The 72,089-nt window shown below is 37.9% G+C and overlaps 3 protein-coding genes across 5 annotated transcripts; all 3 read left to right on the forward strand.

Moving 5' to 3' along the window:
- Positions 1–8,660: 8,660 nt before the first annotated feature.
- Positions 8,661–9,917, forward strand: LOC141366100 (zinc finger BED domain-containing protein 4-like). 3 transcript variants are annotated; one of them, XM_073871241.1, is made up of 2 exons: positions 8,661–9,464; positions 9,545–9,917. In XM_073871241.1, exons 1-2 carry the CDS (start codon positions 8,699–8,701, stop codon positions 9,862–9,864), a joined length of 1,086 nt encoding a protein of 361 aa, XP_073727342.1. In that variant the 5' UTR covers positions 8,661–8,698; the 3' UTR covers positions 9,865–9,917. The 3 variants fall into 3 exon arrangements, with proteins under 3 accessions (XP_073727342.1, XP_073727343.1, XP_073727347.1); XM_073871242.1 differs by having other exon boundaries at positions 8,661–9,458; XM_073871246.1 differs by having other exon boundaries at positions 8,661–9,452.
- Positions 9,918–13,736: 3,819 nt separating this feature from the next.
- LOC129443483 (macrophage mannose receptor 1) lies at positions 13,737–15,662 on the forward strand. Its single transcript, XM_073858225.1, has 6 exons — positions 13,737–13,876; positions 13,983–14,366; positions 14,898–15,074; positions 15,230–15,382; positions 15,536–15,616; positions 15,658–15,662. The coding sequence occupies exons 1-6, from the start codon at positions 13,813–13,815 to the stop codon at positions 15,660–15,662; spliced, it is 864 nt and encodes a 287-aa protein (XP_073714326.1). The 5' UTR covers positions 13,737–13,812.
- Positions 15,663–30,563: 14,901 nt separating this feature from the next.
- Positions 30,564–48,695, forward strand: LOC129442100 (macrophage mannose receptor 1). Its single transcript, XM_073871249.1, has 7 exons — positions 30,564–30,698; positions 30,809–31,189; positions 36,272–36,448; positions 36,599–36,751; positions 36,908–36,988; positions 37,460–37,597; positions 48,196–48,695. The coding sequence occupies exons 1-7, from the start codon at positions 30,635–30,637 to the stop codon at positions 48,222–48,224; spliced, it is 1,023 nt and encodes a 340-aa protein (XP_073727350.1). The 5' UTR covers positions 30,564–30,634; the 3' UTR covers positions 48,225–48,695.
- Positions 48,696–72,089: the final 23,394 nt, after the last annotated feature.

Below are 72,089 nucleotides of genomic sequence, written 5' to 3' on the forward strand. Positions count from 1 at the left end.
TTAATCAGCATCTCATAAACAGACAATACTCAAAATATAAATTGACACAACAGGGTCATACACAAAATGATCAACCCCCATCACTTGAATAGTACATTCCATGTCAATGGTAAAGCAGTATTGCAGTATTGAATAAAAGCATCTCATTAGTTAGTAAAGACATTGGCCCTCATTTATCATTCTTGCGTAGAAACGGGCGTATATGTTGGCGTAAGATTATGCTTACACTCCTCTCACCGCCTGATTTATGAAACTGTGCGTACCGTTGATATTCAGGTGTACGCAATATCTGCCCTTCATAAATGCCGCGGCCGAAAACGATCGTCATTAGAATAACAAGCCCATATAAATTCAAGTCTCCACCTCCCCCACGCCCTCATTTTACGACATTGACACACAAAAGACGGCAAAGAAGAGAATCCGGGCAAGTGAAAAGAAACAAAATTGTTTTATTTGGGAGTTTAAAGAGTGGGATTAAAGACACATTAATAATTGGATGACAATTTGTAATATTCTTATTATTATTTTTATTATTAATTGATATTTAGAAGAATAATTATTTATTATTATTATTATTATTTACTGTTGCCTACATCTAAATTATATGTCTGCTGAATGGTTCGGTTAAGTTTTTTTTTAATAATATTTTAAAATGATGTAGTAACTTTTATAGTGTGTTTTTCTGTATTTAAATACAGTTGTTTGTTAGCTAAGATCCAGTTTGATACGGAGCTCCGGATATAATTCAAATTAACAATTTGTTTCCACGACATCCACATGTTTTACTAGGCTAATTCATAATTTGACGTAATAATAATTGTAATAGTAATGACGAAATATTATAATAATTAATCCCAAGGAACAAACTGTTGAATATTGGGAACGAATTTTATATTTATGGCCATACTTTAGACTAAATAAGAAAAAGAAGTGTCCATAATGTAGCATAAAAATAATTCGTGGCCATAATTTTGTCCGCATGTCATCATGATCGGATTTACGGCTCCATTCAACACAAGCATTTTAGTTTACCTCATCTGTATTTATTTATCATCGAATGGTATGTAACTAGCTTACCTTTTATTGCATTACCATGTTTTCGTAGCATATCCTTGTGCTTTCTTGCAATGTGCCGCTTCAGATTCCAGGAAGAATATTTGCTAACTCTTTACAGTCTCTCCGCAGTCCCTTTCAATTTTTTCTTCCTGCTCAATCTTAACTTTGATTTTTACTTTACATTTATGTATAAGGCTTGAATTCCACAACTTATTGCTAGACGTTTTAACAGATTCTCGAACTAGCAAATTATCAAAGGGCGTTCTGGGTTCAACGAGCGGTGCTGAGGGAGCGGAATTTTCAGAAAGGCGCTTTCATGGTAATATTACCGCACCGTTCACATGCTCGCTCTGAAACATCAGGTTAAGCGCACAGGCTCTCAACTTAAGGAATACATATGCATACCAATCAAATGCTTTGATAAAGTCTCACAAATTAAACATTGAACATTGTTGCATAAAAATAAACACTGAAGTTTATAATTACTATGTTTTTTACAGTGGGTCATAATATATCATATATTTTAGTTTGTCAGTGCGTTTTGTGGTGTTAGGAAGTGTTTGCGCATTTCTGCACTAACTCAAAATGTGCGTACACCACCTCCTGAGCTGGCGTAGGATTTGAGCGTGCCGTACACCAACGTCCATATTGATAAATCTCAAAGTCACCGTGGTTTTGGGTGTACGCAAGGTGTACGCTGGAAATTTGGTGTACGCACTTTTGATAAATGAGGGCCATTGTTTTTATGCCCCCACACTTTCAACATGAACAGTTTAATCACACTATGATCTCATAACACTGTATACATGAGAATGAACTGATGAATGTAGCATAGATTACACATGATATTAAAATCCAAGTGATGTTAAATGATGACAAAGTGGTTTAACATTGAGAAACAAGAGACAATGCAATGTAAATAAAAGGACATGGTAGATTGCACTCTGGTGATGATGTCATCATAAGGATGCTTCATCACACACCCCCCTCCTCAAGACGCCCACTACCCCTAGTGGCGTGACAAGAAGTCAGCAATTACGTTTAAAGTCCCAGCTCTATAAACAACTTTAAACTTGAACGGTTGTAAAGACAAATACCAACGTGTGATCCTTGCGTTACTGTCTCTCATTTTATTTAGCCATTGTAAGGCCCTGTGATCAGTTTCAAGCAAAAAGTCTTTGCCGATCAAATAGTACTTTAACGTGTCTAAAGCCCAGTTAATGGCTAAAGCCTCTTTCTCAATTGTTGAGTACTTAGTTTCTCGTGGGAATAACTTTCTGCTAATGTACAGAACAGGATGACGATCAACCCCTTCGCCCTGTAACAAAACAGCTCCCAGTCTAAGTTCAGAAGCATCAGTCTGTACAACGAAAGGAAGGTCAAAGTTTGGGCTTTGTAAAACAGGATCTTTACATAAGCAACTCTTTAGATCTTGAAAAGCATGCTCACACTGTGATGTCCACTTAACTTTGATCGGGCTGCTCTTCCTTGTCAGATCAGTCAGCACTGAGGCTCTGCTAGCAAAGTTAGGAATGAATCTTCTATACCAGCCTGCTAGATCAAGAAAAGAACGAACTCTCCTCTTTGTTGTTGGGGTTGCAGCAGACAAGATAGCATGAATTTTATCCACCTGTGGTCTGATGGAACCACCTCCTACTACATAGCCCAGGTAAGAAACTTCTGGCTTAGCAATGTGGCACTTCTTAGCATTTACTACTAATCCAGCTGACTGTATCCTTCTGAATACCTCTGCCAGATGCTCCACATGCTCTGTCCATGTAGCACTGAAGATGACTATATCATCGATATAAGCTGCTGCAAAACTGTCCAATCCTCTTAGCACCTGATCCATCAAGCGCTGAAAAGTTGCCGCCGCCCCATGAAGGCCAAAGGGCATGTATTTAAAATGGTATAAACCAGAAGGCACTCTAAAGGCAGTAAGTTCTTTAGCTGAATCCACCATAGGAATTTGCCAATAGCCTTTACATAAGTCAAGTGTTGTCAAATACTTTGCCTTACCCAGTCTTTCGATGAGCTCATCAGCTCTCGGCATTGGATAAGGATCAAAGGATGAAACTGCATTCAGTTTGGAAAAGTCAACACAAAATCTTAGTGAGCCGTCCTTTTTAGGTACCAACACCACCGGGCTGCACCATTCACTTTTTGAAGGCTCAATTATATCCAACTCAAGCATTGTTTGTACCTCCTCTTTCAAGACTGGTATCAAGCGAGCAGGAACTCTACAATGTGTTTGTCTGATTGGCTCGTGAGCAAGAAGATGAATATTGTGCTGAATTAAATCAGTTTTTCCAGGGCTGTCACTAAACATACCTTCAGGAATTAAGTTGTAGAATTCTGTACGTTGTTCACAAGTTAGATGGTCTACAGATGGTAATGTAAGTGAATTTTGACTCACAGGAAAATACTGTTCATTCACTTCTTCCTCTTCTTCCACTTTCCTTGCCCACAACTGCTCAGACCATTCTTGTTTTCGGTCATACCAGGGTCTTAGAAGATTAATGTGGAATATTTGAAGTTTCTTCCGACGATCAGGCAATGCAATCTCGTAGTTGGTAGAACTCAATTTACGTGTGACTTCATATGGTCCTTGCCATTTGGCTAACAAGCTGCAATCTGAAGAAGGGAGAAGTAACAAAACTTTCTGACCAGGAATTAAGGATCTCTTCCTGCTTGACTTGTCATACCATTGCTTCTGGTGCTGTTGTGCTTTAGTCATGTTAGTTTCCACCATTTCTGCCAAAGTCTCCATCTTCTCTCTCATTTTGATGACATATGAGAGGATGTTTGTCTGTTCAGATGAATTATCTGCTTCCCAGGCTTCCTTCAGAACATCGAGAGGTCCACGTACCTGTCGCCCATACAGCAACTCAAAAGGTGAGAAACCTGTAGATGCCTGTGGAACTTCACGATAGGCAAACATTAAATAAGGTAGCCAGTGGTCCCAATCTGCACCTGTTTCAGACACATACTTGCGTAACATGGATTTCAATGTCTGATTAAACCTTTCTACCATACCATCGGTCTGAGGATGATAAGGCGAGGTCTGAAGAGGAAGTATATGCAGCATTGAATAGATTTGTTTCATCTGTCTAGACGTAAAGTTAGTTCCTTGATCAGTAATTATCTCTTTCGGTAAGCCTACCCGAGAGAAAAGTTGAATCAGGGCATTCACTACCTGTCTAGTCTTCATATTCCTTAAAGGAAATGCTTCTGGATATCTAGTAGCATAGTCTGAAACAACAAGAACGTACCTGTTTCCTGACTTGCTCTTCTGTAAAGGACCAATAATGTCCATAGCAATGCGGGAGAAGGGAACATCAATTATTGGGAGGTTTACTAAAGGGACTCGATCACCTTTCTTAGCTGGCCTGACCATCTGACACTCTGGGCAAGATTTACAAAAATCTAGCACATCCATATACAACCTCGGCCAGTAAAATCTAGCAGCAATCCTACAGTAAGTTTTATGTTGGGCCAAATGTCCAGCCCATGGAACCGAGTGACCCAACTGTAAGACTTTTAATCTCATGGATTCAGGCACTACTAATCTTTCTCCTTCAGCACCCTGTAGGTAGAGTCTGTCTTCTCTAATCACAAAGTGATCTTTTAATGACGTAGCAACGTCATTACTTGCCTTATCAAATAAAGGTTTAAGTGACTCATCCTGCCTTTGAAGTTCAACAATATCGTGGGGAATATACTCAATGTCATCAGTGTGAGGAATGGGTAAGTTTTCTTCCACTTTTGTTCCCTCAACCCTCTGTTGACGTCTCTCACGTCTAGACTTCCTGACTTTTGGGTTTTGATCAAAAGGTAAGTCTTGCAAGAATTGTTTATTAATTTCCACCTGTTTAGCCTGAGCTCTTGTTAACACATTTACCTCGGCTGTCTGTTTGTCACCCTGCAGTAAATCAACAAGCACAGGAACATCCCTGCCTAGGATAACTGGGTAAGGAGACTGCTCTACAATACCGACTGACAAATGGTAAGCCTGCTCAGCTATCTCAATAACCACATCAGTTCTGGGATATTCTCTCTCATCCCCATGGATACAGCGAACTTTTAGACTACCCAGTGGAACTGTGTTTAAACCATCCAAGCATTCATTTCTCACTAGAGTTTGACTAGAACCAGAATCCAAAAGAGCTTTAAAAACCCTGTCTCCTATCTTTATATCAATGATAGTATCGGTATTTAGGTCTAGTTCATGAAGCTCCCTCATTGGTCTTGGTACATAACAAAGACGAGTGTTAGTGACTTTCTGGAAAGAACAATCTGCTCTTTTATGCCCTGGCTGGCCACATCCATGACACACAATAACAGATTTAAACTTCTGTTGGTCTTTCACACTCTGCTGTTTCTTAATGTACGTATTAAAGTTACCAGAAGAAACATGAGTATCTGAAACTAAATTACTCAGACCATCGCCAAAATCATCAACAGACTTACCGGTTGGTGAACTTTTGTAGGACCGCCATCGCCTTGGCTGATGTACTGATCTTCTGGCGGCCATGAAAGTTTCTGCCATCTCTGCTGCATGCTTTGAAGATGTAGGGTTGTTTTGTTTCACCCATGTCCTAGTATCTGGATTCAGAAGCTTGAGGAATTGCTCTAGAATGATCTGGTCTCCAATTTCCTCTTTCGTGCGATTGCTTGGGTTCATCCATTTCTCATACAAATCCTTCAATCTAGCCTGTAGCTCTCTAGGCGTTTCATCTTCATGCATAGCATAAGCTCTAAAACGTTGCCTATAAGTTTCAGTGCAGATTTCAAATTTGTCCAATATAGCACGTTTAACACAATCATAATCAAGGGAATTGTCTGCATCCATAGCTACATAAGCAGCTCTAGCTTTTCCAGTCAAAAGGGGTAAGAGGTGTAACACCCAGTCTTGCCTTGGCCATCTACATGCATATGCAATTCGTTCAAAAGTTGTTAAGTAATGTTCTATGTCTTCATCATTAGACCATGGTACCATCTTAGGCACAGAAAATCGCGGCAGGGAGGTACCCTGTGCTCCCAACAAAGAGTCTTGAGAAGCAGTCAACAGAGGCATATTAGTAATAGGCTGTGTGTTAAAATCACTTGCTGGAGGTAAACTCACCGAGCCACCTGCTGTTGCAGCAGCCGGGACTGTTGCTCCTTCCATTAGCAGTCGTTGTTGTCTGTCCTGGTGCACCTCAGATTGCAAAAGTGAAAACTGATGTTGTAACATACGCCATTTATGTTCCTGACGTTGTGCCTCTCTCTCCAATCGCTCTTCTCTTTGCTCTTGCCTTTGAAGAAATGAATGCAACATTGACTTAAGTGCATCTGGAGCCTCTTCCAGTAACTCCTCATTTTCACCCGCATCGGCTCCGCGAGCCTGATCACTCACTGTTGAATCAACATTGGGTCTAACAATCTTTGAAGCTTCTTTAGGAAGATCTTGTTTCTTAGGCGGCATGTTCCATGAAACAGCACCTCAATGCCATATATACACTCCTCCAGAAAATACGGCTGCTTATGACATACAGTAAAGTCTCTGGTTAAAGTGATCTTCCATTAGCTTGAAAGGAGTTTTGTTACCATACGTATTGGCCTCCTAATGGCCTGGAAGCACCGCTGCCACCATATGTCGGTAGTGATGTTACGTCTGACACCGAAGCTCCGAAGCTTGCTTCAAACTCGAAATGTCTTTACAATGAACCAGTGCTTCGGAGCTTGTATCATTACGTCACTAGTCACGTGAAAATGACGTCTGAAGCAAATACACTGGTTCACTCCTGTAGCGAACCACCTGACTGCTTTGACAGCCCGATCCGGGGTTGACCGGTTTGAAACGTAGCGGCTGTATTTCTTATAAAAGTGAAGCCAAACCATGGCGATACCGTGGGTTATAGTAGTCGGAGTTTGGATTGTCGTTGTTGTTGAGGAGATTGTATTGAGATTATTTCATTGTTGTGATGGAGCCAGCGAGAAAGAGGAGTCGTTCCCAAGTTTGGGAACACTTTCAACTTATTTCCCCGAATAAGGTTATTTCTTTGGCATTTCTGCATAGTTTTATTTTTGTGTGATTTTTTTGTAAAACAAAAAATAATTAATAAACTAATGTTATCAAAACACAAATATTTTCTTTACATTGTTATTTCAAAGTCTCAATCAATTTGTATGATTTGTGATTTTTAAATGCTTTTCTCTTAGATTGATTTCTAATTTCCGTGAAGCACTTTGAACTTTGCAATTGATCAATAAAAATTAAAATGAAGCAGGTCCTTCGCTAGCAACACAGAAAAAGCAAAAAGCGCAATTGGGCATTAAATATTAATATGACGTTGATTTTATTGTTTTATTAATTGATATTCACAAAACTTATCAACAAAACATCGATTAAAATTAAGAGACAAATTATATGAAACGAATTTTATTTTAAAGTAGCAAACAAAACTTAAATTAAACTTAAAATAATGTCTCACCCATTACAATTCTCCCTTCATATTGGCCTTTACAACTCCCTAGTCGGCGTTTATAATTACAGTCTCTCTTTCGTAATAAGCTAACTAAATTTAACAAAACATAAATTAATATCTGGTTGGTAGATGTTTACTATTTTTGGCAAAACCTCCGTTGCAAACCTCCATTTACCTGAATAAAAATAATTTTTACTTTGAAAACGATGCACTGTCACGTTAACATCAGTTGTTCGTTTATAAGAATCGGTCTACGTTCATTTACACTGCAGCGCAACATCTGAGTTCTCAAACTAAAACAGTGTCTGCAGCGTTTGCCAACAAATCAGTTTATGAGGGTCGAAAACGGTGGTGTAGCGTAAATGAAATGCGTAAACGTAGTAAAAGTAACGCGTTTTAAAAGATGAATTAATTAATCTAAAAATAGCCTATGTGTATGAAATGTGATACAAATAAAATTGCCTTGCCTATATGTAATTGCAATGATTCTCACACAGATCAACATTGTTGTTACAGGTTCAGTGCTTGGTGTGTGATCAGCAATTGGCGTATAATAATAATACGTCTTCCATGCTGAGGCATTATAGGGCTAAGCATGAGCAGTCTGGAGGGTCAATGGAAAACTCCAGCTCTCAAGGTAGGTCATTTATGGAATAGTTTTCTACTGTTACAGTATGAATAAACTTTACTTAAAGTTTAACATGTATTTGCATATTTTCTGTCCAGTGAATCGCAAGCAACAGCTTGATGAGGCTCTAGTGGACATGATTGTGGAGGATTCACAGCCTTTCTCTATTGTGGATGACAGTGGCTTTAAAGCATTTGTGGCTAAGCTTGACCCCACTTATGCACTACCATCCAGGCAGGCTCTGAAGGTCATGGTGGACCACAAATATGAGGAGCAGAAGCAGAAGGCCATGGCTGAGCTACAGAAGACAGAGGGTGTGAGCCTAACTGCAGATATGTGGACCTCTATTAATATGGATGCGTATCTGGCCGTTACATGCCTTTATGTAGATGACAAGGATAACCTTGCCACAGTACTTCTGGGGGTACGGTCATTTCCAAAAGCTCACACTGCGGAGAACCTTGCAGAGGCCAAGAGGTTGCTCTTTGAAGAATGGAGTATACAGAGCAAAATAAAATCCCTGGTCACTGATGCTGCTTCAAATATGATAGCCACTGCCAACAACTTAAAGATTAGGCATGTTATATGCATCGCACATGCCTTGAATTTGGTAGTCAAGAAGTCCCTTGATGCAACTCCTGGTCTGGAAGATATTAGAACAAGAGCACGAAGGATGGTGACTTACTTTAAGACCAGTACCACAGCAAAAGAGCGGCTCAGAGAGAAACAGGAACAAATGGCACGTCCAGTGAAGAAGCTGATTCTGGAGGTTGATACACGCTGGAACAGTACCTATTTAATGCTTCAGCGTATATATGAAGAGAGAGAACCAGTGGGTGCAGCACTGGCTACACTGAGAACTGATGTGGCTCCTCTGACATCAGAAGAATATTTTGCAATATCTGAGTGCATGAAAGTGCTAGCCCCATTCCAGGTGGCCACCGTTGAACTTTCTGAGGAGAAGAGAGTATCTGGCTCTAAGGTCATTCCCATGATGAAAATGTTGCGATACACAATAAATGAAACCCTCAAAACCATTTCCAATGACACTGCAATGCAGCTGGGACAGAATCTGTCAAGAAGATTAGCAGATAAATTTTCAGCCCTTGAATCAACAAGTGTTTTGACACTAGCTACACTGCTAGATCCAAGATTTAAAACATTTGGTTTTCATAATCATATACAGGCCCAGACGGCAATTGGACGACTAACATCTGAATGCACAGCATTAATCAGAGACACTGCTCATCAAACCTCTAGCCACTCAGCACAGCCAGATACAGCACAGAATCTTGAAAGTACAGGTCAAGGTAAAGTAAATATCCAAAAATGTAACTAAAAAAATGCATAACTTGTAACATGTTGGTTTTGTTTTTAATTTCTCTTGCAGATCAGTTGAACCTTTGGGAACTGCTGGACAACGATGCAAGTAATGCAAGGAGGAACAAAAGTGCAACATCAGATGCAACCATAGAGGTCCAGCGCTACATGACCGATCCCCCACTGCAGCGTTCTGCTGACCCTCTTGCTTATTGGTCCACCCACAAAGCAATATATCCTCATTTATACCAGCTTTCTAAACTGTTTTTGTGTACCCCTGCATCATCTGTGCCATGCGAGAGAATATTCTCTAAAGCTGGTGAAATAGTTTCAAAAAAAAAGAAATCGTCTGTCACCAAAGACTGTGGAGAAAATAATATTTTTGAATAAAAACCATAATATTTAATGAATACATTCCTCATCATTGTCTAAGCCCTCTTCATGTACCCAAAGCACACCCTCTGCCACATTTTATTTATGATTATTATTAATTAGAAAACATAAACATTGTTACATATAAACAGGTTTCAAAGAAAGAAACTTAAAAAAAAACTCTGCTATATTATACAACTACATCCAGTTACCCAAGCACATAATTTTTAACATACAAAATTATCTGTCCCACCAGTAAACAAGGTATTACTGCTGCTTCCCAAAGCTAAACAAGAAAAAGTTTTCACACATTGTAGTGGTCTATGATTTTCTTTCATTGTGTACAGAAATAATCACACACACACACACATATCATGCTAAATGTTTTATTATCAAGGAGTTGAACACATGAAATTCATCAATATCTGTCAAATTCACATACATAATGAGTTTCAAACCACTGTGTCAACTCTGACCGCCTCAGTAAACACGTAATAAACTGGGCGTTGAGATATAAGTCTATTAGTTGCATTACATTTACTTCACCAGGAGATGGTGCTGCAGTTTCTATCTGAATGAAGCTTCGAGTAATGAACCATTTTCGACACAATTGTATCAGAAAGCAATAATGCTTCGAAACGCTTCATTTGGCCATCACTATATGTCGGGTTGTAGTAGGCCAGGTGGTAAGGAAGGAGCAAGGAAGGCACAAAAACGATGGTTTGCTGTTTAGAAAATTGTCCCAATGTGATTTATTGGTGAGTTTTAAATAAAAACAATAAAGGAAAAAAAATAAAGAAAATTGCTTCAAGCAGCAAAACACTAGTGTCTGACAAACACTTTCAATCAATGAGCTTAACTTCTCTCAACATGTCTCACAGCAGACCTCTCTCGTTCACAGCCAAGCCAAACTGACTGTCCAGGTGCAAACACTCCCAGACTAATTAAACTTTCCCGCCAGCACTGTGGAACAGCCCACAATAGCAGGGACCAAACCACCTACATTCTGAGGATCAAAGTACATGGCATTACCTGAACTAATGCACATTAAAACAGCAAATCATTTCATTTCAAATGTACTTAATCAGCATCTCATAAACAGACAATACTCAAAATATAAATTGACACAACAGGGTCATACACAAAATGATCAACCCCCATCACTTGAATAGTACATTCCATGTCAATGGTAAAGCAGTATTGCAGTATTGAATAAAAGCATCTCATTAGTTAGTAAAGACATTGTTTTTATGCCCCCACACTTTCAACATGAACAGTTCAATCACACTATGATCTCATAACACTGTATACATGAGAATGAACTGATGAATGTAGCATAGATTACACATGATATTAAAATCCAAGTGATGTTAAATGATGACAAAGTGGTTTAACATTGAGAAACAAGAGACAATGCAATGTAAATAAAAGGACATGGTAGATTGCACTCTGGTGATGATGTCATCATAAGGATGCTTCATCACAATCTCCTCAACAAGTACAATCATACACAACAGGTAGTATTAACAAAGTATTCAGCTAATAAACAAACAATGCTCAAAATGTCAAAATCGATTGCACTAGCAATAAACCCATAAATACACTGCTTAACAATGACAAGTTGTCCCTCCTACTCGTCAATCCCCTGCCTTCTTCATCACAGGTTATACATTGCATGCCACATAGTCTACTACATGACCGAATTTAGCCAGCTGCTGAACAATAACCCGATTAGCATTAGTCCCAAACACATATCAAGCTTTTTCAAAAATCTCAAAAACATACATAGAGTTGATTAAAGTGTTTAATAACGTTTTTTAAACATTCATTCAAAGTAGCCTACCTGAAAAGGGAGATGTAAATAAACAAAAGTTCTCGCCTCCTCAGCGCGAGCTGACCGATCAATCTAACACACCAGGAGAGGCGGGACTTAAGGCAGAACAGCCAATCATCAGCCGGTAACACTCAAAGCCGGCGTCATGTTTGAGAGGGGAGGGGGAGAGGAGGCAGCCCAGCGCAGCAGACACAGAGCGGCCAGAGAAACGGAGGAGCGACTTTTGGGGCCAATCCCATTTCTCTGTCTTACCCCTTCCCCTTAGTTTTGCACGTTCACGTGAGAGTAAGGGCTATCCCAATTCTCGTTTTGATCAAGGGGTAGGGCTAAGGGCAAGTGGTAGATACCCCTTAAAACCAAGAATTTCCGCGAGCTTACTTGAAACCAAGGGGTACCCAGAATACACTGCGCAACCGGCAAAAATGGCGCCCGGAGCGTCCAGAGAGTCCCATAAATGTAAGTATTTTCGGCTTAATAATTAATTTAAAAATTACTAACGTCTTGTTTTGTGCTCTACACAGTCGTGTTCATATATATTTGAATTATGTTCTTAATTTAAATGTTTTAAAATTTCGCTAGTTTGCTACGCTAACGTTACGTTGCTGATTTGCACAACATTCCCGTATTTGCTGATTTGCACAACATTCCCGTATTTCTCTAACTAGCCATGAATGGACTGCATGCTTGTCTACAGTTTTAACTAAATTCCATTAACGTTAGCAGCGAATTTCGTTTGATATCAGTGCATAACACTACTTGCTTTGGAGACATCGGTACGTGCTTTACGTATACCGTCCTGTATCACACAGGGACGCCAGAAGAAACTCGGCGGCTGATTCACTGATGACGTAACCGTAAATATTAAGCGGTGTCTCATTTCATAGGGGTATGTTTTCACCCCTAGCGCTTAACACTTGGTTTTGAGGGACAAGGGCTAGGGGTAAGACGAAGTGGTAGGGGAAGGGGTAAGACAGAGAAATGGGATTGGCCGTGGAACGGCTGGAAAAGGTTCTCAGCAACTCGAGAAACAGAAAAAACATATATAAAAATTTATAAAATTATTAATTTTATGAAACAACATATTATAAACATTCTATAAGGCAGTACTCCAGCATTATACAAATGCCTTTACAATACACTGTAAAAAATGTCTGTAGAAATTACAGTATTAATGGGTATTACTGGCAACTAGCTGCCAGTAACTTACTGTAGATTTTACATTTATGTTATTTACTGGCAACATTTTGTTCAAAGTTAAATAAACACGATAATTTTTTTGACTTTATCTTCTACAGTAAGTTACTGGCAACCAGCTGCAAAATTACAGCAAATTTTTTAGAGTGTACACTACAAATGCATACTTCACAGAAAGAGTTTTTGAAAATTTTATTCACTCAAGTGGTGCACTTTCCGAATTTAAACACGAAGTTTGTTTCAGCTTAATTAAAGTTCAGAAAACATTACAATTAAGATCTTCTTCAGAAATGTAATTAGTAATTTATAATTACAAACTGAATTGCAGTCAGTGATAGAAAAATCTTGACATTAAAGTTTCTGAATACATACTGAAACCTTACTGAATTTACTCATTTCATATCTTTATCTTTGTATTTTCAGCCACCATATGAAATTGAAGACATTCTGAAAGGCACTCATATGGACATTTTAATCATAAGTAAGAAGACATGTGGAGACGTGCTTCTAAAGAAGGTTATTGACAAACAGGGTACACAGAACAACATTTGCTCTCTGCCTTATGAAGGTGCCTTAAAATCCACTATCTGTTGAATTTAGCATGAAGTTAAAATGCGTGTGTTTATAAAACTCTTTAACTCTATAACTGTAGCTTAGTTGATAGAGCATGGTGAGAACAAATTATCTGATTCAAAGGGGTCACAAATGGTTAAGATCTGAATGCACTGGTATGTCAGTTTGAAATAAAGTTCCTGCTAAATGTGTAAATGTTTAAGGCGGCGAGTAACAACGTTTTTTAAGTTGACTTCAGCATTTTCTAAAAATAAAGGAGTCACATGACAGGATATCATTCTGATCGGCACAACTGAATCTGTTTTAAGAGCAGGCCAGCATGAACAATGTGATAGTTAAGCTCGGACTGTCACTGGATCATCAAGATGAAAATAATATGTGTTGTTTTTCTGCTTTTATTAGATCTATCAAACTGCTTTGCACAGTCAGGTTTGTAGCTTCTCTCTTTTTCTCTTTATTCAAACTAAAACAGGAATGAATGGTTAATGTAAACAGCTGAACACCACTGTATCTCATCCACATTATTTTTGTGCAGAAGGAAAATTTCTGATGTATAGTGTGCATTATAACCAATGCATGACAAACAACCTGGAGAAACTTTCTTTCTGTGACCCACATGCTGACTCACAACAGTTTCGCTGGATTTCAAAGGATCGCATTTTGAATATTTACACAAAGAAATGCCTTGGTGTTGGTAAAAACACTGTACATAAAATGCTGCAGTGGTTGATGTGTGAAGATGACAATGTTTTGCAGACGTGGGAATGCCAGAGCGATTTATTGCTTCGACTAAAGGATGAATCTCTGTATCTTGCTGTAAATGATAATGGTGTGCCAGTCATCTCTAAAGACACTGAAACAAAGAGTAAATGGACAATTCATGGTACACAGAACAACATTTGCTCTCGGCCATATGAAGGTACATGCCTTAAAGTACACTATCAGTTGAACTTAGCATAAAGTTAAAATATTTGTTTATTTTCCTATGTAATTCATTTGGTCTGGTAGCTTAGTTGATAGAGCATGATGATAACAATTTGTCTGATTCAAAGGGGTGACAAATGGCTCTGAATGCACTTTATGTCCATTGGAAAATGTGTTCTTCAGTTAGGGAGTTTGTTGCATGTGAAAGGACAAAAGGGATAAAAATTTTAAAATATGTATTTTTTAAATTTTGCTTAGCTGAAATTGCAATAGTAAATCTGACATGCTGTAATTAAAAAAACAATTTTAACATTAAACCTGTTGTACAATGACTATTTTATCGTACTGATGCTAATAAATTTGTAAATGTGCAATAAATTATTATAAAATACTTTTTTTTAAAGTTCATTCAATATTTTGCTGTCATATTTTAAGTTTATTGTGCATATTGCATTCATTGCTTCAATAGCTAAATTATAAAATATTCTTCTTATTAATTGTTGATTGTTATTTTTTTGTTTTATAGAATTATACACAATTCATGGAAATGCACATGGGCGTCCATGCCACTTTCCTTTCAAATATGGGGATAAATGGTATGCAGATTGTACCAAAACTAATGGCCTTCATATATGGTGTGCAGTTGAGTCTGACTACAGTGTAAACTCGCTGTGGGGCTACTGTCCAACACGTGAGATTCACTGTAAGTTTTCCTTTCACTCCAGCTTAAGTGTTAGCTACATGATAAACAGGACATTTTCAGTTATTGGTAGCCCATTATCATAGAGTACATTATAAATATCAAATTAAATATTAAAACATGCTTCCAAATATGTATGGGTTACATGTTTTTTATAGATAGAGTATGGGGGAAAAATCCTCTAACAAACTTCCATTACCAAATGAATGATGAGTCAAAACTGACATGGCATGAAGCAAACAAGAGCTGCCAGCAGCAGGGTGCAGAGCTTCTAAGTGTTTCTGAACTTTATGAATACATCTTTGTATCAGGTACAGAGCTTCAATGTTATTCAGAAGTTACATGTATGAAGTTTCTTTACATGAAGATATTAGCAGACAAAATAAGAAGCTATTCAATACTTGTATACAGAACATTAAAGGTATTCAAAAGACAGCACATTTCTGACTGTAAAATGTTACCAGGAATGATTGTGAAGAGACAAGGTATTCTATGGACAGGACTGAACAAAGTAGATGGGTTCAGTGGGCAGCAGAGGAGAAATGGTAAGATTATCTTTCAGTCTATATGAATTCTTATGCTGTAGCTTAACTGGTGTGAGCCGCGCTGTTATCAAGGGTTTTATAAGAGACATTATAAAGGAAGCAGTACATCAGTTCAATAGAGCTACAAAACTTTCAGACTTGTACATTTTATTTTATACTTGTCTATATAAAGAAACAAAAGTAATGATTAGATATTGTGTCTCATTTTTATTGCTGGATTTAAAAATTAAAGTTAGAAAGATTAAAATATTTAGCTGATCAATACATTTATGCCTAAAGGGGAAAAACAACACAGAGATATATTTTGGTGTGTTTTACATTGCATGATTGTTGCTGTAAAATGCATACATTTGGATAATGAAAATGTAGCAACCACCAGTCATTAACATTTACTAAGTGTTTGTTTCTTTATTTGTCAAAGGAAACCCAGAAACAAAACCAGATGACATTTGTAGTGTCATATCCTCTTCAGATTTTGAAATGATGGATATACCTTGTTCAGAAAAGCATGGATACATCTGCCAAAAAGGCCTCTCTGTCTTCACTGATCCACCTGGTAAACTTTACAATTATTGATTCATTAAATATTAAGCTACATGTGTTGTTTGTATAAATGATAAATTAATTGATAAATGAATCCAGCATAAATCAGCATTATTTCATGCTTGTCCAGGCCGGTTTATGCTGGTATAGTGCTGTTAGTGCTGGTATAGAAGTAGTGAACAATTTAGCAAAAGGGAATTGGTCACAATGAGGTAAAATATTTTCAGACATGATCACAATTCACATCATGATTTTTTCCAAGTAGGTTTTTAAGAACAAAGATAAGAATGACAAACAATATACAATAGCCTATATGGAAGACACAAACAAATTAAATGTTTTAGGTAAAGTGCAAGTTTATTTTAGAATATTATCTTATTCATTATACTAAAGTGGTAGGTAAAGCATTTTAACAAACGCATTTACATAAGAACAATCCTTTATTTTTAACAAACACATTTATAAAATGCAAACCTCCTTAACCTCCTTGCGCCGCTGAGAAACTTAATGAACAGGTCGTGTTTCCCAACAGATCGATTGGCAATAGGGGCGTGGTTTGTCGCTATACCCGCTACATAGACTCATGAGATAGGGGACTTGAGTCACATGACAAGTCGCAAATTTGAGGCTTGAGACTTGCTTGACAAATATAAAAAAAGACTTGACTTGACTTTGACTTGACATTCACGACTTGAGACTTGCCTCCGACTTAAAGGAACAGTATGTAGGATTGTGGCCAAAACTGGTACTGCATTCTCAAAACTTGTGGCTAAAACTGGCACTGCAATCACACAACTGGTGGCCAATACACATGACAACATAAACATCAGTTGAGGGCTGCAACTCCACTTTTTAAATGACAATATCCTTGCCAGACTCTTGTGAGTGATATAAGTATTTGAAATGAAAATGATTTCTAAATGTCTAGTGACATATCAGGGCCATTTTATGATTAATTGATATACATTTCTTACATACTGTTCCTTTAAGTTAAATTACTCAAAATAACTTGTGACGCAGCAGGCAAGCAAAGGGAGAACGTGCATACTAGTTGTGAGGAAACTTGAACAAAAATAGTTCAGGTACCAGGATTCTGTGCATGACGATGCTAAGAAGAGAAGAACAGCAGTATGCAAGGCCTGCAAGACGAAGACTCCATGATTCTTTAACAACATTCCACAATTCATTCACATTTCTTGGTTTTGCTTCAGAAACAGCATTTTTGATATCACCCCACAAGTTCTCAATTGGATTAAGGTCTGGAGATTGGGCTGGCCACTCCATAACATTAATTTTGTTGGTTTGGAACCAAGACTTTGCCCGTTTACTAGTGTGTTTTGGGTCATTGTCTTGTTGAAACAACCATTTCAAGGGCATGTCCTCTTCAGCATAGGGCAACATGACCTCTTCAAGTATTTTAACATATGCAAACTGATCCATGATCCCTGGTATGCGATAAATAGGCCCAACACCATAGTAGGAGAAACATGCCCATATCATGATGCTTGCACCTCCATGCTTCACTTTCTTCACTGTGTACTGTGGCTTGAATTCAGAGTTTGGGGGTCTTCTCACAAACTGCCTGTGGCCCTTGGACCCAAAAATAACAATTTTACTCTCATCAGTCCACAAAATGTTCCTCCATTTCTCTTTAGGCCAGTTGATGTGTTCTTTGGCAAATTGTAACCTCTTCTGCACATGCCTTTTTTTAACAGAGGGACTTTGCGGGGGATTCTTGAAAATAGATTAGCTTCACACAGACGTCTTCTAACTGTCACAGTACATACAGGTAACTCCAGACTGTCTTTGATCATCCTGGAGGTGATCATTGGCTGAGCCTTTGCCATTCTGGTTATTCTTCTATCCATTTTGATGGTTGTCTTCCGTTTTCTTCCAAGTCTCTCTGGTTTTGCTCTCCATTTTAAGGCATTGGAGATCATTTTAGCTGAACAGCCTATCATTTTTTGCACCTCTTTATAGGTTTTCCCCTCTCCAATCAACTTTTTAATCAAAGTACGCTGTTCTTCTGAACAATGTCTTGAATGACCCATTTTCCTCAGCTTTCAAATGCATGTTCAACAAGTGTTGGCTTCATCCTTAAATAGGGGCCACCTGATTCACACCTGTTTCTTCACAAAATTGATGACCTCAGTGATTGAATGCCACACTGCTATTTTTTGAACACACCCCTTTCAACTAATTCAACTAATTGCCCAATTGCACAGCCTTAAGAGCGTGCATATCATGAATGCTGGGTCTCATTTGTTTTCTGAGAATCTACTGAACCTACTGGTAACTTTTTTGCCACGTAGCAATAAAAAAATATACTAAAAACCTTGATTATTCTGGTTAGTCAAATTGTACTGCTATTATTTTGAACAATACTGTATACATTTTGTTAAATCATCAAACATTTGTTTGACTTGCCAGTGACTTGCTTGACCCAAGAAGTGACTTGACTTGACTTGGACTTGAGACTTGAAGGTTAAGGGGTTGTGTACACCAAAACTTTTAAACGCGGCTGAAAACGTCTGGACAACGCAGAATGCCAGTTTTTTTTCAGCTGAGTGCCAGCTTTCTTCAGCTAAGCGCTTTAGTGCCTCTGATACGTCTGATACGATCTTTCAGCGCGGAAGAAAACCGCTAGCTGCTGGCTTATTTGAAAAACGCTGAGCTTCCATTGAAAACAATTGAAAACATGCGCCGGCCGCGGGCGTAAAAACGTTGGTGTGCACGCCCCCTAAGACTTAAGACTTACTTGTGACTTGCACATGTGTGACTTACTCCCATCTTAAACTTTAAGGGGCGGTTTACCGGACAGGGATTATCTTAAACCAGGACTAGACCTGAGTTTAATTGGGAAATATAACTAGTTTTTAACAAACATACCTTACTAAAAACATTACTTATGTGCATTTTGAGGCAAAACAAAGGGCACTGATGCATTTTAAGATATGCCAGTGCAAGTTGTTTTGAGTTTGGACAGCTCTTTTATTTATTTTAGTCTAGGACTAGTCTAATCCCTGTCCGGGAAACCGCCCCTAAGTGTGGAGGGGGGGAACAGGCGCTGCACAGAATTTCCTGAAGAATAGAATGGATGTAAGCTATATGCAAAGACAGACCATTTTTGCGAGTAAAGGCACCTTGTTGAAGGGTCCCTGGCCTTGATTATTTTGTTCAGTACCCTACAAAAGGCATAGAGACTCTGTTGAGGGGCCATACATGCAGGCTACACAGTCACCTCTTTCCAACTTTTAACTTTTCACAGTGTAGGACTGCCATCCTTCTTTGGAACGAGGAAGTGACAGCTGTAAAACCCTCACTCGCTAAAGGGGATCGCACACCGGCCGCGCAGCTCAATGTCGCGCCGCGTCTAGGACAAGTCGGAGGTATCGTAAACTGGAAGTGCACATTAAATAGCGCAAGCTTCGTTAGATAGCATCTACTTCAAAAAGCAAAATATACAATAGCAGCCAATGTTAATCGTTAATGATTTGGGACAAATATGATGTTATTTAATGTTAAACTATGTGAGTGGCGCGACAGGGATTTGAGCTGTGCGGCCAGTGTGCGATCCCCTTTAGTGTCGCAGGAACTTTCTTTATCGCACCTTTCTCTAGCAGGGCTTGTACTTCGGTTCAGTACTTGTACTCAGGATATGCATGTGATTGTCGGAGAGTAAATATGCCCTGAATCGGTGAGGCCTGTGGGGCAAATTGGAATGAGTAGACATTTTTAATAACGTCTAAGATCCAACCAGATATGCCGGGGATGGAATGCAATACGTAAAATTTGACAGCGAACGTGATATAAATGTATATAATGTATGTACTGTATGAATGTATACACTTAAAGGAATAGTCTACTCATTTTCAATATTAAAATATGTTATTACCTTAACTAAGAATTGTTGATACATCCCTCTATCATCTGTGTGCGTGCACGTAAGCGCTGGAGCGCGCTGCGACGCTTCGATAGCATTTAGCTTAGCCCCATTCATTCAATGGTACCATTAAGAGATAAAGTTAGAAGTGACCAAACACATCAACGTTTTTCCTATTTAAGACGAGTAGTTATACGAGCAAGTTTGGTGGTACAAAATAAAACGTAGCGCTTTTCTAAGCGGATTTAAAAGAGGAACTATATTTTATGGCGTAATAGCACTTTTGGGAGTACTTCGACTCGGCGCAGTAACACCCTCCCTCTCCCATTATGAGAGTGAGAAGGGGAGCAGACTTTTCAGGCGAGTCGAAGTACTCCCAAAAGTGCTATTACACCATAAAATATAGTTCCTCTTTTAAATCCGCTTAGAAAAGCGCTACGTTTTATTTTGTACCACCAAACTTGCTCGTATAACTACTCGTCTTAAATAGGAAAAACGTTGATGTGTTTGGTCACTTCTAACTTTATCTCTAAATGTTACCATTGAATGAATGGGGCTAAGCTAAATGCTATCGAAGCGTCGCAGCGCGCTTCAGCGCTTACGTGCCCGCACACAGATGATAGAGGGAAGTATCAACAATTCTTAGTTAAGGTAATAACATATTTTAATATTGAAAATGAGTAGACTATTCCTTTAATAACCAAGTCTTGGAGCGTACGCTTAAAAACAAAAACCAACACAACATATAGATGGTTTCATCGGACGCACATGTGTTGTCGCGGTTACGCATCCGTCTCTGTTTGTTTAATGGTCTGACTAGTGGCTAAACTGAACTCTGGAACAAATACCTCGTTGAAAATAACAAATGTTTTGGTTTTCTAAAGATGAGGGGCAGGCGGCGACTATGAATTACTGCTATGTGAAGGGAGGTTTGGCAGCCAATCTGTAGTTAACATTTGCATACATTATATAGCACACATTTTGGCTATGATTTGTGATAAGAAAATCTACTTATTATTTATTTATCAAAAATACTTTGTTGTAATTGATTCTATATGAAGTTTACTAGATGTAACGTTTGTTCCATAAAGCCATTTGTTTACGATGTAACTGCTGAAACTGTCTATACCAGGTTTTGATAAATATTAGATTTTAATTAAGGCAAAAAATAAACATTCTAGTACAATTAAACATTCCTAAATCAAGATACATTTACTTGAGAAGCAAAATTACTCGTTTTTTTTACATTTTGTTATCCAAATGCATAGCTGTATTGAACAATTTTTTGTTATTTTTTTGTTTTTCAGCAACTTCCATGAAAAGATTCAACTTCTGTATAAAGATTTAGCCAGTGAAGAAGGAATCCAGGCCCTCAAAGGCTTGCCATTATATCAAATAAGATAATAGACAAACAAAAAGCAAAGTAATATCCAGTGTAATCTGCAACATTTACATTTATGCATTTGGCAGACGCTTTTTAAGCTATACATTTAATCAGTCTGTGTGTTCCCTGAGATCTAACCAACATCCCTTTGTGCTGCTATCACAATTCTTTACCAACTGAATTATAGACCATCTATTTTTCTTAATTAAAAAGTTAATTAAAATGATTTGATATTTGTCTTAATCAGTATTCAACTAGTATGAACATACATTGTTTGTACAAGTGTTCGTAATACATGCCTCTGACATTTTGTTGGGATCAAACAGTCAACCAAAAGACAACATACTGTATGCTGGGAGAAAGCATTTCCACTTTCCATGTTGAAGACCAGCAAACCAGCATCCCGTTAAGTCTGTATGTAAATTAAAGACGATTTTAGATCAAATATGTGTATGTATCATCTTTTTTGTTCCAAATACAACTTGCTAAATACTAACCATCTTGCCAACAAACACAACTGCGGTAGTTCCACTGTCATAACCACATGTTGTTAAACAGTTTGCATTTGCTATACAAGATGTCCTGTTACATTTCACAACGACAAGATTTGAAATTTACACAGGTCAAATCCAGGTAAAAATTTACTGGGGAAGATATCAATTTTAAGTCACTATGGGGCATTTTCCTGGGCAGGGCTTATCCTAGTCCCAGACTAAAATGTATGTTTGAGTTTAATTTAAAAACAACTTGCACTGACGCATCTTATGCTACCTTCACGTGCTATACTGTATAGATGTGGTTTAATTAATTTTACAGCTCTTTGTGTTTGTGGTGATCAGTGGCTTGGTGAATAGTGATAGTTTTGTGTGAATCAATTTCTTGTTTTGATTCGTTGCAGGAGCTGGGGTCCCACGGGTGGATGGATCTTTCCGGTGGTGGTGCTTCCTCCTCAGTGTGTGCTGTGTAACACTAGAAGTGTGTGGTTATGTAATCTGCGTGTGAGTGTGTGTGTGTGTGTACCTGGTAATTATCACGTTGTGGGGACCAATTGAAATCTTAAAAAATATTTAAATCTCTCTTTTGGGGCCCTGTGCCCCGCAGCACCTCACCTTGATCATTGGAACATGACATTGGCGGGGGTCTATCCTATGCCATGGCCATGAGGGGGGTCAGAGGCAGTTTTATAATACCTTGTTATTAATATCTGTATTAATCATTACTTATTATGAATACTATTTTCAGTATTATCATTATTAATATGATTACTATTCTCATTTCTATTACAACTACTTTTATCATTACTATTATTGGATATATGAAGATTACCATTATCAATATTATTTTATTTATTATTATTATTATTATTATTATTATTATCGCTATTACTATTACTATTACTATTATTTATTTTTTATATGATTTATTTTTTTATCTTCTTCCTGATCCTTCACCCTCCCCCTAAGTACGGATGAAATTGGTATTTTGTTTATCATTACTATTATACTATTACATTCGATTACTTACAGTCAACTCGTCATCTCATCCGTTTTGGCGGTGTTCGTGCACTTATTTGAGACTTGCGCCGTTGAGTATGAACGGCATCTTTACAACACCAGCTGAGAGAGAGCGTCCTTTTCATATCTACCCCTCGTGGATTTCCTGATGCACGATGACGACGGCAGCATGCGCGGCGCAGATCGATTGGCACATGAGATCAATGTAACGCGAGATATAAGCTTTTGAATTGCTCTCGCGGAACTGTGATGTCATAGATTGATTGGTCTGCACAGTGCTGAATGCAGTCGAATACATGTAAACAACGCGCCCGTTTCGTGGCGTCCAGGCCGAATACAGAAGCCCCTACGCTCGTAATATATGCATTTATTTAAAAAACACGGCAATTTCTCTCCAGAAAGGTGCAGGTTGCAAGCAGCCTTTCATGTCTATGTGTGCACGTGTGGGCGCGGCGTAGCGGCTCTTAATAAAAAACGCACCTAAATCTCGAAAAAGCTAACAGTTTTCACACAAATATGTTATATAACAAATACAATATAATATACTCACTGTGAAAGTTGTAGTGACCTTGCCATTTCCTCACTAAATGAAGGGTTAGCTCGGTGCGTTACACTGAGGAGAAAACATATCATATGCTTTTTGTTTGTATGCTGTATTATTATATAAAATGACTTAAATGTAAATATTTAAGTACTTACCATAACTTTATTGTAGAAAATGTCAATCATCAACTCCCGCGCACCCACACTGAAGCAAATAATATCAGGTGCATTTTCTGGCAAACTACGTTCAGTCAACTCAGATTTTTCATTTGACACAATACATTGGCTGAGCAGAGTTTAATATGTTCTGTGAAAATACATTTTTGTTTTACCCCAATACCTTATGTTTTAATTACCTCAATGCATATTTTTGTTTGGGGATAATTATTTGAAAGCAACGTGTTGAGTCAATACTTAACTTTCAGTTTCCACAATTTTTTAAAATATAAATTTTTTACAGTGTTTTTGTGTTGAGATCTTGTAGGATATTAGTCATAAAAACAAAACAGTCATTAAAAAGCCAAAAGTAGTAGCTTTATTTTGAGTCATCTTTTAGCTATCAAGTTAAAGCCATGTGGCAGCTAGCTTATGTTGGTCAAGAAGTCAGTTGGAGATGGTTGTCTCATAGCTTGCGGGGGTTGGTTGTCACATGTGAATATTGGACATGCAGACCTTTTATGACCTTTCTCTGTTTGTTTGTTTGTTTTTGTTTGCTGTTAGGCAACTTACATAATGAAGCTATAATAAAAAGGTTTTAGCACTAAAAAGGATTTCATTTTATTTCTCAACATAGCAGACAATTCAATTAACTGATCATCACCCACTTTAATCCCATTGTTTAAAATGAAGGGGCATTTATAACAACTATCATGGGTGCTTTTCATATTAAAACTTATTTGCAGTTTCTAGCTTAAAAAGCTAAAAAGTTACACATTATCTTTTAAGATCCCAATTTATCACTGAAATCCTATTGAACCTCTATAGGGACAACCAACCCCATACCCCGTGACAACCAACCCTGTGATGGGGTTGGTTGTCACATTATGTCAGAGTGTCTTTGATGGTTAGTTACTTCCTGTTAAAATACATTCTAAAAGTGAAAAGTATACACATTTAAAGCCCAGACCCCAAGTTTTCATTTCATGTAGGAATTACTGCTGAAAGATTTTTTGAAGATGAGCAATTCATGCATGAGGAAAAATTGTGACAACCAACCCCGGTCTCCCCTACAGTAACTTTAGTGTGCATACACTGTTGGACTATGCTACTGGAATAAAGAAATGCATCAAATTGCCTTCCATACAGATCGACATATTAGTAGACAAATGCCAGGGATGGATCATGCAAGAGGATTTTACCCTCAATGTTTTGCTAGGGCCAATAAAACCCGTGATGTGGATGAGATTCTCTGGCCTGACCCAGAACAAAGACGTTGAGGTGGAATAATAAAAAAAAATGTTTTACAGTTGTGCTGTGTAGCACATGAATAAATAAAAATGTGCTAGTACATACATTGATTGTGTCTTTTTTGGTCATATAAAAAGGTTTTTGAGCGGGAGAACCACAAGCAACTTACCAGTTTTGGATATATTGTTTTGAATTTACTCCACCAGCGTGTAATATATGTTGTAGTGTGTGTGTTTTTTAAGATTGTGTGTATTGTCTGAGGGAAATGTTTTTCAGGTAAAAGTGAATAGTTTTGAGTGAAGAGCTTCATTTTGACCTGAAAATATGATGTTTGGAGAATTGTGTGAGATGTTATGCAATTGTTATTACTGTTTTGAGAATATGAGGCATAGTTTCAAGAAATGTGTTTAAGCAACTGAGAAAAACTGTAATAATTGTAATTATGAATTAAAGACTCATAATTTTTCCAAATGAAGTGTTTAAACAACACTATTCCAAAACCACTAAATTTGCTAAATAACACTTTGTGTTACCTTTAAGTTACAGTTATATTTATTAATGTTTCATTACGGTACCTTTACATATCACCACAGCTGCAAAAAACAATGAGAATTAGCATGAGCTGTTGCCTAGATTTGGATCAGATGTAGACTACTTTGTTTTAATTTTGGATGACATGTGACATCACTCTGGCTTGCTCGTGGTTGAGATTTGTCAAACAGGAGTGGACCACACAAGTGCCATCAATCCATTTCAGGTGTGGGTCAGAGCAAGGTATTGGATCTGGGCTGAATCTGGTCCAAAATTTACCCAGTTACCCAGATTTGGATCAGATCTGCATTATTTGTTTTTGTGCATGGCTGACATGTGGCATTTCTATAGCTTGCTTGTGGTTAAGATCTGGCAAACAGGAGTGGGCCGCTGAAGTGCCATCATTCTATGCCAAAGGTGGGCCAGATGAAAGGTCTGGGTTATAAACTTGGCAATTAAAGTTAAGCATGGAATGTTTGTAATCATTTGGTTTATATCAGACATCAGATTTTTGCAAAAAATGAAAAAAATATTAATTTGACAAATTTTTACAGCTGCTTAATTTAGTGGCTGTTAATATCCACAAAAAACATGAAAGGGTACTGAATTTGAACGACCCACAAGGGTTGGTCAAGTTAACCCAACACAAAAAAGTTTCTCTTTACTAGAAATTATAAGGCAGTGGTGTTTTTTATTTTTTATTTAACCTTTATTTAACCAGGAAAGTCCCGTTGAGGTTAAAAACCTCTTTTTCAAGGGAGTCCTGGCCAAGAGGCAGCAAAAAACATAGTCAGTTACATTTATAAAAATTTTTACAATACAAATAATTAAAAACATTTACAATTTATACAGATCATTTCAGGTTCTCTCAATCTGGCCTTAAAAACATTTAAGGAAATAAGTTCCGATAATTTAAAGTCTTTTTGCAAAGAGTTCCATGCAGAAGGAGCGGAGTAAACAAAAGCCCTTTTTCCCAATTCTGTATGGGCAAATGGAACCAATAGCAGCAAGTTATCATTTGATCGCAATGAATAAGAACCAGCACGTCTCCATGTTATTAAATTACAGATGTAAGATGGTAACAGACCCAGCATGGCCTTATAGATAAAAATATGCCAATGCCCTGATCTCCTGTTAGACAATGATGGCCATCCCACTCTGGAATACAGTTCACAATGATGAGTCAAGTTTTTACAATTCGTAATAAATCTCAGAGACGCATGATAAACAGTGTCAATCTTATACAAACATTGTGCTGAAGCGGTCCTATACACCAGGTCTCCATAATCTAAAACAGATAAAAATGTTGCTGTAACTAGCTGCTTTTTTGCTTTAAAAGAAAAACAAAATTTATTGCGAAAGAAAAAGGACAGTTTAAGTTTGAGTTTCTTCACAAGGTTGTCTACATGAGGCTTAAAAGTGAGAGCATCATCAAGCCAGATACCAAGATACTTATAAGAATGAACCAACTCTATAACATTTCCAGTCAAAATGAACACAGAAGGAGGAGCTTGAAAAACCTTCTTGCTATTTCTAAACAGCATAAGTTTGGTCTTATTAGCATTGAGAACCAGCTTAAGCTCCAATAGTGTATGTTGAACCACATCAAAAGCCTTCTGTAAAGACTCAACCGCTTTAGCTGGGGTTGATCCAAAACAATAAATAATCGTGTCATCAGCATAAAAATGCATATTAGCATCCGACACATTTTGGCCTAATTCATTTATATACATAATAAACAACAGAGGACCTAATATTGAGCCTTGTGGGACCCCCTTGTGAACCTTCACTAATGCAGAACATAGACCGTCACATTTAATGCACTGAGTCCTGTCCCTAAGATAATTCATAAACCATGAAACTGCAAAATCAGACAATCCCAAACAAAGAAGCCTATGCTTTAGAACAGCATGATCCACTGTATCAAAGGCTTTCGACAAATCAAGAAAAATCGATGCACAAAATTTCTTTCCATCAAGAGCTACAAGTATATCATTAATTACTTTTGTAACCGCAGTGATGGTACTGTGATTTTTCCTAAAGCCTGATTGCAGTTTAGAAAGGAGTTCATTTGTGTATAAAAACTCTTTAAATTGGTCAGAAACAAGGGATTCTAAAATTTTTGACAAAACACACAAGTTAGATATAGGCCGATAATTAGTTAAAACTGCTGGATCACCTCCTTTTAACAAGGGAGTAACAAAAGCTGACTTCCAAACTGATGGTATTTCATTATTTTGAATTGACAAATTAAAAAGAATTGTCAGGGGCTCTGCAACAAAATCAGCCGCCTTTTTTTAAAAAATAAAGGCTCTATTAAATCTGGTCCAGGAGGTTTTCTGTGATCTAACGTTTTTAGAGCTGCATGCACCTGCTGTACCGTAAAAGGAACAAAGTTAAATTGCTCTCCAGAAAACACAGGAGAGTATGTGCATGGAGTAACAGTGACTACTCCTGTCGTGTCAGACAGAGAACCAACTGATACAAAATGACTTTCCAAAATTTCTGCGGATTATTAAGGTTTTCACTCGTGACTGATAAATAATATTCTGATTTAGCCTTTTTAATAAGAGAGGTACATTTATTTCTTAATTGTCTAAAAAGGGACCAGTCAGTGGCAGAATCACCATTTCTGGCTTTAGCCCATGCCACATTTCGTTGATGGATAATATCTGACAATTCTGGAGAAAACCAAGGGTTTTCCCGTCCCTTCACTCTGTGCTTTTTCCAAGGAGCATGTTTATTTACAGTTTTCTCAAAATTCTCCTTAAAAAGTGTCCATGCAAGCTCAACATCAGGCAACAGACCTAGCTGTCCCCAGTTAATCAAAGATAGATCATGATGATAGGCTTGTTCATTAAAATTTTTCAAATTCCTCCTTCTAATAATTTGCGATTTACATTTGGGTATTTTACTGCCTCTCGAAGTAGCAATAACACAGTGATCACTCAGATCATTGCAGAAGACACCCATGGATAAAAATTTGTGTGGAACATTTGTTAGAATTAAATCAATTAAAGTAGATTTATCTGGATTTTTGAGATTAGGCCTTGTAGGTACGTTTACCAATTGGCTAAGACTGATAGAGTCACAAAAAAATTTAAAATCATCAGAAACAACATTTAGCCAGTCCCAATTTAAGTCCCCGGCCAGTAAAAGTTCCCTATAGTTTATTCTAGACAATAAAAGCTTTAAAGATGATAAAGCATCCCTTGAGGCCGATGGAGGTCTATAACACCCCACAACAGTTATTGAAAGGGGCTTAAATATTTCATCATTTAAGGCCAAAAACTCCATTTGCTTACTGAGAGACTCAGACAGAACAACTGATACTCCAAATCTTGACTTAACATAGATAGCTATGCCACCACCTTTCTTTGGCCTATCACTACGAAAAACATTATACCCATGCACATTTATATCTTCATTAGTAATTGATTTCGTCAGCCATGTTTCAGAAATTATCACTATGTCTGCATCTGTAGATTCAATCCAAATTTTAACCCTGTCCATTTTGGGAAGTAAACTGCGAACATTAAGATGAACAAATTTTAATCCAGGCATTGATTTAAATTCAGCAGGGGTCAAGACATTTTGCAAACAAGGGCCAGGATTGGGCTGCACATTTCCAGATAGAAGTAGAAGTAGTGTAATCATCAATCTGCATTTCCTGGTATATTTTGAAACCGGCTTATCATATGCCGAAACCAGGCAATGCCTGTCCTTAATTGCAAAAGACAAATTATACAAAGCAAGAAAATTTTGCAGTTTAGGCAAATCCCAATACAAATCCATCCAAAATTCTAGGTTCCAACAAAAATATAATGGTTCCTGGTGCATATCAATACTGAATTTTGTGCAACTATAACAGGTTTCCTGTATGCCCATCATGTTGTTAAAACAAATCACCCTAGAATCAGTACCCGATTCAAAGTTCCAAGTGACCAACATGGATAAAAAAATAAAAAACAAAGCCTTTATCATTAATTTACTAATAATAATAATAACAGTACCAGTTTATCCTGTGGAGTATAGTCCAGCTTCCAAAATGCTATTGCAGGCTTAAGTTTGTTTTCCCAAACTCCAGGAGATTGTAGCAGGCAGGCCCGTTAGCCTAGCCTCCAAGATGAAGAGTAAGACTCAGGCTGGTTTGCCCATGCTCCAGGAGAATAAAGCAGGCCAGGCCCGCTAGCCTAGCTCCAGGAGTGTATAGCAGACTCAGCCTGTTTAGCCCAAACTCCAAGAGATTGTAGCAGGCTCAGGCTGGTTTGCCCAAGCTCCAATGAAGATGTAGCAAGCTCAAGTTGGTTAGCCCAAGCCCCAAAAATGTAACAGGCTCAGGCTGGTTAGCCTAAGCTCCAAAAGGATGCAGCCGGCCCAGGCTGGTCAGCCCAAGCTCCAAAAATATAGCAGGCCTAGGCTGATTAGCCCAAGCTCCAGACAATATAGCGAGCTCAGGCTGGTTTGTCCAAACTCTTGGAGAATGTAGCAGGCTCCAGCACTTTTGCTTGACTCTGTTTAGCCTGGGCCAATAAATTCAATTTGATCAGGCTCAGATTAGCAAAATTAGCTCGATGCTGAGGTATTTTTATAATAATCCACAATCTTCTTAAAAATTCAGAATAAAATGTCCAAATAAATAACTTGTTTAACTTAAAACTACAACTTAAAAGGAATAAAATACTATGAAATCCATACTATGATGTCCATTTAAATGAAATCAGTCCAGAGAGAGACACTGAGCAAACCTTTTACTAGCTGCCATCTTGGATCATTACTTCTTAGATCTTAGATAGTCAAATGTTTTTTTTGTTGTTGTTTGTTTGTTTAATCAACCTATATCAAGTTAACATGGCAAATATTTTTACTTGTTGCACCATCAAAATGAATTATTTTAAAATGACTCCACTTTGAGGGTAAGTTATTTCAACAAGAAATGTATTGTCAATTTAACATAAAATTTTAAGGCACCGGGGTAACACATTTTTTTTATGTTTAGAAAGTTTTCCCAAAAAACCCAGACCGATACAATTATTAAGAACAAGTTGCTTAAGATTTCTTAATAATTGTCTTAATCATGTCTCCTTCACTTCCAGAAAGATCTTTCATCATTTTCTAAAAATAAAGGAGTCACATGACAGGATATCATTCTGAATATAAAAAACAGGCAAATCTGATAGTTGAGAAGCTCAGACTGTCACTGGATCATCAAGATGAAAATAATTAGTGTTGTTTGTCTGCTTTTATTAGATTTATTAAACTGCTTTGCACAGTCAGGTATGTAGCTTTTCTCTTTTTCTTTTCAAACTAAAATAGAAATGAATTATTAATGGAGAGTATATAGCTGAACACCACTGTATCTCATCCATTTTATTTTTGTGCAAAAGGAAACTTTCTGATATATAGTGTGCATTATAACAAATGCATCACAAACAACCTGGAGAAACTTTCTGTCTGTGACCAAAGCGCTGACTTACAACAGTTTCGCTGGATTTCAAAGGATCGTATTTTGAACATTTACACAAAGAAATGCCTTGGAGTTGGTAGTAAATCTGTGGGTAAAAAGCTGCAGTGGTTGATGTGTGAAGATGACAATGTTTTGCAGAAGTGGGAATGCCAGAGTGATTTATTGCTTCGGCTAAAGGATGAATCTCTGTATCTTGCTGTAAATGATAATGGTGTGCCACTCATCTCTAAAGACACTGGAACAAAGAGTCAATGGACAATTCAGGGTACACAGAACAACATTTGCTCTCGGCCTTATGAAGGTACGTGCCTAAAAAAATCAGTTGAACTTGGCATGAGGTTACAATGCTTGTGTTTGTTTTCCTATATAACTCTTTAAAGGGACATTTCCCCTGTAGAAAACCTTAATCTTAATTGAAAGTGGGTCATATTTGTAGTCGAAATGAAACATACATTTAGAATTTGGTGCCTATTTGACTGAGAAAAGACAGAATGTGACTTTAAGGCTGATTTGTATGGAAAACTCCAACTCCCACTATGCACAGCTCTGCAAGCCACCTCCCCAAATCCAGAACACCACTCAGCTGTATGCTATTGTGTACATACATGCCACGTTAGTATAAGAAAGAAAATATAAACACTCACTTTATAGTCAGACGTCCGTTTATGTTTTACGCACGCTTTTGGCTGTTGCTTCCAGTTTATGATTCTAAAATATGTATCCAGGACGCCGCTGTCCATATACGATACAAAGCTTGGGTGGTTGGTACACCAGACAAACTAATTGTGTCATAGGAGCAGGCTTCACTCAGTTTTTTTATTTATTTTTAAGAGTGCTTGGCAAAACGTGTAAATAATCCCAAGGAAGAAAATGCACACAAACACGTCCACCGCACAATATGTTTACTCCACAGACGTGCGGGCTCAGCGCCTGTGCTTGTGAGCAGAAACGCATCTGTGAAACAAACAAGGCCAAATGCAAAGTACCTCTCTTCCCCGGGACCGTTCACCACACAGAAGTCACACAGCGAGAGTACAGCTACTACTATTCCATCAAAGCTTTTTGCCAGTCTGGGCTTCTCTACGCAGCAGAGGCTGTCTTTGCTGTATTGTGGCTCATAAAGGTACCCGAACAGCGGATTAGAGCATCACGCTTGCGATATCACCCTCTTCCATATCATATCGATTACCTTCTGCTATTATTATGACATGAACTTGCTCTACGTTGTCTGTTGGCTTAGCTTAGCATAAAGATGGCGGCTGACCGTTTCTTTTCGTGTATGTTCGTGTATTTTCGTATGTCCCACCCACTGGTCTGTAACAGGTCTGTAGCGTGAGTGGGTCCCAAAGCTTAATGCAAACAGGTAAAGTGTCCCTTAAACTCTGTAACTGTTCTGGTAGCTTAGTTGATAGAGCATGGTGAATACAATTTGTCTGATTCAAAGGGGTCACAAATGGAAAAGACTTGTATGTATGTTTTAAAGGTGACATAGAATGATTGAACGGAGTATTTATCCTTGTTCTGTGATGTGACATGTAGACAAAAATGTTTTTGTTTGGGTCTGTAATGCCTTAGAACAGGGGTCTTCAACGTTTTTTTGGGTCGGGGACCCCTTAGATGAGAGAGGCATGGAGCAGGGACCCCCTGATACTAAATGTGTAAAACAGAGATATTTAAGTAAGCAGTAAGGTACGAGAGGCTGCCTTTTCGTATTAGGCACAACGCAAAGTGAAGTAAAGTACAACTGATGACCAATCAGAATCAAGGACTGGAACTGTTTTATAAATAGAAACAAACCATATTGTCACACAGCCATACTATATTAACATGCATAATTTTTTTTTGTTAAAGTAGATTTAGTTTTTATATTAATATAATAATAATAATAATAATAATAGTAATATTATTTTAAGGTATTTGCAGTGTAATATATTTTCATTTTACTGTGAATTGGACAAGGGCTTTCAGTTTATAAAGATGACTGATCATGGTGAATGGTAACAAAGACTCTCTATTCTGGTGGGGATAGAGGTTGAATTTTGAGGTCTGTTGCCTTGCTCGTGTATCATCATTGTCATGAGTTTGAGTAACGCAGGTTTATTTTCTGCATAGCTGCATATCAGACTCAGGAGAACAACATGCAACGAGTCCGAGCGCATCTCTTTGGGGCAATTTTTTAATAGGCGGACTTCAACCTGACTATAAATCTTGCACAAAGAACCATCACGGCGCGCGTTTCATTCGTTTCTAAATGCAAGCGATAGTTTTGTCACAGTTTAAAATGCCGACGCGGTGTGGTGTCATTTGCCTGTTGAATTAGCGCTTTAAATCTGAACCGCGTGAAACAGCCGTCCAAGTTCAGAAATATAGATGAGACAACATGTCGCACTGATTCTAAAAATGACATTCTGAAAGAAAGACATAAGATTTACCTGTTTTGTGATGACTTTTCTGTCGCTATTGCTGCTTCCTGAGTGGACATTTATAATCTTTAGATATTTTATTTTGGTCCGCTGTCTAAACTGAATGCGCGCCTTCAAACCTATGCGGCCACGCACGTGCAGAACTTAAAGGGGACATGTAACATTTTGTACATATATTTTATGTTTTAAGCAAAAAATAGCTTGTCGTTAAACATCATTTGGCGGACCCCCGGCAGTTCCGTCACGGACCCCCTGGGGGCCGCGGACCCCCGGTTGAAGACCCATGCCTTAGAACCTTCCTAAAAACCTCTCTCAAATAGCTCTATTAGGGTGGGGGATTTTAACCCTCTGGGGTCCGACCATTTTGGGACACTGTCAGAGGTTCTGACATGCTCTTACATTTGGTCTTTTTTCAGTTGCTTTAAAACATAATAATGGCAAGTGTCTCATACCACTGTGTTCAGCACAAACTGGGCTAAAATATTATATGAGCTACATGTATGTACATGTTTGTATTTTTGAGAGAAAAAGGTTTATGCGTGGTTTTTAAAAAAGCTAAAATTTTAAGTCACTGATATAAGTCCACAAAACCCATACTAAACATGTTTTAACAAGACTTTCCTAAACAGAATCTAGTAGTCTAGAGTTTTTTCTTTAAAATGATGTGAAAATCATCCTGCCTACTCATTCACATAAACCAGTATATTGATTTAGAAATTGTAAGACACTTTTTGTTTAGAGGGGCCATATGCGAGAAGGATTGATTGACAGCTAGCAAACAAAGGCTCGCATAATGAGCTGCATAATGATCTGCATAATGAGGGAGGAGGGAACTACAGTAAAGAATGTGAGGACAAATGAACATGTTTGTTTGAGGTTTATTAAGAAGTTAACAATATAATCAAAATAGAAATGAAGGTCAGTAGGACCCTATTCAAAAACTTAACTTTTAGAAACTGATAAACAACAGAGCAGTAAACTTCATGTGGCTCATGTTACAATACAACTTTATGTCCAAAGAGTTTGAATATGTTTTTCCACTTCATAGTTTACTGATGAGAGGGATGCAGACCTGTAAGAGAGTTATGAACAGCTGTTAGCATAAATTGTCCACAGAAATACCCTTACATACATAACTGATGGGTAAATGATAGCACTTGTAACGGTGGTCGCCTAAACTCAATATACTCAATATATTTGATAAATATATTCGAACCCGGGTCTACCACGTGGCGGCCTAACGCACTACCACTGCGCCACCATTTGGTCACGTGATTGATGTCTTTCACACACCTAGGTAGACTGGCCAAGGTAAATTTATAATTAAAAAAAAGGCGAGTCTCCGTGTAAACAACGCGGAGCTCATAATAAAACGGTGTCGCGTGTAAAGCGCAATGTATGGAATGCATTGCATGTAAACAATATCATATTACAGCAGACCCCCCCAGTGCAGCATTACTCAAAGTTGCCATGAAGGATACGAAAGTGTCTACTGTACAGCATGTAACAATGAAATCCGCCATTACGTGATCACGCGTACTCGTTTGTAAATAAGCATGTAAACATGGAATCTTACAGCACACACTTAAAAGACACAGCAGTGCAGCATTACTCAAAGTTGCCATGAAGGATACGAAAGTGAATAACTGTGTCTAACACTGTACAGCAAACAATGAAATCCGCCATTACGTGATCACGCGTAAGTTACTCGTTTGAAAACAATGCGAACGTTTTTCAATCCGAAGCGTGCAGTCTGTTAAGGTTGCTTATGTAGGCTGAACTGCACAAGCCATAACATATTACATGATAGCAAATATAAATGAAGACAAATGACTTACAGTTTCTTCAGGAATATATCCGCCTCCATTGCGCCTTCCATTGTTCTTCTTCTTAGGTAACGTTAAAGATAAACGCTTCTCTTCCTCAATGTCCAGACATAAATGAAGATATTCCTCACGTGTGTGTATAAAGTTTATAATCCAAACATGCGCTAAAGTCTTTAAATCTTATCAAACATTACGCTTTGCTGGTTTGAACAGCTCGTCTCTTCATTACCATGTCAACAGCGTGTGGGCGTGACCGCATTATAGATAATGAGCTCAGCCAGGAAAAACGGTACTCTCTTTACTTCAATGCAGATTATATAAACAGGAAATATTTGTTTTTGATAATAATTAGCTTGTTTTAAAGTAGACATTTCAGGCTTTCTTTGGATATGTGTATTATGTTTGTGTGACGAGTATTCGCGGAGTTTCAACTAATTTTTGTAACGTGATTTGAGAGACAGCTGGCGGAGACAGAAATGTTTGAATGAGCACCCTGTTTATTTTCTTTATTTGACAAAAACACAAAGATCTCTTGTTATTGTAAATGTACACTAATTAAAGAGGAACCTTCAGAGTTTCAAATGATGTCAAACACGTAAGTGTTTGATTATTAATGATGGAGTATTTTAAGTTGATTCTGCTATGATAAGGAGAAAACACGTCAAAACGCGTCCCCGCGTTTTTGGACCCCTGGGGGTTAAACAAGTGGTTTTGCACCTATTTGGCTCCCCCTACTGGCTTAACCTGCAATCTCATTACTGATTGGCTGACTTTGCTGCCACTCTAAAAATTTAGCCAATTATTTTAAAGTGAAGGGGCAGGGAGATGCCTGTGATGTCATAAGCATCAGTTTTTCAGATTGGACTGTTTTCTGGCTGACATTTCTATAAGAGGAATTTCTATGAGACTGAGATGTTTAGAATGTCTAGAACTTTTTGTATGTTTGTTAATGCGGGTAGACTACCAATATTCAACAAAGACAAGGTAAAAATGGTTTTCTCTGTCCCCTTTAAATAAAGTGCCTGCCAAATGTGTAAATATGTGTTCTTCAGTTAGTTAAATGGTGTTCCTCAATAGCTAAATTATGAAATATTCTTCTTATTAAATGTTTATTCTTATCTTTTTGTTTTATAGAATTATACACAATTCATGGAAATGCACATGGTCGTCCATGCCACTTTCCTTTCCAATATAAGGATACATGGTATGCAGATTGTACCATAACGAATGGCCTTCTTCTATGGTGTGCAGTGGAGTCTAACTACACCGTTAACAAGCTGTGGGGCTACTGTCCAACACGGGAAACTAACAGTACGTTTTCCTTTCACTCCAGCTTAAGTGTTATATATAACATGATAAACAGGACCTTTTCAGTTATTAGTAGTCAATTATCACGGTGTACATTATAAATTTAATATTAGAACATATGCTTTCACATATGTATGGGTTATATTTTCACAGATAAATTATGGGTGAAAAATCCTGAAACAAATGTCTATTACCAACTGAATTATGAGTCAAAACTGACATGGCATGAAGCAACCAAGAGCTGCCAGCAGCAGGGTGCAGAGCTCCTGAGTGTTTCTGAGCCTTGTGAACACACATTTGTTTCAGGTACAGAGCTTCAATGTTATTCAGAAGTTACATGTATGAAGTTTACATACAGTAAGATATTAGCAGACAATAAGAAGTTATCCAAAACTCATATACAAACAGAACATTAAAGCTATCCCAAATACATTACATTTCTGAATGTAAAATGTTAACCAGGTATGATGCAGGAGAGACAAAATTTTCTTTGGGCAGGACTGATCAAATCCGATGGATTCAGTCGAGGACAGAAGAGAAAAGGTAAGATTTATCTCTCACTCTAAATGAATTCTTATGCTGTAGCTTAACTGATGTGAGCAGCACTGTTATCAAAGGTGTCACCAGAGACATTATAAAGGGAGCAGTACTTCAGTTCAATACAGCTTTCAGATGTGTAGAATAAAGAAACAAAAGTAATGATCACATTGTTGTGTCTCATTTTTATCGCTAGATTTAAAAATTATAGTGAGAAATATTTAGAGATTTAGGTATGTACGATGTATGCCTAAAGGGGAAAAACAACACAGAGATAGACTTTTGTGTGTTTTACACCTTGAATGCATTGTGCTGTAAAATGCATAAATGTAGATGTAAGAAAATGTAATAACTCAAAGGGGCAGAACTTTAGATATTGCTTTGATTTATCACATCATAGACATTTGTGGCTTGTTTTATTGAATAGCTCACCATTCATTAACATTTACTTAATGATTATTTCTTTATTTGTCAAAGGAAACACAGAAACAAAACCAGATGGCACTTGTAGTGCCCTGATAAACTTTATAGGTTTTGAAACGATAGATAAACCTTGTTCAGAAAAGCATGGAAACATCTGCCAAAGAGGCCGCCCTGTCTGCACTGATCCAAATGGTAAACTTTATATTTATTTATTCATTAAATATTAACAGAAAGGTTGGTTTTGGTTGCTACATATATTGTTTGTATCTCATTGTTGATAAATGAATCCAGCATAAACATGTCATGGTTTACAAAGGATGGGACCCAAGTGCAAGGGAAAAGGTGAACTCAAAATGTTTTAATAACCAAAAGAGCCCACGAGGGGGCAAAAGACAAAACAATAACGATGACCAACTAGACTAAGACAAGAGCTAGGGATGGCTCCCGCGAAACTGACGTTTCGACACTGTGTCGAGATCCCGAAGCGTAAATGTTTCGAAACACTGCTTCGAAATGTGATTCGAAACACCCATGTCACGTGATGAAGTGATTCGAAACACCAAGCGGTTCATTTCACAAGTATTTCGAAAGGTGGCGTACCTGTCGAATCTGCATCGAATCTTAAACTGACAGGGTAGGAAACAAATCTGACAATACCTCAGATGCGTTTTTGGCAAGATCAAATACTATAAATTACTGAAAAGAAGTAATTTTTACTCATAGGTATGTAACACTTACAAAAAAATGCATGCCAGCAAAAGTGTCCCTTGTGAGAGAATGTTTTCAAAGGCTGGAGAAATTATATGTAAAAAAGAAGCTGGTTGAGTTTATCAACAATTTATATATTTGAATAAAGATCTTTATATGTAAACAATGTGGCATATTATGGCTTGAATCTCTTATTATTTATTTGGTATATCTCTATTCCATTTTTTTATTAGATAGACCCGAATAGCCTATAGTTATCGACAATTGTGAGCCTAAAAGCTCATGTAGTTGTCAAACAGATGTTAAAACAACAACAAAAAGCATTTTATTATGATGACGTATAGCGCATGCACTTCCCGGGTTCGATCCTAAGATCTACGCATGAGATTCGGGAGCACTATCCTCTCTCCCATCCTATCAAGTGTGTGTCAATCAAACAACATGTGGGATACAATTTGTCAGCGCTCGTCTAAAATCTTGTCAAGGCTGCTTCATGTAAAGACATGCAAACGACCGCTAGGTGTCACTGTGGAGGCGGTTTCGGATTGATGTTTCGAAGCCTCGAAACAAACGGCACAATTGATTCAACTGTTTCAGTGTTTCACGAAGCCTCGCTCTGCCCACCACTAACAAGAGCACAATATGACAAAACTACAAAGGATTAGACTTTCTTGACTTGACTATGACGACTATGTTTCACATAGCAACAAACCAGAACACACAAATGATACAAAATGATTCAGCACAGGACAAGACACACTGGGGCCTTAAATAAGGGAAACTAAACAAGATAACAAGGGAAGTTCAGGTGCGGGGAGTTAACTAATAATGAATATTTAACGAGGAGACAAGGGGCGGGGACAAAGACAAGACACGGTAGCACACTACCCAAACAAAAGGCCATGTGCTGTCACACAAAACATGGGTACCGCCACAATCCTGCCACATGACGATGAATTAATATGAATAACTATAACAGACTGGCAGGATCATGACAAAACCAGCATTATTTCATGCTTGTCCAGGCTGGTTTATGCTAGTATAATGCTGCTAGTGCTAGTATAGTTGTAGTAAACAATATAGCAAAAGGGAATTGGTCACAATGAGGTCACATTTTTCCAAGACATGATCACGATTCACAACCTTATCATGATTTTTTCCAAGTAGGTTTTTAACCCTGGAGAACCCAAGAACCTTATTAACAGCAATTATTGGCCACATTCGACCCGTGGGTTCTCCAGGGTTAAGAATACAGATAAAATGACAACGTATGACAAATACAATATGGAAGACATAAACAAATGAAATGTTTAAGGTACAGTACAAGTCTATTTTAGAATATTACCTTATTTTATTATACTGAAGTGGGAGGTAAAGGGTTCATAGAGGACCCAAGACCAGACTTGGGAACCATATTGGTCTGGGTATATAATTTAAATTGTCGGTCAGGTCGTGGTTGGTACAAGTTTAATTACTTCTGCTCCTTGGTCTGATTTACATTGTGTGTAATACCCGAATATCAAGCCGTGGTCAGAGTCAGTCAGCACTAAAGCGCATGTGCATACAGTATATGTCTTAAGCGCTCCCCTGGTTTCTATGGCTATTGCCAACTGGCACTTGTTTTGAAAGCCAAGACTCCGCCTTTGCCTACTTTTTTATAATATTGTTATGAATTAAATGTCTTGTTATATCTAAAATGTTTGCTCAGAGAGCACAGAGATGGTAGCAAATAAGCAACGCTAATGTCAAGCTCATTGCACTGAACTAGGCAGAGGATTGGTGCAACCCAAAGGTGATTTATTTCTGAGTTTACATTCACTTGGACACTAGGAAACACACATAACAAAACATGGGACATCACCTGGTAAAATAAAGGGTAAATAAAAAATAAAATAAAAAAACAAAAAGTGCAAGAACGTGAAAAATTAGGCTAGACCAACTAGCCTTAGCACCAACCTTGAGCTCTAGCCTTTTATTTAAAATTCTAGCTCATACCCAATAAATTAACAGGCCCTAAAAATTTCATTTATTTAATTTCATGTTAATGCAATACCACAACAACAAACACAACAAAAATACATTCAATGACAAAAAGAACAGGAGTAGATGAAGAAAAAAATCTTATAAATGTCAGGAATTGCTGGAGAGATGAACCCAAAAGCACACGATGTCGGGGAGAACACAAAATACTTTATTTTAACTACACAAAACAAACACCCACGAGGGGGTACACAACATGAAACAGGATATTTAGACAGATAACAATAAACTACACAAGATCTTGGTCAACTAAAACCCACACAAACACGAGAACAATACACAATGAACCTGCACAGAACTAAAGATACACTGACATTAAATAGAGGAAACCAAACAAGATAACGAGCGGGAACAGGTGATGGGAGAAAACCAATGATTACTAATAAGCAGGAGAACGAGGGGGCGGGGTCACAAGACAAGACACCGGAGGCACATGCCACACAAAAAACAAGGCATGAACTAGTGATGGGCAGTGCGGCTCTTTCCATAGATTCGGCTCTTTCGGCTCAAGCTCCGGCTTTACATTTTAGTGATGGCAGTCCGGCTCTTTTCATAGATTCGGCTCTTCTGGCTCGGCTACCTTAGAAGAGCCAGCTCTTACGGTGCCACCCCTGCCTGCGTCTGAAGATTCGGCTCTGCTCGTTCGCTACAAAGAATCAGCTCTTAGAGCGGCTCGTTCACGAACGACCCATCACTAGCATGAACCTCCACATAAGGCCTGGGACTGCCAGAACTCTGCCACATGTCAAAATACAAATATAACGTAAGACTTCAAGGCAGAGTCCTGACAATAAACTCCTACCCCATTCTTATATTAAGAAAGTTAAAACTTAGAAATTAGATGGCCTCACCGACATAACAAAAAAAATACCAACACCAAAAAATTAACAAAATAACGCTGACCAGATTTAATCTGCTTTCAATTTTAACTATTTTAATTTTTTTATATTTTGTTTTTATTATAAATTCTGCTTACACAGCACTAAACAAACAAAAACAACAATAATACAATGATACAGAAATTACAATGTTATTGCAGCTGGGTTGCTGGTAATTTACCGTAGATTTACATTTATGTTATTTACTGGCAAGAGTTTGTTCAAAGTTAAATACATTTTAAATATTATATCTTTACAGAATAAAACTATACAATAACAGCCTCATGCAAAGCATTCTTTACAGTGTAACAATTCTTGCAATGAAAACAACTTCGAAACCATCATTATTATTATCATTATAACAATTTTCACATTCATCTTTATACAAATTAAGTATCTTCTGTTTATACTTATATTTAAATTGAGTAATATTTGAACAACATTTTAAATCATTATCTAGGAAATTCCTTCTTTTCACACCAGAAACTGAAACACACATTTGTTTGTTGAGGGTATTTCCTGCGAACGGTTGTCTAAAATCATTATTTCTTCTACTTGTCTCACTATTTGCCGTAAAAAAGGCTTGTAATCCATTCGGTAACAGGTAATATTTTGCTTTCAAAACAACCAATAAGGTTTGTAAAGCAACCAAGTCTTTAATTTGAGTCCCGACCTTAGAAACAAAAAATAGTATCATCGGGAAAAAGAACAAAACGTAAAATCTTTGATTTGTCACAGAGATCATTAATATATAAAATAAATAATTTAGGCCCCAGCACAGAGCCTTGAGGGACTCCAAATTGCATTATTTCCAACTTGGATTCATGGCCTATATACTCTGTTGTCTATTTTCTAAATAACTAATAATCCACTTTAATCCTACACCTCTGATTCCATATGTCTGTAATTTAGAAATCAATATGCCATGATCAAGAGTATCAAAGGCCTTTTTGAGATGAATGAAAACTGTATGATTTTTATTCTCCAATACTGTAGTAATGTCCTCTGTAATTTCCATCAAGGCCATAGCTGTCGAACGAGTGCTTCGGAACCCAAACTTATTATCATCATTTAAAGAATGTTTTTCAAGAAAATAATCAAATTTCTTAACTAAAAGCTACTCCAGAATGTTAGAAAATTGGGAAAGCAAGGATATAGCCTATAATTTGTGAGACTATGCCTGTCACCAGATTTAAAAAGTGGAATAATTTTAGCCACCTTCATTTTATCTGGAAAGAAGCCTGTGTTAAAAGACAAATTAATAATATATTTGAATTTGAATAATAATGTAATGTGTAGTTTATTTGACAATATACATATCTAAGCCATCACTATCACATGAGTATTTACTTTTTAATTTAGAGACATTAGAAATAATTTCACTCTCACTAACTTCATCAAGAAAAAGAGATTGCATGACTCTGCTTTTTACCTTTCCAACTGTTATTTTCATTATGTAGAGGTATAGTTTTGGGAAGATTTGGATCAACATTAACAAAAATGTATTAAATTCATCAGCCATTTTTCCACAAATTAGTTTTTTCAAACATATTTACAATAATGTTATCAATTTAATGTGGCACCACTGGAGGTTATTCGGCTAGGCCTAGTAATGATAGGATAAAGGCCTCTGCTTTACATTAACTCTAGAAAATCTAAACTACTGGAATGATTAGACACATTCAAGAGATTTATATTGAAGTCCCCACAAATTATAGACACTTTATTTTCATTCACCCCAACCAATAATTGCTCTAACATATTATTAAATAATGTAATACTAGACCCTGGAGTTATATATATTCATGTGACAACAATATTCTTCTGTTTCTTCATTTCAATCTCAACAGTTAAACATTCCATTAAATCTTCAGTTGCAATAGTCATACACTCTTAGAAAGGATGTGTTAATTTTTTACACATCATTGTGCAGTAAGCTTTTAACACATTATGTGTAATTTTAACACATTATGTGTCATTTTGTGTTGATTTTGTGTTCAAGTATAACACATGTTTGTTAAAAGTAACACAAAATGTGTTGTTTCAATAATAACACAGAGATGGGTGGATTCAGGACGACGAAGTTAGTGTGTTGTCCCAGAATCAACACTAATGTGTTGTTTTTAACACATTCATTCTAAGAGTGTACACTCAATTGTTTTACATTTGAAATCACTACTAACATACTAGATCCCCCCCCATTATTAATCCAATTCACATAAAACAATTCATAACCCTCAAATGAAAATCTACACCTTTCTCCTCCATTAACCAAGTCTCAGACAAAGCTATAACAGTACATTTATTTTGTAATGTGTTCAAATAATCATGTATTTTAATAAAATTTCAAATCAGACTTCTACAATTCAAATGAATAAGAGAAAATGAACCAGCCATTTCTATGTTCCTAAATTTGGCATCTGTATAATATTTACATGTATCTTTTATGTTTGGAAATAAATTAGACTCCGAGTCCAGTTCATCATAGTCATAGACACATCCTTCTGAATTTTCAGTTTGTTCACACACTGTGGACATTGCACTCAATTATACAAATTAGCACTTGCCACAATGTGTTCTCAACATACCTTATTAATCGTGTTTTTTATAATTTTCATAACTGTCCAAGGAAAGTCGAGGAGATTCAACATTGGCTGTTATTTCCCCAGCGGGAGCATACTTGCTCCTACTGTGGGGGGAACTGCCATCCTACAGCCTGCACCGCTGAGTCCCAATCCAGCCCTTTCTTGGAACTTCCAGCGATACAGTGTTCCTTTAGACCCTAAGCTGGTTTTTCGTAGATTTTCAAAAATCATAGTCTTTCCATCCTGCAGAAACAACTTGAGTTTTGCAGGGTAGAGAACACGAGACTTGATTTTTCGCTTCTGGAGTTGTTTCCTTGCACTCCTATATTTTGCACGCTCCTTAAAAACGTTAGTGGTGTAATCCTCATCAAAATATATCCATTGGACCTTAATCCGAATGTCCTTTAGAGACCATGCAGCATGTAGCACTCATTGTTTTTCTTTAACACTACGGAAACAAACAATAATTGATCTGGTAAAGTCCGCGGCTTGTCCCTTGGAGACACCTGTTGTTGCGCCGCTATGCGCCCTTTCAATGTAAATCTCTTCCTGGATATTAAGCTGCTCACGAATAAGCTTTTCTATATACTCAATCATATTACTTCCTTCTGTTTCCTCCGGTACAGAGTAAAGTCTTAAATTATTTCTCCATGAGCAGCCTTTCAGATCCTCACACTTCTCATCATGGAACTTTTGTTTGTTTTATGTCGCTCACCTCCTTCCTCAGTACCCCAAAATTGTCAGCCGTATCGGTGAAGTATCATCGGCACTACCAGCGCCCTTTTCCTTTACCTCCAGGCAGGTTTGGCTTGCTGGTGTGACATCCAACAACTCGCCTCGTCTTTGATTTGGTCTTGGCATTTTAAGGTGCTCTTTTATTCCTTAAATGACAATTTAATGGTTCAAATCATAACTTGATGGTTTAAAATCGTAATACACTCCACAAGCAGTAGTCAGTTATCTTAGTTTAAACTTTTGTTTGTCAGATGTTACACCCTGCCACCGGCTGTTCGGCCATCTTGGATCTCTATATACGACTTGTACCATGTGACCATGTGACATTCAGTTCATTATACACAAAAGTACCAAAAATAATAAAGCATTAATGAAATCCACAAATAACAAACCATATTTACCCATGGGTAATTAATCATAGTAAATAACAAATGGAAGGTGGAATAAGATGTTTCTTAATGTCAAGGATAATAACTGGTCCTTCCAAGTCACTTCCTTCAGAGGCTAGGCGAGGCTCCTCTTTAGCATTCAGCCAACATGTAAATGGAACAGGCTATCAATTGCACGTCATTGCGTCATTACGTCAGTAAAAAGGTGTGCTTTTGGCGCTGTGCACATAGGATTGTGGGTGATTTCAGAGCGCAAAGAGCGCGAAGGCTACACATATGCATCCTTTCCTGTATATGGGATATTTTTCGAACAAAGGGCTCAGTCCTTGGTTGAAATTCCAAGGTTCCTCAACATTGGAACAGTCCTTCAACGGATGTCGATGACGTAGCATCCTCGGAATTCTGTCTTTCAAGGATCCTTCTTTAACATTGAGAAACACCTATAGACTCAGAGATGGGGGACTTGAGTCATATGACTCGAGTCAGACTTAAGTTGCAAATTTGAGGCTTGAGACTTGCTTGACAAATTAAAAAAGGACTCGACTTGACATTGACTTGACATTCATGACTTGAGACTTGACTTTTACGCCCCCTGCCGGCGTATGTTTTCAATTGTTTCCAATGGAATTGCGTCATTTGGTTGATGTGATACTTGTCCCTCCCCTCCTCCACTGTGATTGGAAGACCGTGTGAGAACTGACATTGACAAGCGAAGCTTTTCACCCAAAGTTGAATCTCTTTCAACTCTCGGCACTCAGAGCTGAGCGTGGAAAAAAACGCTGAGCACCGGCTTTCAGCGTGGAAAAATAATATTAGCTGCTGGCTTATTTGAAAAACACAGAGCATCCATTGGAAACAATTGAAAACATGCGCCGGACGCAGGCATAAAAGCTTTGGTGTGCACGCCCCCTAACAGTCTTGACAGAACTTGAAGGCGCTTGCACCGTCTGACTTTTTGGTGGAGGCGGAACAAAAAGTTGGGGTCTTTGGTTCCGCTGATGATGGTTCCGCCCGGACGACTTGCTTACAACACCGGACTTCCGGCAGCTGTTCGGTGACGAATGCAGCCTGACGAGGCGCAGGTGAAGCGAATTATTATAGCGATTATCGATTGGCTGAGGAAAGGGATGAAAGGAAGATAAAAGGAGCCTTAGAAGCACATTTGACAGAGCAGCAGTGGTTGAGAAAAGGGCAGCGTGGGGTAGCTTTGCTCCGCCTAAGGCGGACCACAACACACGTTTCCTGCGAAGCGCTTTTGGCGCCGTTGATCCGGGGATCACTTTATAAGTGGACAGAAAGAGTGCGGGCCCGAGAAAAGCCAAAGGAAGGAGTTGTGGGTTATTTTAAAGCGAAGCACCACTGAGAGAAACCGGGCTGCGTTGTGTTTGTCTGTGCTGCTGTGTTGTATCGTAGGGCTGTTATACGGCGACTACTCCAAAGGGGTTGGAGCTGGACAAACGAAGTGAAGAAGGATCGCTAAGTGAGTTGCTACGACGACTACGCTGAGGACGGTTGCGGTATTATCTGCGGACAGCCGAAAGCCACACTAAGTGTGAGTAGGATTGAATTCTGCCTATGGGGAACGATTAAGCAAAGCATTACCTGTTACTGTGTTGTGAGCAGCTCCGTTGCATTACGGCCCCATGGGTGAGAGAAAGGAAGCGTGGGCGAGCCGGGAACCCATCCTGGAAATAGAAGTTATACGTGAGTAACGTTACAGTCTAAGTTGTGTACTGTGAATGTTGAAGTGCTATCTGTTACTGTGTTGTGAGCAGCTCCATTGCATTACGGCCCCACTGGAGAGAGAGAGAAGTGTGGGTGAGCCGCAGTGTATCCGAATCACCGTAGGGGAAAGCCCCACGTTCCTCTACATTTCATCTCGTCCCCTTCATCCTGAAATATAATCCAAACTACCACACGGCGGGCCCGGGCCATGGGTGGCTTCGTCCATAACTCACTGAGTGTGTGTGCAGTGCCGTGGGTGAGCCTCGTCTTCATTTGTGTGTATACACTTTACAGCTTGCAGTGTCGTGCTGTGTATGTATCTTGATAGAAGCCATTCGAGGTCAGCGGAGCCGTGAAGAGAGCCAGCTGTTGGGAAATGGTGGAGTGTGGGATGAAGACCTTCATACAGGGGGATCTCCTTGAGAACCCCCCCTCCTTTCTTGCTATGAGGCCCTGAGGACTGGGGATGTCCTTTCTTTTTAATTATTTAATTCCCTCCTTATTTTAATGTTTAATAAAGTTTCATATTTTAAATTATAACTCCTTTCTCGTGTGTCTGGTTATTGGGGTGGTTTTGGGACCTCCTCGTGGTGGAACTAGGAGGAGCGTGACCCGCGACAGGGGCGGTCCGCTTCTCCGACCTGTGACACGCTACGTCAAAAATAGTTAAGTTCAGGTACCAGGATTTTGTGCATGACGATGCTAAGAAGAGGAGAAATGCAGTATGCTGTCATAATTTCTGAGAATGCCTTATGAAACAAGAAACCATTAATTAACTATTTTGCCACCATTGACGACGGTGTTATATGCCAAAGACAAGTTTTTATGTCAATCCAAATTTCCGCTATACAGTACTGTAGGTTTTACTCTCCTTATAAAACACTATACAGTACGGATCCAAAAGCAGTAACTATTCTGTATGTTTTGATGATCATTCTGATCTCTTACAAAAGTCCTTGCCAAAAGTCCAATAATCTGTTTACACACACGCACCTTGTTGAAGCGTCTCTGGCCTTGGTTATTTTGTTCAGTACCCCCCAAAAGGCATAGAGACTCTGTTGAGGGGCCATACATGCAGGCTGCACAGTCACCTGTCTGGGAGAGACCAATTTGACCAACTTGAAAAGTTGATCCAACTTTTTACTTTTTACAGTGTAGGACTGCCATCCTTCTTTGGAACGAGGAAGTGACAGCTGTTAAACCCTTGTGTCGCAGGAACTTTCTATGTCACACCTTTCTCTAGCAGGGCTTGTACTTCGGTTCAATACTTGTACTTACGATATGCATTTGATCGTCAGAGGTGAAATATAACCCTGAATTGGTGAGGCCTTTGGGCAAACTGGAATAGGTAGACATTTTTATTAACATCTAAGATCCAACCGCATATGCCGGGGATAGAATACTAGATGTAAAGTTTGAGTGAACCAATCTGATAATGGATCACAGTAGGCTATGTGAAATACAACTATGTGAAAAGAGGTTAGGCAGCCAATCTGTAGTTAACATTATATACATTAGTACACATTTTACAGTGTTTTTATACAATATGATTTGTAGCTAAAGCGTATAAGGTAATCTACTTTAAAATTACTTGTTGATTATTTTACCAGACCTTATGTTTGTTCCATGAAAGCCATTCCAGCAAAATTACTCTCTTTTTACATTTTGTTATGCAAATTGAATGCATTTAGCTGCATCGAACAAATGTTTTTTCTTTTTTTGTTTTTCAGCAAAGCAAAGTTTCTGCAGAAAGATTTAGCCAGTGAAGAACTGGAATCCGGGGCCTCAAAGGCTTGCCATTATATCAAATAAGATAATGCACAAACAAAAAAGCAAAGTAAATAGTAGAAGTATCCAGTATGTCCCACGCTTTATTTTTACCATTAAGCTTGTAATCTGCAACATTTACATTTATACATTTGGCAGACGCTTTTTAAGCTATACATTTAATCAGTCAGTCTGTGTGTTCCCTGAGATCTAACCAACAACCCTTTGTACTGCTAACCCAATGCTTTACCAACTGAGTTATAGACCATCTATTTTTCTTTATTGAAAAGTTAATTAAAATGATTTTATATTATCCTAATCAGTATTCAACTTGTATGAACACACACTAAGTGTTTGTAACACATGCAAGTATCTTGTTGGGATCAAACAGTCAACCAAAAGACAACATACTGTATGCTGGGAGAAAGCATTTCCACTTTCCATGTTGAAGACCAGCAAACCAGCATCCCATTAAGTCTGTATGTACATTAAAGAAAATTTTAGATCAAATATGTGTATGTATCATCTTTTTTGTTCCAAATACAACTTGCAAATACCATCTTGCCAACAAACACAACTGTGGAAGCTCCACTGTCATAATGTTGTTAAACGGTTTGCATTTACTATACAAGATGTCCTGTTACATTTCATAGTGACAAGATTTAAAATAGGTCAAATGCAGGTAAAAATCTACTGGGGAACATGTCAATTTTAAGTCACTATGGGGCATTTTCCTGGGCAGGGCTTATCCTAGTCCCAGACTAAAATGCATGTTTGAGTTTAATTTAAAAACAACTTGCACTGACGCATCTTATGCTACCTTCACGTGCTATACTGTATAGATGTGGTTTAATTAATTGTGCAGCTCTTTGTGTTTGTGGTGGTCAGTGGCTTGGTGAATAAGGCTAATCGCCACAAATAGTTTTGTGTGAATCAATTTCTTGTTTTGATTCGTTGCAGGAGCTGGGGTCCCACGGGTGGATGGATCTTTCCGGTGGTGGTGCTTCCTCCTCAGTGTGTGCTGTGTAACACTAAAAGTGTGTGGTTGTGTAATCTGAGTGTGTGTGTGTGTGTGTGTGTGTGTGTGCGTGTGTGTGCGCGTGCGTGTGCGTTTGTGTAATTAATATTAGTAAATGCATTTGCTAACATGAGTTTTTCAGCATGCATTAATCTGTGCTGATATTAGTTAAAGTGGCTACAACTGTTAGTTCATGGTGCATTAACCAATGATTTTGAGCTCAGGTAAAAATGACAACAGAAATGCAGTTTGTACGCTCTGCACTTTTACTGTAGGACTTCACAACATAATTCATTTCAAACAAGGAGTAAAAACAAAACTATTGGTATCAGCAGAAAAATTCTGTACATCACTGCCCTTATCAGCTGTATAAAATCAAACAATATATATTAACATCAGGCTATCACTGTATGGGAAACTATAATCTGATTTGATCCTTGTGGTGGGAATCTCAACAGAACTATTGAAGTTTCAAATGTTCAGTGCCAATAAATGCACGATCCACCACATAATTCATTTTATATTTTTTTTATTCATTTTATATTTTAAAATTCATTTTAATGATGTCGTTGCGTTTACAATAAAATATTTCTCCAATGTTTTCTTATTACCCACACCTCATTTAGTAACACAGGTTCCTTAGTTGGTTATTATGACTGATAAAAACGAACACACACAAAATCAAAATCAAAAAGCCATATCCCTTCTTTGTCAGAGGCCACAGTTTTAAATCATATTTTGCCGAGATGCTACATATTGAATATGTACATCCCAAAAACACTGACAATGCATATGATCTACAAGGTCCACAAAGATGACGACATCAGTTTGCATATACAGTATGTGCGTTTCACAGTAAGATTTATGATGGTAAGCAAGGATGCAATCATAGAATTATGTTTGGGGGATCAAACTGTCATCATTTAGTACTGTAATAACTGAAAAAACAGCATGTGGTCAAAACTATGTGAACATCTTTAATAAATAACCAAAGACATCCAATTATGAACATGCGTAAAATCGAGCACTAATCTTATGCAAGTTACATACCTTCCCTCGAATCTGTGTTTTAAAAAATCAAAGAGGGCTTTTTGCATCATGTCTGTAACCTGCACAGTAAATGGAAAAGGGGATTGAAACAGTTGGTTAATGCTTCAATATGTACAGCAGAGGGCAGTAAATACTTGTACACATCTGAGTGTGGCATAAATACACAAATAGGTCAAAGTTTCTTCTATTATACACACAGTATACGTAAAGTCTTTCATAAAAAGAATAACATTTTACTGTTTAAATAATAAAATAAATATATGATGGTTGAGGTTAATCCCTTTGTATGAAACCAGTATTGGTGTACTTTTAAACACTGAATATATTGAGAGACATTGGTAATGTATGACCCCTCACCTCATAGCCCTTAAGTGAAGGCCCCATGAGCACCACAGGACGCATGGAAGGCACAACATCATATGCAGCCAGCTTCTCTCCTTGCAATCAAGTACCACAAGTAAACACATTACATCAGCTTAACATCATATTATTATTATAACTGAACACATAACACACTTTTTTTAAAACAATCATATTTTCACTGCATGCTCTCTGTCCTGAATACATTCTGGTCATTTCCATAGCTAGGAAACATCCTGAATTAATGGGAAATGTGTACATTTGACTTATATATCATTTTAGCTCACTTAGAGGGGAGCAAATGTAAAAAATGTCTCACTTTACCCCACTGTCCCCTAACTCTCATATTTGCGGGCTATAAACCAGTGGTGCTTTGTTCACCTCTTGTTATAAATGTTATAGGGTAAATACCATAAACATACAGAATATTGTTATTTTTATAACAACTTATTTCAAAGCGTCTTTAAAACACTATAATTAAGCCAACACTTCATTTTTATTAACACAAAACTTTTATTTCAAATAAAAAGTCATGACAATTTTTCGTTGTTTTTGCGGCTTGGCTTCCTCTGTTGGATGTTCTTGTCCACTCGGATGTTGAGTTGATGTCGTCTCACAAATGCTGTTCTGCATTACATATAAAAAACATATATGAAAGCCTTCAGTAAATCTTTCATCACTGTGCCTTGACAAAAAACTGAGTTTTCTGAGCACGTTAATAACTTTAGGCTAAGTGCTAGCTAACCTGCTGCTACTGTTAGCTGGCAACTGTCTTGAAAAAACATTGTTTGAAATGCGTAAGTCAACAAAACCAGTCACCGTATCCTGCATGCGGATCCTGCTCACATCACTCGCAGCCGTACTTCAGTGTAAAAAGTTTTTAAAACCTCGTAAATAATTTCACCTCAGGATCGCAGTAGCCTACGCATGTAGTCGTCTTTTGCTTTAGCGCGAGCTGATATCTGCTGTTGTTTCATTCTGGTTTGCCATTGCATAAATTATATTTGGCTAAAATTCTTGTGTTTACACATGTTGCAAAGTTTTATTCTACCAATGATAACACCTATTAAAAATAAACAAATAGCGTGCTGCTTTGTGGTCATTGTTGTGTAATATGAAATAAAAGAGTTTTAGAGTCAAAATTGCAAAGCACCACTTCAAATATGTCCGCAAATGTTAGAGTTTCCTGCTAAATAGGGAATAAGTTGCTATTTTTATTGTACTTACCTTAAAAAAAGATAACCACATTAAAGCTGGACTTTTGTTATTAAAAGCAAGTAATATAGGCTACTAAAATAAAAGTGATGTGCTGTTTTATTTATTTGCCAGTGTGGCTCGTAGACATCGACTGTATACAACATTCAGTAGTCAATATGAAAATGTCACAATAAAATCATGATAAAATAAAACATAACTTCCCCATAGACTTGAATAAGTCATAAATACCACGTAATATTACAATAGGTACCCTGTTGATATAAAATACTAGAGTATAAATAATTTATAATTCTTCATATTCTTACCCCCTTATTACCCCAAACTTAAAATATTGTTCCCTTATACCTACAAGTACGTACTGTAGAGGTACCCTGTTGTTACAAATAGGTACGCTGTAAATTTGGTTTAATTACGCGGTACTTTGCGGGTCGTAAAATAAGGTGTTACCTAATTTCCTTATTTTTTATTCGTTTCTCCAACCCCTTATTCTGCTGATCCAAAAAATTATCAGATCTGTGCCTCAAAAACCATAATGTGATCCAAACCGTGAGTTTGGTGATCCATCACACCCCTATAGCATTGCTGTACGTGTTGAAGTGAACGTTCCAACATCGGTAACGTTCCAGCTTCATAGGCAAAGCACATGCGCTCTCTGCTCTAAGATCTTTGGTAAGAGATGGTATTGGTCTTTATGAGAATACAGTATATACCAATACCATGTTGGGTGGGGAGAATTCTGTGATGAAAATAGACTTCAATCTTATTTATATGGTGGGTAGTGATGTAACAGTGCTATCCTCATATTTATTTATTTATTGCTTGTTGTGTCAGTAATGAAAAATTAGCAAAATAACCTCATTCTGCTCGATCAACTATGCACTTATCCAATGCTATTTTTTACAGTAACACTGTTGAAGTACTTTGGAGCACAACCAACTCTACCCGCCCCTGATGTTTCATCAAGTGATGATGCAGCAGGTGAGGTTTTTCTTCATGGCCAATGTTAACATTACATAGCCTGTTATAATATGACATGACACATTGAACATAGCTTTTAATTTATATATTTGTTTGTTTATTTTATCATTGCAGGTTCATCAACTGCGGAGTTACAAGCACCTGAAAGCGAGGAGAAGCTACAAGCACTTACATTTACTGATACATCGGTTTCAACTTCAGCCGGCATGACAGGTCTGATAATCTAACAGTTTTTGTTTTGTGTAAGCTTTACTGTAATATATCCTGTGTTATGTTATAATTCTATTTTTATCTAATGTCCTTACAGGTCCTTCTACATCTGCACCCACTGCTATAGATTTCCCATACACTCCCTCAACAAGCTCCAGCTATCAAGACAGATCTACAGCTCCTCCAATTGACCAAGTAGAAAGGTCTGAATTCCTGTCAGACTCAGAAAGGACTGATCTGGTAAGAAGAGGGCCAGTGCCAATAAGTGACACCTTCAGCTTCCCCAAAAAAATCAGATGGACGAAGCTTTCACTACCACTATACATACAGACAGTTAGTTAATGGTGAAAAAAATCAAGCGAAGCTGGTTAATTTATATAAAAAAAGATGCAGTTTACTGCTTCTTTTGCAAATTATTCTCGAGAAAGTCCACAAAACTGTCAACAGAGGGACAGCATGATTGGGTAAATGTAGGTGCTTTGCTGAAACAGCATGAGAATAGTCCAGATCATTGCAATAATATAGTAAAGTGGAAAGACTTTGCCCTCCGTCTTTCTAAGACTATTGATGCAACAGAAATGGCCCTTTTGGAGGCAGAAAAAAATCGTTGGAGAGATGTTCTCATCCATTTGATTAGTATCATTCAGTCTTTGGCAGAGAGGAATCTTGCATTCAGGGGGTCTGTTGATATTTTGCATCAAGCCAACAATGGGCACTTCCTTAAAGAGGTGGAACTGATAGCAAAATTTGACCCAGTGTTAAAAGACCACATCAGACGAATTGATAGTGGAATACAGCACAACACGTACCTAGGTAAGACTATCCAGAATGAGTGTGTCAGTGACAAAATAATTGAGGTAATGGTGGCAGAAATCAAGGACTGCAAATATTATTCAATTATTTTAGACTGTACACCTGATGTTAGTCACCATGAACAAATGTCTGTTGTGGTGCGCATAGTCACTCTGGGCAAAACACCAGAAATAAGAGAGCACTTGTTAGGATTTCTGATAGCTCCAGAATCCACTGGCCTGGGATTGTCCAGTCTAATTCTTAACAGGCTTGAGGGATGTAACATCCCTTTTCAGGATTGTCGAGGCCAGTCCTATGACAATGGGGCTAATATGAAGGGAATAAACAAAGGTGTGGCTAGGCTATTGGTTAAAAATCCACAAGCTTTTTATCTGCCTTGCAGTTCTCATACCCTAAACCTGACTGTCTCAGATGCGGCTAAAGCATCAAAGGATGCTTTTTGTTTTTTTGGAAATGTGGAAAAGGTGTACAATTTGTTTGCTGGGTCCCCTCAAAGGTGGGCCATCTTACGGAAGTTTGTTGACCTCACCCACAAGTCCTGGAGTGAGACGCGCTGGGAAAGCCGGATAAAAAACATTGAAGCTTTGCGCTACCAGTCAGAGAAAGTGAGGGAAGCCCTGCTAGAAGTAAGAAATAAAGCATCTGACCCTGTAGTGGCTGTTGAAGCCAACTCCCTTGCAGAAGAAATAGGTTCATTTAGATTTCAGATTTGTTGTGTTGTCTGGTATGACATTTTGTCTAAAATTAACATTACTAGCAAGCTTCTACAGTCAACCAACATGCAGCTTGATGTAGCTGTTAACCTTGTACAAAAGAAAAAGATGAACTCATCAGTTACCGAAAAACAGGCTTCTGTGATGCACAGACATCTGCAAAAGAAATTTGTGAGCAGATGAACACAGAAGCAGTGCTGAAAGAAAAGCGACTGCGTTCTACAAAAAGGCACTTCGCCTATGAGGCTGCAGATGAGCCGATAGTGGATGCTATGAAGAGGCTAGAAGTGTCCTTTTTTAATGCTGTAGTGGACTGTAGCATTCAGTCATTGGAGGATAGATTTAAGTCTCTAAGTGAGGTTAAAGAAAACTTTGGAGTGCTGCTCAATTTTAGGGAGCTAGATCGAAAGGTCAGGAGGGAACAATGTGAGCTTCTTGGAGAAAAACTCTCTTGTGGAGAGGAGGCTGATATTGATGGTGGCGCACTGGCTGTAGAGATTAAGAGTCTTCTTGAACTTCCCCAAACTATGATGACCCCCCTTGAGCTTCTCACATACCTCTAACAAAATGAGATGTGTGAGCTTTACCCAAATCTTTGGGTAGCTCTCAGGATCGCCGCACTTTGCCTGTGTCAGTTGCCTCAGCAGAGAGGAGCTTTTCCAAGCTTAAATTGATTAAAACATACTTGAGATCATCAATGGCCCAGGAAAGACTAAGTGGACTTGCAGTTATTAGTATTAATAACAAAGTTGGCCAAGCAATACCATACAATGATGCAATCAGTGACTTTGCCTCCAGAAAAGCTAGGAAGGAACGATTTTGAGGTCATTGTTGTGCAGTTGTCATTGTTGTGCAATTGTCATTGTTGTGCAATTGTCATTGTTGTGCAATTGTCATTGTTGTGCAATTGTCATTGTTCTGCAATTGTCATTGTTGTGTAATTGTCATTGTTGTGCAATTGTCATAGTTGTGCAATTGTCATTGTTGAACCCTTGCTGTTGTGTTTGCTTTTATTATTTAAGTATCTTATTTATAGTATTTTTTGTAACATTCCAATTTGATTATATTAACGTTGGTCTATTTTGGTTTTATTTAAATGATTGCACATTTAATGCTCATTTGCATTTGCACTTTTGCAGAAGTTTAAGAATAAAGTATTTTATTTAAGTATAGATTTCTTTCATTATTTAACCTCACTGTATTCATTTATAATGTAACATTAGAGCGTAACATTTGTGTCCGCGTGGTGGGAGGGGGGCCCCCAAACAGATTCTGCTTAGGGCCCTCAAGAGGCTCAGGCCGGCACTGTTGTATTTGTTACATTACACAAAGTGTAATGTGCTAAAAATATTAATGAAAAATAAAGTTAATACAATGTTGACCTGTTTGTTTATCTTGTGCTTTTTAATTTTAAATGATAATTTTAAAAGGAATAAAAATAACCCGTTATACATTTTTAACCCATTTATGAAGTCAAATTAACCCATCATTTTAGTAAAAAATAACCCAAGTTTTGGGTAGAAAAAACAACCCATTGGCTGGGTTAAAATTATTAACCCAACTACCCATTGTTTTTTAGAGTGTAGTGAAAGCTTCGTCCATCTGATTTTTTGGGGAAGCTGAAGGTGTCACTTATTGGCACTGGCCCTCTTCTTACCAGATCAGTCCTTTCTGAGTCTGACAGGAATTCAGACCATTCTACTTGGTCAATTGGAGGAGCTGTAGATCTGTCTTGATAGCTGGAGCTTGTTGAGGGAGTGGATGGGAAATCTATAGCAGTGGGTGCAGATGTAGAAGGACCTGTAGGGACATTAGATAAAAAATAAATTATAACATAATACAGGATATATTACAGTAAAGCTAACACAAAACAAAAACTGTTAGATTAACAGACCTGTCATGCCGGCTGAAGTTGAAACCGATGTATCAGTAAATGTAAGTGCTTGTAACTGCTCCTCGCTTTCAGGTGCTTGTGGCTCCGCGGTGGATGAGCCTGCAATGATAAAATAAACAAACAAATATATAAATTAAAAGCTATGTTCAATGTGTCATGTCATATTAACAGGCTTTGTAATGTTAACATTGGCCATGAAGAGAAGCCTCACCTGCTGCATCATCAGCTGTGGAGGCACTGACACTTGATGAAACATCGGGAGCGGGTAGAGTTGGTTGTGCTCCAAAGTACTTCAACAGTATTCCTGAAAAAATAGCATTGGATAAGTGCATAGTTGATCGAGCAGAATGAGTTTATTTAGCTAATTTTTCATTACTGACACAACAAGCAATAAATAAATAAATATGAGGATGGCACTGTTACATCACTACCCACCATATAAATAAGATTGAAGTCTATTTTCATCACAGAAATCTCCCCACCCAACATGGTATTGGTATATACTGTATTCTGATAAAGACCAATACCATCTCTTACCAAAGATCTTAGAGCAGAGAGCGCATGTGCTTTGCCTATGAAGCTGGAACGTTACCGATGTTGGAACGTTCACTTCAACACATACAGCAATGCTATAGGGGTGTGATGGATCACAAAACTCACGGTTCGGATCACATTATGGTTTTTGAGGCACAGATCTGATAATTTTTCGGATCAGCAGAATAAGGGGTTGGAAAAACTAATAAAAAATAAGGAAATTACTTACAAACATTTATAAAAAGAACAAAGTTGCACATTAAGTAAGGGTTAAAATTACCATTAGGTACAGAAATCAAATCAAATGAATCATAACACTGTCTTTATTGTATGAATTAAATATAATTATTATTTTTTAGAGCTACAGAAGTGATTTTCTCTTTGTCTTGGAAGGTTTGATTAACATTAATGACCCAGACTTAGGTAGGTTAATTAAGGTTACTGTCTCTTTAAGAGAAGCACAGACCTGGTTTCTGCCTAATCTATACATAAACTGTCCAAAGACATAAAAAAATGTTTTTATTGGAAAAGAGTACTGTGGAGATAATTTTGTTTGTATGTGACCTGTCAAGAACAGAAAGATTTTATGTTTGTCTCTCCATGTGTGCCATACTAATGCCTGGCTCACACCACAGGATAATCGGCCCGAATTTACACCGATTTTCCCCTCCCGAGAATCCAAGGGAAAATCGGGCAATGGACCTTGATCGGCTCCGAAGTTCGGCCCAGATTATCCTGTAATGTGAGATGTTTAAAAGTCTAAATTTCCACCTTACAATATGCTCTCAAGCAAATCGGGGCCGCCCCGATCCTATCAAACATGTTTGATATTTAGGATTTTAAATCCGCATAATTACGTCAGTACTTTCACAATAATCATTGAGAGACGGAGATGATTGACAGCTTTCGGGACCGCGAAACAAGCAGCAGTACGGTAGACAGCGCAGCCGGAGAAACAGTTTGTGGAGGTCAAGTGTTTCATTCTGTAAAAAAAAACGATTGGGGCGGGGGGCCCCCTGGTGGCCAGCGGGGCCCTAAGCAGCCGCTTGGTTTGCTTATGCCTCGGGCCGGTCCAGAAATACAATGTGTGTAACGTACACAATAGCTCAATCAAAAATTCAGGAGATCATACAAAACTATAAATACAATAAATAATAAAATTCCATTTTTAAACAATTTTAAACAATTTCTTCACTTGCCTCTAATTGCAAAAGTGTAAGGGGTGGTTTCCCGGACAGGGATTGGCTTAAGCCAGGACTAGTCCTTAGTTATTAATTAGGAAACATTACTTGTGTGCATTTTGAGGGAAAACAAAGGGCACTGGTGAATTTTAAGTGCAAGTAGTTTTCAGTTTGGACAGCTCTTACATTTAGTCTAGGACTAGTCTAATCCTTGTCTGTGAAACCGCCCCTATACGTTTTAACATTTTAAAAAATTCATGAAATTCATTAAATACCTTTAAGAACAACTGTTTGTTACAAAGCAGTATTGTTTTTGTCTACATTATGAACACACACACAAAAAACTATGAAATACAGCATTTTGCCAGTGTAACATTTCATAAACATGTCATTAATATTCATCAAGTAATACTCTTCCTTAAAGGTGCTCTTAGCGAATTCACACATTTTAGACCATAAAATTTTTTTGTTACATACAGCAAACATCATCTCACTATCTGCTTGCTGCTTGTCCGTTGATCAAACTGTAAAAAAACTTGATCTCTGTAGACAGTCTAGGCTTCACAAACCGCAATAAAAACAGAGTGGCCAAACCTACTACCAGAAAAGATAACAAAGTGTTCCAGCCAATTAACGACAAGAAGGATTTGGGGGTGAGGGTTGGGCGCGTTCATGAAAGCGCGGAAGGGAGGGGAGGAGTTAGCTACGCTTTGTTTGTTTGAAAACAGTTCAAACATCAACAAAAAGTAACGTCACACAGATTTGCTTAGAGCGCCTTTAAGTCTGTAAAACAAAAACTAAAATGATAACTCTTGTTCCTGAAACCCAGTCTATTAAAAAAACCTCTTGTAATTTACTTGCAAGAATGTAGTGCTTCTACTACCCCAATCAAAGTGGCTTGTCCCAAGTTTCTCCTCCAAGGATGACGAATGCCTGGGACTCATGTGTCCATTTTCAAGTGACAGGTAATAAGGGTAAGTCCTGATGCTTCAGCCTGCTGGAGGTACTCCATCATATTTGTTCCAACCTAAAGGACACACAATGCAAATGAGTTAAGGTGAAACTTGGGGGGTGTCAGGGTGTGGGTATGGGTGATGGGTTTGGGAGTTATTACACCTTGATCTTGCCCACTTTAAGACAGCCACTAACATAATGTCCCAAACTTTTGAATGGTAGTTTATTTAAATACCTGGTAAATAAAGTATTAAAGTAAATTTCTTGATTTGTACTTACAGGCTGAATGTCGACGAAAGCATTTTTGCCATCATCAATGCTGGGCCGGACTTTTTCTGGCAGTTTTAAAGGGTTAAGGTGGAAGCAAAACAGGGAGCAGCTTTAATGCAAGATATCCCTTTGCATCTGTAGCAGCAGAAATTGACAAGCAATATGTTCAGATAATGTCGGTTAACTGTCTGGCATTTCAAATAAATGAAGATGAGTGGAGAAAGTGCTAAATCTCCCAACAGCAATTATTGCCAACAAATTTCTTCATTAATTTATCAGTGGGTGTCTTTATTAAATAGCTATTAGTAAATCTGGCCCATAATATCAAAATAGTTACCTTGTGTCATCTCCTCAACTGAACATGGAAGCTTTGCTTATGGTTTAAAAAAATGCAAGGTCCTATCGGTATATCAAGGGAGCCATTTCTCGAAGAGTTTTGGAGCTGCATCCTGGTGTAATGTGTAAAAGTCTATAAAACTCAATAAAACTAAATAAAACTCTTGTTACCATATGATAAAGACAGTATATTAACATACCATGCCTGGGGTAGTTAGCCTAGGAAACTCATGGAAACTCAGACCACCTATAACAAAAAACACAAACTTTTAGCTGTAAGTAATGCATTTTTTTCTATCAATATAGATAATAGACCAGGGGTGGCGAACGTCGGTCCTGGAGAGCCGCAGCCCTGCAGTTTTTAGCTCCAACCCTGATTAAACCTCACCCGTCTGAAGTTTTCTAGTAACTCTTTAGACCTTGATTTCCTGTTCAGGTGTGTTTGATTAGAGCTGGAGCTAGACTCTGCGGGGCTGCGGCTCTCCGGGACCGACGTTCGCCACCCCTGTAATAGACCATTCATACTTATTCATTTGTTTAGGTGATTTCAAATGTCAACATTGGCTTTCAGAGATCATGCACCCCGCCTTTAATTCACTTGTCACCACCTGCTGGCATTAATGTTGCACTAAAGATAAACTATATTTGAAGCATTGTCACTGTCGATAAGACGATTTAATCTCTTTTGATCGTTTTCGTAGACAGCAGTGTTTATATCTGAACTATAAAGATTTATTCCAGTACTTCTGGAATAACATATATCTGAATGTTTGTTTCATACACGTAAACTGGATAAACACGGACGCAGATTTGAATGTCACAGAGTGTGATTAGGCTTTAATGGACGTATTAAAGTTAGTTGAATCCTGTCAATATAAAAAACTACACTGAGCTAACGTTGCTAAGTAAAATGTGTACTATAATGTATACAATGTTAACTACAAATTGGCTACCAAACCTCCCTTCACATGGTCATGATCGCCGTCTCCCCCTGCCTTTAGGAAACCAAAACATTTGTTATTTTTTACGAGGTAATATGTTCCAGAATTCATTTGAGGCACTAGTCAGACCATTAAACCGGAAGTAAAGACCAGACGCGTAACCGCGACACGCGTGCGTTCGACGAAACGGTCTATACTCATAATAATAAAGTATAACTAGATAGAAAAGTTTGTCTGAACTTTATGTTGGCTTGAGAAAGCCTAGTCTGAGAGTAGAGTTTGACAACTTAGCATGAAGCTATCATGATTTAAGATAAAGCTAGCATGATTTAACATGAAGCGAACATGGTTTAGCATGAAGCTAGCATGATTTAGCATGAAGCTAGCATGATTTTAACATTAAGCTAGCATGATGCTTACACGATTTAGCATGAAGTTAGCATGAAGCTAGCATAATTTAACATGAGGCTAGCATGATGATAGCATGATTAGCATAAAGCTAGCATGATGCTAGCATGATTAGCATGAAGCTAGCATGATGCTAGCATGATTAGCATGATGCTAGCATGATTAGCATGATGCTAGCATGATTAGCATGAATCAAGCATGATCCTAGCATGATTAGCATGATGCTAACATGATTAGCATGAAGCTAACATGATTAGCATGAAGCTAGCATGATTAGCATGAAGCTACCATGATGCTAGCATGATTAGCATGAAGCTAGCATGAAGCTAGCATGAAGTTAGCATGATTAGCATGAAGCTAGCATGATGCTAGCATGATTAGCATGAAGCTAGCATGAAGTTAGCATGATTAGCATGAAGCTAGCATGATTAGCATGAAGCTAGCATGATGTTAGCATGAAGCTAGGATGATGTTAGCATGATTAGCATGAAGCTAGTATGATTAGCATGAAGCTAGCATGAAGCTAGCATGAAGTTAGCATGATTAGCATGAAGCTAGCATGATGTTAGCATGATTAGCATGAAGTTAGCATGATGCTAGCATGATTAGCATGAAGCTAGCATGATGTTAGCATGATTAGCATTAAGTTAGCATGATGCTAGCATGATTAGCATGAAGCTAGCATGATTAGCAGGAAGCTAGCATGAAGCTAACATTTATTGCGTTGCTAGGGTACTAAGTTTGGTTGCTAGGGAGAAAATTGGCATCCCATAATGATCACCCTTCAAGCCACAAGTAAAACGGTCCAACCCCCGTGTCTCTACAATGTTCTGATGCGGAGATATAAGGATTTGTTTATTCCGTTGCTAGGGTACTAAGTTTGGTTGCTAGGGAGAAAATTGGCATCCCATAATGATCACCCTTCAAGCCACAAGTAAAACGGTCCAACCCCCGTGTCTCTACAATGTTCTGATGCGGAGATATAAGGATTTGTTTATTCCGTTGCTAGGGTACTACGTTTGGTTGCTAGGGAGAAAATTGGCATCCCATAATGATCACACTTCAAGCCAGAAGTAAAACGGTCCAACCCCCGTGTCTCTATAATGTTCTGAAGCTGAGATAAAAGGCTTTGTTTATTCCGTTGCTAGGGTACTAAGTTTGGTTGCTAGGGAGAAAATTGGCATCTCATAATGATTACACTTCAAGCCACAAGTAAAACGGTCCAACCCCTGTGTCTCTACGATGTTCAGATCCAGAGATATAAGGCTTTGTTTATTATGTTGCTAGGGTCTTCATATTTTGTTGCTAGGGGCGTGGCTTAATACCTCAATAAGAATCCCAAGAGACTGATTGGATGCCTGAGTAAAATGAGCCCACCCCTATGTCTCTATGACACTCTGGTGCAAAGATATCCATCTGGGTAGGGTTGCACCAGTCGTTCGTAAGTTCTTACTTAAACTGGGACGTAAAGTCCAAACTAGAGGCTTAGTAACTACTAGCTAGTTTATAACTAACTCCGTACTTTATTCGGTTGCACCATTTGTTCTTAAGGCAGAACGTAGCTAGTAAGTCGTAAGCTCTCCGTAAAGTAATGCGTTGTCGCATAGAATGACGTTTATTTTTCTTAACCCAATCACAAGCCTTATAATGGGCAAACAGGAAATAGTCTGAACAGTACGTAATTTCAAACTCATTCTTGTCTCGCCTAAACTGAAAGTTAAACAAAGACGTTAAAGCATATGTTATCGAACTCAAAACATTACACTTTTAATTGAAAATATATATCACACACATGAAAGAGAAAATAAACAGGAAGAAATTTTAAATCTTATTTTAATTGATGGATACACAGAAAATTAAACAGTTCTTGAAAACTCGTTGACGAATTTGCGTCTCTTCATAATTAATACGAGCTCATCGATGTTATATAATATTATATAATAACGTTATTCCAAACGTTATTCATGGACAGGGGCTTCCGTAAATATTAAGTTACAACGTATTGTTACGTTTAAACTAAGTTTAATGGTGCAACGCAAAAACATTTAGTAGTCCGTAAGTTGTAACTTAGTGCCCATTTACGTCGTAACTAAGCTACGTTGTAACTTACGCACAGCTGGTGCAACCGGCCCCTGGGCTTTTTATAATGGTAGTCTATGGGAGATGTTGCAAGGGTACCCAAAATTGTTGCTAGGGGCGTGGCTTAATAGCTCTGGGGTGATCCTAAGAGACTGATTCGATGCTTGAGTAAAATTAGCCAACCCCCATGTCTCTAAGACACTCTAAAGTGAAGATATTCCATCTGGGACGCTTTTATTCCCTTTTATGGGCATGTTTCCTGCCCCATTATAAGTCAATGGGAAATTTTGGGGGCCCCTTACACCCCAGGGGTACAGCTTACACCCCATTGTGATGTATGTTCTTACACAGCCTGTCAGACTCCTTAAATGTGGTAAGCCACAAGTTTCTACAAGTTTCTCACTCACAGCTATGACCCTTAAAAGTTTGTCTCAATGTTAAGTCAATGGAAATTTTGGGGTGTTCGAGCCCCCCGTTTAGGATTTCGGAAGGTCCCATCAGTTAGAAAAGATATAGCAACTCGAGTCAGATCAGACCGAAGGTATGTCCAAAGTTTGATGGCTGTAGCTTGAAAGCTCTAGGACGAGTTAGAGTTAGAAATTTTGTCTCAGAAAACACGGAAGAATAATAATAAAAAGTTTATGAAAGCCAACATAATTATAGTCCAATGTTAATCACCATTATTACCATATTAAATATATTGTCCAACGTTACCCCGTTCTGTGGTAAAAACGCACATCTGCTCACAAAAAGTAATTTCAAGCACTCGACTGATGTTGTTGACTAAACGTAATTAAATCCCCTCGTTGTAGGACAACACTTTTGCCAATAGGTATCGATTAAATGATACAAAGACAAATACAGACCTTTATTTCACCAGAAAATAAGCGCTGAAGAATGTCTGCTTGTAAAGTCCTGCTGTATTTCTCCTTCTGACGATCCAAAATCCCCGCAACAGATGATCCAGCAAATGGGTTGTTTTGACCCAGCAGCACTGCTGTACAGCGGGGGATGGGCTGCTTTAACTGTTCGTGTACAAAAAAAAAATGGTTTTCAGAAATTATTTACCAGAGATTTGTTACGGCTGTAATTGTCAAAAATCTCATTTTAATAATCTGAAAATGCAAAGAATGCATTTACTTTAACTTACATTAATCTCTTTTAAGTTAACAGTTAACTGGGCTTTGAAGTAGGCTAACGTAAATGTCATCATATAACGTTAGTTAAGAAGAAACTTAAGGCTTTGTCCAAAGGGAACGTTTAAAACATTAAACAAAAACAGTAGAAAACGTATTTACTATCCAACGGGCATATCAAACAAGCTAACCTAAACGAACGAAGCTGGCGGCGTATTTAATGCCATGTAAAACTGAATGTAATGGCACTTACGTCTTTATATAGCCCTCGGTATTATGATACGTGTATAAATAGGTTTAAAAATATATGTTATATGAATAAATATGTTGATACGAACCTTATTTCTCCAAATATTAGGCCTCGTTTACACTGTCAGTGAAATGTGACCCAATTCCGATTTTTTGCTTATATGTGACAGATCGGATGTGTTCTATGGCAGTGTAAACACAAAAAAAAACCGCATACATTCGGATATTTTGAGATCCGTTTCAGGGCTCATTCATATGTGGAAATAAATCAGATATAAATCAGATATGTGCCTATGCGACTGCAGTGTAAACGGGCAGATCGGATTTTCTGAGGCATTATGTTCTGTACATCATTAAAACTGCGACAATTTAGTACTTCCATGCGGTTGGAAAAAAGGATAAAGAAACCAGCACGGCACATGATGATAGTTAAATTATACTGCACTCGGTGTAAATAATTTCCTGACTTACAACATTCACGTAAATGTGAACGTTTTAAAGCTTTGAAAATACATAGGATTCAAGTTGCATTTCTTCCCTTAACTTTTTATATTGCTGTATTTTATATAGATGAAAAAAGCAAACCAATTATTTCTTTTAAAAAAATCTAAGGATTTATAGATCTATTTGTTATAAGGCAGGTAAAATGTCTTCCGTCTATTCGTTTTGGTTAAACCTTCTCCTTTATATAAGCGAGTAATTTTAGTAATTTATTGTTGTTCTGTTATAATAAAATAATAGTAAACAAATACTAAGCATTCATAGTAATGGAAAATTTTGTCTTTCATTTATTTGTGTTAGAACGCAGATACCATCCGTCGAATTTGTTTTATTAATAAACAATTTGTTTAGCGAGTTTATCATTGTACTGTTTTATTGGTTTTGAGTTTTTCGTTAAGAATAATAATAAACAAACATTTAAAAAATATATTTTTATTCAAGAAGTGGAAATATTTAATAATAACTTTAAAAACACAAGTAATCTAGTAATGAACGTCTTTGCCAAATATATTTTCGTTAAAAATGCGGTGTTTAATAAGTTCAGAGAGTGAAAAAATCTCTACCTGCACATCCCTAATAATATAAATACCACACATCTCTGTAAGAACGTAAGTCTCCGTGTTATTTTTACATTCTTACTTAAAATAACAATTTACAAAATGAGATCAGAGAAGCGCGTGAATGCCGCAATTACACTTCCTTTGAAGGCAGCTTATTTTACCAGAGAAAGCTAATATGATAACATTGCTTCAGAAGAATTGCTGAAACCTATATATTTTCTGATGTTTTTATTAGTACTCCAGCTGTTTTATCTGCCTTTTTAGATGGGACGCGCAGTCAAGTTCATGCGGAAAGCGAGGTGAATTCCAAAAGTTTTAGCGCCCTTGAAGGGCACGTCAGGAAGGGGATGTCACACAGTCTATCCAAATAAAGAGAAACTGATGTGCATATTTCATTGGTCTATGCGCCAAGTGTATTTGAATTGACCACACTATGAGACAATTGTGCATCTTTCTCTAGAGTTTATATACATCAAGTGTTCTGATCTTCGAAGGGAATATGGCATAGGGATGACCATTTTCTATTGAAATACGCCCTTTATCTTTTTGGGAGCGGTAGCTGCGTAAGCTTTAACCAATCATTGAACAGATTATTAACAACCCATCATAGAACATTTTACTGACCTTAAAGTGTTTGAAAGATTGCAGGGAAATGTTTTGGAATTGCGTTTAATTTACACATTAAAAATCTCATACATATATAATTAAGAAATCAAGAACGCAGGGTTTTAAATGTGATGCGGCTTTAAGCAAATCATTAAAAAATCTATTTATCCATCTTGATGTGTGGCGCAAGAACACTATTACACATGCGCAATGTTTCAGATGTATGTCAAGTGTAAACGCATGAATCGGATATGGGTCACAATTGAAAGAACGTGTAAATGCACAGTAAAAAAAATCGGATATAGGCATCAAATCAGAATTGGGCATCAAGATTTGCAGTGTAAATGAGGCCTTAGTGTGCATTGCATCCACCTCAAATTCAGTCAGCCCGTGCAACACCTGAATCTGCGCCGAGTTGATTTGACCCAATGAGCTGGGTTGTTGAGTCCGGGTGGGGAAGGGGGTGTATTGAATCCACTCTCAGTTAAAATTACCCAGAAAATAACCCTGTGGTGGGGTTACATAAAACTACCCAAAAAACTACCCAAGGCTGCGAAAATAACCCAAAAAAATTACCCAAATGGCTTAACCCAACATTTGGGTAGAAAAAAAACCCCAGGATTTATTAGAGTGTACCATACATACAGACAGTTAGTTTATGGTGAAAAAATCAAGCGAAGCTGGTTAATTTATTCAAAAAAAGATGCAGTTTACTGCTTCTGTTGCAAATTATTCTCGAGAAAGTCCACAAAACTGTCAACAGAGGGACAGCGTGATTGGGTAAATGTAGGTGCTTTGCTGAAACAGCATGAGAATAGTCCAGATCATTGCAATAATATAGTAAAGTGGAAAGACTTTGCCCTCCATCTTTCTAAGCAGAAGACTATTGATGCAACAGAAATGGCCCTTTTGGAGGCAGAAAAAAATCGTTGGAGAGATGTTCTCATCCATTTGATTAGTATCATTCAGTCTTTGGCAGAGAGGAATCTTGCATTCAGGGGGTCTGTTGATATTTTGCATCAAGCCAACAATGGGCACTTCCTTAAAGAGGTGGAACTGATAGCAAAATTTGACCCAGTGTTAAAAGACCACATCAGACGAATTGATAGTGGAATACAGCACAACACGTACGTACCTAGGTAAGACTATCCAGAATGAGTGTGTCAGTGACAAAATAATTGAGGTAATGGTGGCAGAAATCAAGGACTGCAAATATTATTCAATTATTTTAGACTGTACACCTGATGTTAGTCACCATGAACAAATGTCTGTTGTGGTGCGCATAGTCACTCTGGGCAAAACACCAGAAATAAAAGAGCACTTTTTAGGATTTCTGATAGCTCCAGAATCCACTGGCCTGGGATTGTCCAGTCTAATTCTTAACAGGCTTGAGGAATGTAACATCCCTTTTCAGGATTGTCAAGGCCAGTCCTATGACAATGGGGCTAATATGAAGGGAAAAAACAAAGGTGTGCAGGCTAGGCTATTGGTTAAAAATCCACAAGCTTTTTATGTGCCTTGCAGTTCTCATACCCTAAACCTGACTGTCTCAGATGCGGCTAAAGCATCAAAGGATGTTTCTTGTTTTTTTGGAAATGTGGAAAAGGTGTACAATTTGTTCGCTGGGTCCACTCAAAGGTGGGCCATCTTACGGAAGTTTGTTGACCTCACCCTCAAGTCCTGGAGTGAGACGCGCTGGGAAAGCCAGATAAAAAGCATTGAAGCTTTGTGCTACCAGTCAGAGAAAGTGAGGGAAGCCCTGCTAGAAGTAAGAAATAAAGCATCTGACCCTGTAGTGGCTGTTGAAGCCAACTCCCTTGCAGAAGAAATAGGTTCATTTAGATTTCAGATTTGTTGTGTTGTCTGGTATGACATTTTGTCTAAAATTAACATTACTAGCAAGCTTCTACAGTCATCCAACATGCAGCTTGATGTAGCTGTTAACCTTGTACAAAAGAAAAAGATGAACTCATCAGTTACCGAAAAACAGGCTTCTGTGATGCACAGACATCTGCAAAAGAAATTTGTGAGCAGATAAACACAGAAGCAGTGCTGAAAGAAAAGCGACTGCGTTCTACAAAAAGGCACTTCGCCTATGAGGCTGCAGATGAGCCGATAGTGGATGCTATGAAGAGGCTAGAAGTGTCCTTTTTTAATGCTGTAGTGGACTGTAGCATTCAGTCATTGGAGGATAGATTTAAGTCTCTAAGTGAGGTTAAAGAAAACTTTGGAGTGCTGCTCAATTTTAGGGAGCTAGATCGAAAGGTCAGGAGGGAACAATGTGAGCTTCTTGGAGAAAAACTCTCTTGTGGAGAGGAGGCTGATATTGATGGTAGCGCACTGGCTGTAGAGATTGAGAGTCTTCTTGAACTTCCCCAAACTATGATGACCCCCCTTGAGCTTCTCACATACCTCTCACAAAATGAGATGTGTGAGCTTTACCCAAATCTTTGGGTAGCTCTCAGGATCGCCTGCACTTTGCCTGTGTCAGTTGCCTCAGCAGAGAGGAGCTTTTCCAAGCTTAAATTGATTAAAACATACTTGAGATCATCAATGGCCCAGGAAAGACTAAGTGGACTTGCAGTTATTAGTATTAATAACAAAGTTGGCCAAGCAATACCATACAATGATGCAATCAATGACTTTGCCTCCAGAAAAGCTAGGAAGGAATGGTTTTGAGGTAATTGTTGTGCAGTTGTCATTGTTGTGCATTGTCATTGTTGTGCAATTGTCATTGTTGTGCAATTGTCATTGTTGTGCAATTGTCATTGTTGTGCAATTGTCATTGTTGAACCCTTGCTGTTATGTTTGCTTTTATTATTTAAGTATCTTATTTATAGTATTTTTGTAACATTCTATTTTTGATTATATTAACGTTGGTCTATTTTAGTTTTATTTAAAAGATTGCACATTTAATGCACATTTGCATTTGCACTTTTGCAGAAGTTTAAGAATAAAGTATTTTATTTAAGTATAGATTTCTTTCATTATTTAACCTCACTGTATTCATTTATAATGTAACATTAGAGCGTGACATTTGTGTCCGCGTGGTGGGAGGGGGGCCCCCAAACAGATTCTGCTTAGGGCCCTCAAGAGGCTCAGGCCGGCACTGTTGTATTTGTTACATTACACAAAGTGTAATGTGCTAAAAAATATTAATAAAAAATAAAGTTAATACAATGTTGACCTGTTTGTTTATCTTGTGCTTTTTAATTTTAAATGATAATTTTAAAAGGAATAAAAATAACCCTATATACATTTTTAACCCATTTATGAAGTCAAATTAACCCATCATTTTAGTAAAAAATAACCCAAGTTTTGGGTAGAAAAAACAACATTGGCTGGGATAAAATTATTAACCCAACTACCCATTGTTTTTTAGAGTGTAGTGAAAGCTTCGTCCATCTGATTTTTTGGGGAAGCTGAAGGTGTCACTTATTGGCACTGGCCCTCTTCTTACCAGATCAGTCCTTTTTGAGTCTGACAGGAATTCAGACCATTCTACTTGGTCAATTGGAAGAGCTGTAGATCTGTCTTGATAGCTGGAGCTTGTTGAGGGAGTGGATGGGAAATCTATAGCAGTGGGTGCAGATGTAGAAGGACCTGTAGGGACATTAGATAAAAATAAAATTATAACATAATACAGGATATATTACAGTAAAGCTAACACAAATCAAAAACTGTTAGCTTAACAGACCTGTCATGCCGGCTGAAGTTGAAACCGATGTATCAGTAAATGTAAGTGCTTGTAGCTTCTCCTCGCTTTCAGGTGCTTGTAACTCCGCAGTGGATGAACCTGCAATGATAAAATAAACAAACAAATATATAAATTAAAAGCTATGTTCAATGTGTCATGTCATACTATGTAATGTTAACATTGGCCATGAAGAAAAACCTCACCTGCTGCATCATCAGCTGTGGAGGCACTGACACTTGATGAAACATCAGGGGCGGGTAGAGTTGGTTGTGCTCCAAAGTACTTCAACAGTGTTACTGTAAAAAATAGCATTGGATAAGTGCATAGTTGGTCGAGCAGAATGAGTTTATTTTGCTAATTTTTCATTACTGACACAACAAGCAATAAATAAATAAAAATGAGGATAGCACTGTTACATCACTACCCACCATATAAATAAGATTGAAGTCTATTTTCATCACAGAAATCTCCCCACCCAACATGGTATTGCTATATATTCTCATAAAGACCAATACCATCTCTTACCAAAGATCTTAGAGCAGAGAGCGCATGTGCTTTGCCTATGAAGCTGGAACGTTACCGATGTTGGAACGTTCACTTCAACACGTACAGCAATGCTATAGGGGTGTGATGGATCACCAAACTCACGGTTCAGATCACATTATGGTTTTTGAGGCACAGATCTGATAATTTTTTGGATAAGCAGAATAAGGGGTTGGAAAAACTAATAAAAAATATGGAAATTACTTACAAACATTTATAAAAAGAACAAAGTTGCACATTAAGTAAGGGTTAAAATTACTATTAGGTACAGAAATCAAATCAAATGAATCATAACACTGTCTTTATTGTATGAACTAAATATAATTATTATTTTTTAGAGCTACAGAAGTGATTTTCTCTTTGTCTTGGAAGGTTTGATTAACATTAATGACCCAGACTTAAAGGTGGAAAAGAGGATGTTTGTTTAATACATTTTTGCAATGTTACCTGAAACTGTCTTTACTAAATGATAAAAGACTATTTATTAGGCGCACTGAAAGTAATAAAATTTATATATGTCATCTGTGCATAAGGTAGGGCCTTATAAACATCAGCCAATCGTTGATGCAATCATCGCAATCGTCATTGGCCCTCTGGCTTGTCAATCACTGCCATTACGTTTCTTGGGAGAGACGTGCGCGCTCCAGTAACGTTACACGAGTGACGCATGCGCATAGCGCATGAAACTCCGTCTTAAGTTTCGGTTTATTTTCATTTTCGCTCCTGCTTTCCTCCTCGAATCTGCACCATGGAAGAGAAGAAACCCGAAGGAGGACGCAAAAGAAAGAGTTTTTAAGTCGCTGAGAAGAGGAGAAATTTGTCAGAAGAATGTTATCTAACCAGAGTCGTTATTGGAGAAACATTTCAACACTGGAGAGCAATGAAGGAACAGAGAGGTGTCAGACGCGCAGGTCGCAAAAATTCTCTTCGACAGGTAACAGTGATTATTCTTTCTTTGTGGAATAATTATTGTTGTACTGTTATTCAGGTATATCGACGTTGTTCTTGTACTGTAGTTGTAAGTGACCAGGCTGCTACACGCTAGTTGATATGGGAGTAGCGTCGACTGATCTAACTTTACGTCTTATGTGTTTATTATCATATCTTTTCACATAATGAATCCACTGACGCGACACAGCATATGCCAGTGGTAAACAAACACTCGTGTTCAAATACTCGTGCACGAGTTATGGAAGGCGTTTCCTAGATATGAGCTGTGAAGGAGGGAGGCTGTTCTTGCGCATGCGCTTATTAAAAAAACTCAGTAACGGTCTTTGGATTCTCAGTCGGCGGAAACATCCTCTTTTGTGCCTTTAAGTAGGTTAATTAAGGTTACTGTCTCTTTAAGAGAAGCACAGACCTGGTTTCTGCCTAATCTATACATAAACCGTCCAAAGACATAAACAAATGTTTTTATTGGAAAAGAGTACTGTGGAGATCATTTTGTTTGTATGTGACCTGTTAAGAACAGAAAGATTTTATGTTCGTCTCTCCATGTGTGCCATACTAAGTGCACTTATACACGGCACGCTCACACGCTCACACACAGACAGAGGACGAATTACAGACGGTGGAGCATAAAAACGTTATGTTGTTTTCAGTGCCCTA

Source organism: Misgurnus anguillicaudatus, chromosome 2, assembly GCF_027580225.2.
Source record: "Misgurnus anguillicaudatus chromosome 2, ASM2758022v2, whole genome shotgun sequence".
Lineage (NCBI taxonomy): Eukaryota > Metazoa > Chordata > Actinopteri > Cypriniformes > Cobitidae > Misgurnus > Misgurnus anguillicaudatus.

Coding starts and splice junctions, on each gene's coding strand:
- LOC129442100 (XM_073871249.1), top strand. CDS start 30,635: ATGAAAATAATTAGTGTTGTTTGTCTGCTTTTATTAGATTTATTAAAC. Junction 30,699..30,808: donor AAACTGCTTTGCACAGTCAG/GTATGTAGCTTT, acceptor TTTGTGCAAAAG/GAAACTTTCTGATATATAGT. Junction 37,598..48,195: donor TGTCTGCACTGATCCAAATG/GTAAACTTTATA, acceptor TTTGTTTTTCAG/CAAAGCAAAGTTTCTGCAGA.
- LOC141366100 (XM_073871241.1), top strand. CDS start 8,699: ATGATAGCCACTGCCAACAACTTAAAGATTAGGCATGTTATATGCATC. Junction 9,465..9,544: donor TCTTGAAAGTACAGGTCAAG/GTAAAGTAAATA, acceptor TTTCTCTTGCAG/ATCAGTTGAACCTTTGGGAA.
- LOC129443483 (XM_073858225.1), top strand. CDS start 13,813: ATGAAAATAATATGTGTTGTTTTTCTGCTTTTATTAGATCTATCAAAC. Junction 13,877..13,982: donor AAACTGCTTTGCACAGTCAG/GTTTGTAGCTTC, acceptor ATTTTTGTGCAG/AAGGAAAATTTCTGATGTAT. Junction 15,075..15,229: donor TCCAACACGTGAGATTCACT/GTAAGTTTTCCT, acceptor TGTTTTTTATAG/ATAGAGTATGGGGGAAAAAT.